The 72,089-nt window shown below is 34.3% G+C and overlaps 1 long non-coding RNA gene across 1 annotated transcript; it reads left to right on the top strand.

Moving 5' to 3' along the window:
* The first annotated feature begins 33,713 nt into the window (after nt 1-33,713).
* On the top strand, nt 33,714-50,685 carry LOC143227152 (uncharacterized). The gene is made up of 4 exons (XR_013014906.1): nt 33,714-33,957; nt 37,626-37,675; nt 42,093-42,327; nt 50,336-50,685. It is a non-coding gene; the product is annotated as an uncharacterized LOC143227152 (long non-coding RNA).
* Nucleotides 50,686-72,089: the final 21,404 nt, after the last annotated feature.

Below are 72,089 nucleotides of genomic sequence, written 5' to 3'. Positions count from 1 at the left end.
GATCTGGCTGACAATTTCTGATTAACTAAATGATGAAAAAGTTTTCAGCAGTTTACTCAACAAAGAAACGAAAATGAAACAGAATTTTATAATATAGAAGAAATAACTTTGTTTAATAATGTGCATAAATTCAAACTTTTTAACGTTAAGATATACTGGGTAACTGCTTTGTTGCAACACTCCTGTTAGTTTCATATGGAAAACACACTGATGATAGGATATGTCTTGTGTCTCAAACACTGCTTAAATGGGTAATAACATGTTGAAACTGAGAAAAAGAGAAGTGTATCATCAATAGCAGAATCCAAGTTATCCATGATCCTACATTTTACATAAGATTCCAACAATACACAGTATTTGCCGGCGTATATGACGATACTTTTTACTTTAAAAAGAGTGCATAATTTTACTTCTCGTCTTATACACAGTTTCAAAAATAGAGTTTTAGTTGGAGCTCTCCGGTTAACAGTACATTTGACCAAACTACTTTGTTCCTTTTAGTTTTCTTTGGGTTTTTTTTCGAGTATGTGTGCTGACGTCGTGCCACAATGCGTTACAATAACATTTGTAATTGTATCATTTGTCCCGATTCTTCATAACTATAAGTTATTTATCTCATATGTGAGTTATAATTAAACAAGACGTTTTTGGTTTGAAATGTATTGATATCTTTCGCCACTTTAAAATATTATCAGAAAGTTATAGTTTTTGTAATGTAAACTAATTTTGTAATGATATTTTTTATAGTTCATCACCATATATTAAAGTTTAGTATTTTTATAATGAAAAAGGATATCAACTGTGACGAAAATTTTGTTGTTTATCACGTTTGTAACTTAAGTTATGCCTGATTGAGCTATCTGTAGCGTTTGAAGAGCATGAAAAACAAACCAAAACGAAACATGCTTGTCGTTTTGATTATTACCCCAGAGCGCAGATCAGTGAGTAACATCATACATTTGTTTGACAATATAGGTCGCTTTATAAAATATCGAACTTCAAATGATTACATTAAATTTGTTCAAAACATCCAGGGTCGTCTTATACATCGGGAAATATAGCAAGCGAAGCGTGCTTAATATTCCACTACAAGTTAGCAAATAGAAAATCAGTGCAGGTACAAACAGAAGAAAAAATAAGGAATTAATTATGAACAAAGAACATTCGATATATTCATGAAACACTTTATGCTGAGAGAAAAACAAAACCTTGTGAAGCTAACGATAAATTAATAGAAAACAATATCCTATGGTCTCTTACATACACAATATTTTGAAATTACGTATCTAGTAAATGCGGACGTTCATAGGGCCTGGCATGGCCTAGCGCGTTAAGGCATGCGCTTCGTAATCTGAGGGTCGCGGGTTCGCGCCCGAGTCGCGCCAGACATGCTCGCCCTCCCAGCCGTGGGGGCGTTATAATGTTTCGGTCAATCCCACTTTTCGTTGGTAAAAGAATAGCCCAAGAGTTGGCGGTGGGCGGTGATGACTAGCTGCCTTCCCTCTAGTCTTACACTGCTAAATTAGGGACGGCTAGCACAGATAGCCCTCGAGTAGCTTTGTGCGAAATTTCCAAACAAACAAACAAGCGGACGTTCATTGCATCAGAAAAACTTTACATCCCACTTGTATAACAATATAACTGTGAGGAACATCAACTGAAAGTAGTGTGTACAAACAATGACTGATATAATCAATTTGTATTTAGGGAAAAACACTTTGAATATTCTGTTATCTTAATACTTTGCATAAAGATATAGAGTCAAAATGTTTTATGATGTTTTTAGTTTTTAGTCCAAATATATTTTTCTTATTAATTCCATCACATGTCTCCCGCTGGTACGGTGGTAAGTCTACGGATTTAAATCACTAAAATCAGGGGTTCGGTTTCATTTGGTGGACTCAGCAGATAGCCCGAGGCGTTTTTGCTATAAGAAAACACACAATTCTGTCACTTCAAAGTTCAGTTCCGAAGAGCACAAGTGAGATCTGTAGTTCAAGTGTAAAAATTCTCAGAAACGCAATTTTTATTATCCGTTTCTGCTATTGTTACGTCATAAAGTAGGGAATGAGTTTTATTTTTAGCTACCTTAACTTTTGTTTATCAAAATTATTTTATTATATTGACGAAATATGACCAGGCATATTACTTCACGATTAACCTGACGAGCTGAAACGAGTTTGTGTTAAAAATGTTTTTTATTTGTTTGCATTTAAGTTATGATAGTAATTAAATTACACCTTATTTAGTTTCTGCTGTATCGTGAAAAATATTATACTGACATTTTTGTTGCAGTTTGGTAGCAAAATACAGTTTTCCTATCATGTTTTATTGACCTACTTTTGAGATACTGCAATTTTGGTTATCTCTGATCTTTTAAGAATTTCAATATATTTCTCAATCAGTTTTAAACGTAACAGCTTTATCATTTCGGTACTAAAATATTTCCACCGAATACATAACATTCTTTGTATATAAATTACAATTATCTTTATCCAATTTTTAGTGTGTCACAATCTTGTTGCTTAGGTTTCATTATGTCGATGAACAGTTAAGTGACCATTATAAAGACATTAACATCAATTTCAGGTGATAAATCTTGATTATTATCTCCAACGATGCATTTTTATATTTCATGCTTTGTTAAAGGAAGAAACAAAACTCACATAACTGGTTACTTATGTGGTTAAGAATATCTAACTGTTTTAAAGTTTACATTTTTATTTAAAAGCTGACATTTGCTGATATATCAGTTGAAATTGATAGAAGGAGTATCTTCGTAACTGTGTAGTCTTATCTCTGCAAACATCACTCCTATTAAAGATATACTCGATAGTTTCTCTTTTGTAGTTTGCTCTTTTGTTTCAGCCGGGGATGGCCAGGTGGTAAAGGCGCTCGACTCGTAATCTGAGGGCCGCGGGTTCGAATCCCTGTCACATAAAACATTCTCATCCTTTCAGCCGTGGGGGCGTTATAATGTTACGGCCAATACCACTATTCGTTGGTAAAAGAGTAACCCAAGAGTTGGCGGTGGGTAGTGATGACTAGTTGCCTTCCCTCTAGTCTTACACTGTTAAATTAGGGACGTCTCGCGCAGATAGCCCTCCAGTAGCTTTGCGAGACTTACAAAATTATCGCGAAAACTTATGTATTTTTTGTGTTTATTGACATTTTTATCATAAATCAATCTGGAACGTACATGCTATTATTTCTTAAAATAACTGTTGTTAATTTCTTAACACAAGGGTACACAATCGATTAACTGCACTATTTACACAATGTGGAATCTGACCCTAAATATTTACTTTGTAAGTCCGAATAACATAATGATACTGTGATAAAATATCTCTCTCTATTATTCGGTTGTTAGGAATGGAAACATATGCAGTGAACATGCAAGAATGATTTACCGTCTCCTTCGTTTGTGTTGTAATTTTGTGACTTCTATATTTAGTTCCTGCTGTCAGCGCTTTCGAGGAGGTGTTTGTACTGTAAACATTTGCAATATATTTAGCTCCAGTTATCAGCGCTAATGAAGCCCCAGAAATGTGTAAATAAATTACGATTTTTTTATGTGGTGTAAATAATGTTTATAAGGGAATTATAATGCTATAGCTATGACATAGTATAATGATCGTCATAAAATAATGTTCATCACCTCCTTAATTAATTGTTATGGAAATCAAAGTCTGTTTTCCAATGCAAATGAATGATCATTTAGCTTATAATGTGCATATTTAGTGGTCTCACATAATCTTCTCTTAGTTGTCAGTTGTCACATTGCAGTGCACTACAAAGGTTTATGTGTTCCAAATCGTCCATGTAGTGGGGCTATGACTAGACAGCTGGATGTTTTACTATTGTTATAAGACTAATGGGAGTCAGTGAATTACAAAAGGCTGTTACAAATTGGCTACATTAACAGAATGTTGAACTGTTTACAATCCAGTGATGCACTTTCTCGGACGTCTAAATAAGATAGACGACCGCTGTCTGTCAATTTTGGATTGTTGCAATATTAGAGTGTCTCCTCTGAAGCTTAATCAGATCTTCGCAGACGATTAGAAAAACACAAAGTTCGTTTGTGTGCTAGACGATACATACACTAAGCGGAATAAAGTCTTCTCACAGCAAGGCAAAAAACTGCTTGTCTGTAATTCTGCCAAAAACAACGGGGTGCAGAGAAATGTTCCTTTTTTTTTTTTTTTTTTTTTTTTTTACTTAAGAGTCATACTTCATCTTGTAACTAGATAACAGGCAAACACTTAAACCATGGAAACAGATAATTCTAATATTCTTAATCAAAAAATGCATATGGCGAGGGTGGAAGCTTAGTGTGGAGAGGAATACGTATTGAAAGATACACCGAAATAATTCTACACCTTGTGCTGTAGTATTATTAATAATGTATAGTACAGGGACCATATCGTATGATCGTTTGCACTGTTAGGCGCTGTTTAAATTGCCCTTGACATCAGCCTAATGGATGATAACGCCCACACCGCTAATTTAACTGATGTATAGTGAAACTTATGAAATTGACCTTATGGAATGGTCTTCACGCCCGCTGGACTTCAGGTCCTTCTAAGCGAGTAATAAATGTTATTGGGTGACACGTTACATTCTATCAAGTGACTCCAGACTAACGTTTATAAGTTTGTTTCTTGTTTGTTTTCTGAATGTCGCGCAAAGCTACTCAAGGGCTATCTGCACTAGCCGTCCCTAATTTAGCAGTATAATACTAGATGGAAGGCAGCTAGTCATAACCACCCACCACCAACTCTTGGGTTAATCTTTTACCAAAGAATAGTGGGATTGACCGTCACATTATAACGCCTCCGCGGCTGAAAGGGCGAGCATGTTCGGTGCGAATTAAATAAGTCCATAAACTTTTATTTTCACAGAGTGGTCGAGAACTGACATTGTTTGGAACCATGCCTTGTTGTTAGTGCTGAATATACTCATGTTGTAAGGAAATGTCATGAACTGTAAAGTTATAGAATAGAGCCACCTATTTCTCAGTATAAACTGAAATGAACGACAGTTATTACATTTCTGATCGCATGACGGATCGTTAAATATCTGTTTGCATAAAAATTAACTGACATTAATTTGTAAAAAAATTATTTCGCCAGTTACCCTTTCAGTTATTTGATTGCACGTAAATTTATTTCTTTGTATCGGCGCAATATAAAGTAGTATATACAGCAAGATCTCTTGTAAACATACACGACGAATACACTGCTTTCCAATATGATGAAGTACTAACAACTGAAATTATTTGCAAGTTTCCAATGATTTTGTTTTGTAATGCGCATTATATTTACTAGTACCCCACTGTATTTAACTCTCATCTTCAGTAACAAGAAAACGTGGAAAAATATTAGTAAGATACTGCATCTATCCTAGATTTTTGGTAGTGTACAAGGTAGAACAAAATGTATTTATTAACAATTTAATTTCATTTGTTAGAACTGGTAAAAAAAGTAAATATAAGCTATTGGCTATGTGTCACTGTTACCGGTTTCATTTATAAGCACTAATGCACTATTGAACGGTTTTTACATCGTGTTAATTCATAAATGCGTAAGTAGATTCAGCTGTTGTTTTCAGTGGTAAATACCTGTCATATAGTATCGGTTGATGTGTGTCGTCTTGTAAGTGTTGATGCACCATAGAACATTAGATATCTCTTGTGGCTTTGTGATCAAACATATACTCATCAAAACAAGAAACGCAAAAGGGATATTTTTGTTATTTTAAAGAGAAATATATGTAATAACGTTACAAGCTCAGAGTATGTGATGTTACACGTGTTAAGGCATTGACTGTCAGACCAAAATAACAATAAAAGTTGTGCACTTTGAAAACGGAGGAAAACATCGGATTTTTCGCCGAAACGCATGCGTGTCCAATAAATATGTTTGAGAAATCTGCATGTTCTGCAAGTGCAACATGTGCAAAATCCCTATAAAAGTGACGGGTTCTCGGTTTCCATAGCTCAGTGTTAAGCCACCGACACGCAATACAGTTACGCCAAGACTGACTCAAGCACAACGCAACAACGCCATTGGTCGCTTGGAAGCAAACGAATCTCAATCAGATGTTGCCAGAGCTGTGAATGTCCACCCAAGCACCATCACAAGACTATGGAATCGTCACCAACAACATGAATCAACTCGTGACCGTCCACGATCTGGCAGACCTCGTGTGACCACGCCCGCACAAGATCGCAACATCCGGTTACGTTACCTTCGGGATAGGACCACCACTGCGACGTCTACTGCCTCAACCATACCAGGACTGCGTAGGATTTCCGATCAGACCGTCGATACGTCGACGAGATTCTTAGGCCCCATGTGCAACCCATCATGGTGAACGTCAACGACGTTTTTCAACATGACAACGCCCATCCTCACACAGCCCGATTTACCACTGTCTTCTTGAGACACCACAACATTAACGTTCTTCCCTGGCCCTCCAGATCACCAGATTTAAACCCCATTGAACATCTTTGGGACGAGTTGGACCGACGTCTGCGACGGCGACAACCTCAACCGCAGACTCTACCTCAGCTTGCAGCAGCTTTGCAGGCTGAGTGGAAAGCCATTTTACAGGATGTGATTCGTCATCTCATCGCTTCCATGGGCAGGAGATGCCAAGCAGTTATTGATGCTCACGGGGGGCATACTCGTTATTGACGTTGAGTGACGTTAAACTTCACCTAGTGAGCGTGAACTTCGCCTTTGCAGACTTTGGATGTTCAGCAGTGAATGTGCAAAGTTTCACACATGTCATACAGAACTACCTGGAATAAACTTGTTAACAATTTGTCTCATATTTTGCCTTTTGCGTTTCTTTTTTTGAAGAGTATATATCAGTATATTCAGTTCCGGACGTCAACAGCAGTACATTGTACGACACTAAATGTATTACTTTTATCTGTATATCGGTGTATTTAATTCCAACAACAACGTAATTCAGTTTACACATGTTAGGATTATTTTTGTGTATGCGTGTTTTGCTCCAACTATCATCTTTGGTGCAATGTGCAGCCGTATATTCCTTTCCGTATCAGCTATGGGATCCTTGAAAGTAAACATATTAGAATCAATAAGTTACTCTGGCGTAGTGAAATGAAAATACAGGGAGGAGATTTCTGGAAAGTTTGTAGAGACTATTTGTTCAAATGGTTCAAGTGTAAAAAAATATGTACACTAAAGAAGCTTCTGTTTATCACACGAATTTTTGCTGATTTTACTGACTTCCAACCAGTTTTAGACTAAGTATCGTGTGTAGTAACATATAAGCTAAGTCTAACTCAAAGAAAAATAGTTTCAAAAGTTTGAAAAGGAAACTCAAATCAAAACTTCTTATCTCAGTTGCTAATTATTTGTCAGCTACATAACATTCTTGTTTTCATTTTAATCTTTTGCTTTTCTTTAAAATAAATGAATTCTGATAAGTGCATAATAATATGTATAGACAATTTTGAAATTAGAAAATACGTGAACAGAGAATGCACAAAAATAAAAATAATTTAGAATGGAGGTCATTTATTTCCCCGAAATGGAACCAAAGTCAGCTTAGAGGAGTCACCTGCTTTAACCATTCGTACCACTACGCAGTAGCGTGTTGTCTGTTAGTAGGTCAGTAGACACTAAAATGATATCTTATAAGAGACGCTTAATGCTATAATTTGTACTGTCTTGACGTCAATAAAGCGTGCGGATGCTACGAATCACGAGAAGAATTATGTTTCTTTTAGGCCACAACACAGCATGACGTACGAACTTCGAAAGCAAGAATTACAAATATTTGTTCCTATTAATTTTTGTTTTATTTACTCTTGAAACAGTATACCTTCAGGAACCCTTCGCAAGTACATCTAGTATTTGTAGTATTCAATTACACTGATATCTGGTGTGTAAGTTTTCACAAAACGCAGGTTCCGGTAATTTTATGCAACTAATGAAATGAGAGTGAACAGCAAAAGGGCATAAATACAGAAGTATCCAATTGAAACTAAGCTTTTGCACACATCGAACACAAACTTTATAAACACTAAATTGAAAGTCTCCAGCTTACCTATAGCTTTTAGTTTACGGTTCAACTGTATCTCTATTTATTAACTAGAAAATGGAAACTTACGTCAAGACATGATATATATATATATGTCAAATCACAAAACAAAAGTACTTGTTCCAACAGGTGTAAAGCAAAACCACCCCTTTATGTTTTATCTTATTTCTGACTCTGACAGTAGTATTAGACGTATCATTGTGATATTTTTGTCTCAAACAAACATAATCAGTAGAATTCTTAATGTTTCTCGACTGACGTATAGTGACCTTAAAAGTTGAAAAACATCATTTTTAAGAATATAAGCATAACGTTATTATATGCAGCTCTGCGTGTTTTACTTAAAAACACTGTCAACATGCTCAACAAAAAGGAATTTATGTTTTAGTACAAAAAAAAGACTTTCTGATCATGCACACTATGATGACCGAATATTTTGAAAGCAGCCCTGCAATATAGCGTCCATTGAAATACTTGATTGTAAGGATATCATGTCTAAAGCACACCACTCTTCCCTATATGTTTTCCATAAGTCAGCTAGTAAACAAAAGCGATGGATTCTCATTGGTCATTTCAACAGTTCTATTAGAACGCTGCATTCGGCGTTTTGGACGATGTGCTTTGTGTAAAATAGTATAATGCTTTTTTTTATTCTTCAGTTGCTTTAGGATATAAGGTGAAGCAACTTGTGTGCACATGCTTTGTTTTACTTTATCAGAGGAGGATCATCTTTATTATGTTGTGTACTATTGACTGTACGTCTTGTACTACTAAAATTTGGATTATCATACGTTAGAAGATCCCAGAGTTTGCTTAAAATAATATGAAGTTTTCGTATATATATATGGAATGGCAAGATTATTTACAGCGCATGTCCGTGGCTTGTTTGCGATAAATTTCAACAATAAACAAACAGCATACAGCTGATTTTTGTTTTAAATGATATATTGAAACTACTCAAATGTATTTACAAATGTTCGTTACTCATTTGTATCCAGAACTTTAAACAATCGTCTTTTTGTCGTCAAAGTCCAAAAAGGCTGGTTTATTTACTTTAGAACACAATTGAGAAGATGAATAATTATTCACTGCTTTCTTATTACAATAAAATCGATGATAGGCTCACTTACGTTACACTTGCAAAACAACGAGAAAAAGGTAGAAAGTTCTAGTAACTTGATGCAATAATACAACAAGTGCCAATTCACAAGAATGGGAATACACAACGTATGATTCGTACAAAGCTGCCTGAACAAACCTGCGAATAGCTATCGTTTTTAAACATAACTAAATTTAACCCTCGCATTAAACTTAAACAGTTTTGGAAAGCTAACAATGAGCTCCTCTTGAAGAAACATATTTACAAACATTTAATACTGTATACAAAGACTATTTTCTATTCATTCACATAGTTTACTCATAAACTTTGCATTAACAGTTGCAATCTCCTTAATGGCTTCAATGTGGAACCAGTAAATCTGGAGATACAATGCTCACCTCATGGTCCTCGCACCGTCAGTTTTGCACTTCTAGATGTATGCAAGGAGCCAATGTTTCATCTAGATAATGAACTTCTTGTCGTAGAGATAGTTCTGCAATTTTTGGATTGTAAAAGTATGAAGGTTAGACACTATCGTTCAATCATAGAGTATTTCTTCTTACTCTCCAACAGCTTTTTACAGATGTACATTACTGAAAACAGTCTGTTCTTCCAGAAGTACTTTTCTAGTTCCAGCGTCTGATGCATCGGCCTGAATGATGAATGTTTTGTTGAAGGACTGGCAAATTTTCTAATTTATTTTTCAATTTCTGAATCCCATCCGTTGTATTTATTCTAATCTCGCCTTATTGGGTTGACCTTTCTTGATCAGGTACATTAGAGGTGCAGTGACTTCAGCGTAGTTTGGAATAAGACTCCTATAATATCCTGCTAACTTCAGGAATGATCCGACTTGTTGGTCAGTCATCAGAACTGGTGCATCTTTTGTCCAATAAAGTCTGTCCAGCACAAAGTAACAAACACATCATTTACATGGTCTGATAGTCAGATCTACTGCCCTCACTCGTTTGAACAACTCTCTGAATTCCTTCTGATAGTATTACCATGTGTATTACTGTGTAGGTCAGAATGTTGTTCACATATTGCTCGATGTTGATGATTCAATGCAACATCTTCCTCATCATGTGGTTAAATGTTAATGCTGAATTGAGTCATTCAAGTAGCATCCTCTTCAACTGGTAATATATATCTGCTGTCATAAGGCTGTCTTCATACTAGTCACTGTCTCCATATGGATCTATCTGCCAATAACCTTTAGCGAAGTCAATGCTGGAAAATAACTTTGCACTCTCTCTAGTTTATCCATGAATTGGAGTCGAATTTCGTCACGAAATTTAGCTTTCGGAAATATATACAAAAATAATTTGAGCTATCTCTCTTCTTGAAAATTACCATTGATGAACAGTGAACCAAATCTAAAGGCTCAATGATTCTGGTTTCTAACAATGTTTCAACGTCTTGCTTTATCTGATCTCTCATCATTTAGGGCATCTGATAAGGTTTCACCTTGACTGGATCCTTGGTCGTTGTCTCAATCTTGTTTTGCACAAGATCTGTCTTGCTTGGCCAATCTTTGAAGACATCTATGTAGTGGCACAGTAGATCTTGTAACTCTTTCTTCTGCTCGCCAGTCAGTTTTTCAATAACATTGACGTCTTTGTATGCCTCATTTCCTTCTACCAGTTTTAGGTCTAGTAGGTCTTCATCTTCTATGAAAAAGTCACCATCTTCTTGTTCGATGTCTATGACATCCACATCTGCAAATCAACCTGTGCCTCAATAACTGCACTCGTTAGGTAATCGCCCCTTTCAGCTTATCTTTTCGACAGATTGATATGAAAGATCTTGGCCTTTCTGCTCATTTTCACCTTATAGTTCATTCTGTTGATCAGTTTTTAATATGCTACAGAGTTCCAATCATTGTCACAGCTTCCCATTTGGTAATATACCTTCATGCTTTTATGTCCAAATACACAGTTTAAAATACCTATTCTTAGGGGTGACAAATGTATTAACATGTTTTTCAGACTGAATCTACAATCGCTATTTGGTTTATGCAATGCATGGAAGAATGAAGTTTTCTCGCAAGGCTCCATACTGGCCATAATTTCCTTACACTGTTTTCGTTTGTAAAGAAATAACCCGCCCTCGTTTAGGCAGTATGATACTGCAACATCTTACTTTCATGTTGTCATTACAATACTGAAAGATGATACCTTTTCAGACTTATTTAGCTCACTGATGTAATAACTTCTACTACGTTAGTTCAATAAAATTACAATTAATAATAATTAGCCTTAATTATGAGTGACAGGCAAACCAAAAGAAAGACTCTGTGACTTCTTTGCCCTGGGCTATAAATTGAATAACCTCATTGTCAACACTATTACTGGCTTTAACCCTAAAGTTGGATTTGTTTTACGAATTATGAGCTACTGAGTATCGAAGAAGAATTATCACCTGTAAAGTTTCGAGTGCGACATCTAACACAAATGGCCAATGCTGTTAGATATTTAATGTGGCATATTAAATCTATCTAATACGATAAATAACTAAAATTACAAATTTAATTAATTAATTTTAATTGTGTAAATTGCACAAACACGTACAAAATCGAGTCTTGTTTAGTATGTGCAGGTTCCTGCTAGCTATCCATGGAACAACCTTTAACTTGGATGCACCATTTGCAACAATAATCTTGTCTGCAATTACCATGTTTTTTGTTTTAGTTTTTTGCAGGTAATATACCGTTTTTAACTTTGTTTATTGTTAATTAACAAAATTGCCTTGATTCGTTCAATTTTATTCTACACATTTATATTGTAACTTTTAATTTTAATTGCTTAGCTGTTGTCTAAAAAACATTGATACTTTTCTCCACTCACCCTCACCTCTGAACTAAATGCGATTACACTTAGAAACCCTGATCGACAGTCTGGTAATTTGTGCAGTAATCGGAGGAGGTTGAGGCAAAGCTCCTCACTCGCTTTATTACTCATCGCTTTCCCTTACATTAGAAAGACCCACAATGTATGGGTAGTGGGACACTCAAGTTACAATTTACCACGTATTACTCTCATGTCTTCTCTACAACCACAAGCGGCGGCACCATTTCAGTCTTATTTGAACTCAAGTTATCACGTTGGCGTTGAATAGAGTTATTGGAGACAGCAACATTATTCAGGTTGACCATGTTTTTAGCATTTAATTAATTCTATTGAAATTTTTATCCTTTTTTATTTATAAATAAATTGTATTATATATTCTATTTGTACTTTATACGTTAATTAATTAATTATTAAAATTAAAAAGAAGGAACAATTGTCATGAATTCCATAAACAAAAAGCAACAATAACAAAGTGGAAGTATACACTCACAAGATGGCTCTTAGCAAGCTTTATGTTTATCCAAAAGATGCCACTGGTCAGATTCATACCTAATCCATATAATGCTAACCACAATGTGGCACAGTATCACAGGTCTAATAACAGGTTCCAAAGAGATGGATATGCTTTTTCTGTTTATCATTTCTACCAAGGTGTCTTCTTCGCAGATCCCAGTGACATGTCTACGTGACAGAGACATAAAAGACCACAACAGAAATCTAGTGCATGACCTCGTGGTTCGGGCACTCGACTCAGAATCTGCGGTCCGAGAGATTGAATCTCGTCACCGAACATATTTGCCCTTTCAGCCACGGGGGCGTAATAATGTGATATTCAATTTCAATATTTGCTGGTAAAAAGTAGACCAAGAGTGGATGATGTTGATTACCTCTCTACCATATATTCTATTGAAAACTGGGGATGGCCTCCGCAGATAACTCTCGTCTAGCTTTGCACGAAACTCAATAAAGCAAATAAATGCAAACCTATTGAGTAATTAATGAAACATACAAATGGAAAAAAAAAAGAAAGGTGCTGCGTTACTTGTATGAAATCAACTCTTGGTTAAAGCGCCCAAATTATTTAATAAGTTATTTTGTGGCGTTTATGGTAAGAATCTTGATGTACAGGTAAAGTAGTATTGCTTTAATTGAGTGGCTGAACGTAATGTGGTTAAACAAAAAAAAATAAAGAGCAAAGAAAGACTCGAGAGTCGTGTGTGCATAAAAAATAATTATAAAAGAGATATATTTAGCTTCTCTGTTTCGGTCTTTGTTTTATCATTTTATAAGTTAATTAGAATAAGAAGATCTAAGAAACTACAGCACGTGTACAAAACTTTTTATGATAATATGTAACTAAAATCATGAAAAGCTCGGGTATTTACGAAAGACAGTGTTAAAATTAGAATTTTAGACTATATTAAAACAGATCTCATCGAGTGCGTTTTAGAAACACATAGATTTACATAATTTTTCTATTACCTAATACAAATATAACAAATTAACAACAATTTAAAGGGGAGCAGGCACTTTATTTTTATTCACCTCTTGTATATGTTTGAGTTGCTGTTATATTAAAATGTATTTAAAATACACATGTCAATCCTTGGTATAATTACCAGTGACCTTATTAGTTAGTATTAAAAATTCGTGTATCAAGACTCATTATACTTTCCAGCATAACACGAATGAACTCTTATACAGAGAGTTATTAGATTAGCCCCCATTTGAACTTGCAAGTAGATATTGCAACTAGAACGTAAATTACGTTCGAAGGATTGCATGCGACGTACTTTTCTGTTCCCCGCTGGGATAACGGTAAGTCTTCGGATTTACAACGCTAAATTCAGGGTTTGGATTCCCTTCGGTGGACACAGCAGATAGTCCGATGTAACTTTGCTATGAGAAAAACACACAAAAACACACGTATTTTTCTCGAGCTTGTACAGTAATTCAAGAAAACGTATATCAGATTTTTGAAATTTTGATCCAATAGGAAAGATTTATGTCATAAACTACAAGTGAAGACCGTTGTCACTCCAGTTAATGATTTCAATTAAATAAAAAGTTAAACATAAAAAAAGTTTCGTAAATATAATGTGTCTTAAAAACATACAAACAATAAACAACTATATATATTCAAGTTATGCATTGATTTAGTAATGGATATCATATCAATAAACATGTTCCCGTAATATCTAGGCTACGTTTTCAGTCTAATGTCCTTTAATTTTCCCAGAAGTTTTTATTTTAACAATTCGTTTTCATTCTTTTCCACAAAAAAATTAATTTTGTTTATTTATATAACTTGTTTCCTTGGCTCAGCTGAAATATTGAATGTAGGCTTATAACGCTAAACATCGATGCTCGCGGATACTTTAACAATATTGTATTATATATGTTGACGTTTCGCCGTCGGTTTTTCATGTACATGTATTTACATAAACCTACTGTGTCTTGTATACGGTTTAAAATTTTTTTCCTTACATTAACACTAAAGTGAGGATTACTGGAATTTTTTGTGGAGCTTGCAGATAAGACTGGGATCCATTAAACTCTTTAAAAAATATTAAACGTGTAGAAACTTGGAGATAATTATCTGAATTCAGAATCAGAAAATAATTATGTAACATAAACACCAGGATTGAAATATAAGAAAAACAATCTTTCTTTTTAAAGTTTCAGGCTTTCAGTTTTGTTTTAATTGACGTAAAGTTTGATCTTCATTGAAGTAAAATAAACTAGCCTTTGAAGTATGTGTATAGGTACATTTATCTATCTGTAAATAGTTAAGTATTCTTACATCTTTGATGTCTTCTGTTTAGTCAGGAAGCACCATATGAGTTTCGAACTGTTTGTATTAAATGTATATTCCTACAACAATATGGCAATAACTGTATAAAGTACTCGATTAAGCTGTATTCAAACAGTTTGAAACATAATCTGCAAGTACAAATACAACAAAGATGAAATAAACCATTTTTAAGGTCATGCAACTATACTTTATAGTCACTGTTTCGTATTCACATAGTTTATTACTTTCAGTTAAATATTAAGATTTATACTTCTTATAAACATTTAGCTCTTTGTTTTGTTTTAGAAGTTATATTTTACTTTCAAAAAGAGCAGTTCTACTTGTTGTTAATAAATAGAAAGATTCATTTTTCAGTCGTATTTTTAGGGAAATGTTCATTGTTAGAAATTATCTATGTTTGTATACAAACAGGTGTGTGATCAAGAAGTCTTCCTTTTGTGTTTCAGGTTGTGTTACATACAAACTGATTCTTGTTTTCCATTCATGATTTCAAGAGTATTTTGATATTCACAGTGACATTCAGTTTCTTCACTCACGTTGTAGAAACTACCAAAACATACTAGTTTCGTAAACTATATTTACAAATTTACTGATTTTGCTGACATATATTTTGTATACCCGAATAAAGAAATTTTGTATTTTAAGACTTATGGTCTACTGTACAAACAGTTCACTTTTAAGCAAGCTTTAGGATAATAATATCATAAATAAGTTGATAAATATCCGAGTTACAAATTACAACTATCGAAATATAAGGATTATAAGCCATATTAGCCATGTTAGTCATCATCATACATTTTTTTTTCTCGTCGCTCTTAACGTATCTTGAATGTTCTATACGTATGTAAATATAACACGTTATTTAGTATTTAAAATTACAGTTAATTCAAAACATAAGAATCACTAGAAACGTTTAGATAGACTGAAGTGTATTATGAGAAGTAGAGATAGAATAAATGATGTTGACATATTTAAGTTTCAATTAAAATTACTCTGGATAAAATTGCTATTCTATTCTCTAGATGACCTTCTTGCAACAGTTGTACTTGTCTTTTTATAGTCCTTACCTCAACTCAGGTCACTTTGAGGTATTATAACTACTTGTCTAGACTTGCTTAGAGATTATTTTTTTACAAGTTCGTGATTATAGGTTGACGGATACTGTTCTTTTAAATGTATTGCTTAAAACAGCTTAGTTTATCAAGGGAATTCAATTTGGGAATTTTATCCTGGACGATACCTAACGCGAATCTGTTGTGGTTTAGGCAGAATAATCAGGTCAGAGATCGTTAGTGTTCAAAGTACAAATGTTCCTAGCTTTGAGCTACTGACCAGAAAGGAGAAGCCATCTAGCGGTAAACAGCTAAACACGCATTCTCAATTATTTGAACCAAATAATGGATTTAACTATAGTTTTATAACACACTCGATGGCGCAGGTGAGGAGCGAATTTCGTGTTATCAGGTTTTGAGCTCTGAAATCTTCGACCCACAACAACACATGATAACTAACCACTTGGCCTCGCTCAGTTCGATTTATGAAGTAACAGAATTCAGTATGTTTTTTTTATAATAATCAATAATACCTTAACTAACGCTGTTAAAAAGGTTTTCTAATACTCGTGTGTAAAGCCTATTCTTCAACTCTTGTAATGTCATATTAATATTTTAGATCTCTAGAACTGTGATTGCAGTGGAATGCATTCAGATTCCTTCTCGTTCTATAAATCTGCTGAATATGCAGAATGTTTAACTAGAAATATCTGATTTTGTGTATGTGTATGTGTCGCCACAAAACAAAGTGTTGTGGTGTTAATAACTTCAGCTGTGTGCTGGTTATTTTCTCACCATCCATCACTCGGGTTTGATGATTTATTTGTGAACATCTAGAGAAGTGAATCAAGCTTCTTATGGCAATAGAACCAACACGCGCCAGCTCATCAATTTCTGTCGTAAAAGGCGAACTTTAATTTTATGTCTCTTCTATGATAGTTTCTCTTTAGTCGATCTTCACATTTGTGTTCGTGTGTAAACACTGGTACAAAACCAAATATGTTACAACACGGATTTACTTGCTTATCTGGTTCAATTTGTTCTGCGTTTCTAAGAAAAAAATAACGTTTTTTTCCTTCACTTTTTTTTCAGATGATTGATAAATACAAGTAGATACAAAGATTGTAAATCAATTAAACTTAATTGATAACTATCAGTTTGTTAGTCTGTTTATTACAGTTTTATTTATACCGTATCATTTCCATCAGCTATCTTTAACATAATTCGTTTGCCTATTTAGCATTCTCCATGTGAAGGCCCAACATCAAGCAGTTTTTCTCACAATATTGGGCTCATAAGTCACAAACTTTCGTATGGTAGCGTTTTCAGATTCTTCATAAAACCAGTGTGAAGAAACATATTAGGGCTCTCAAAGTCTCGTGCCACGCAGTTGTCACCAGCTGTAGCTCGAGCCAACTCCGAACGGGAAAATTAGTTTATCTTTGAGCCGCAAGTGCTAGGATGTACTTACGGTGCCGCGCGCTCTTTCCCAAATACCATATCGATTGTTGGCATCGCTCGGGCTCGCAGGCGTCACCGCATTAGTGAGCCACATATTCCCCCAAGGCTCACGCGGGCCTTCCGTGCTTTGCGTTCTATACATTATTGACACAAGATCTAGACTCCGCCGTCAAACTCGAAGCTGATTAACGACTAACACATGCGTGTAGGCAGTATGTGAAAATGTTTTTATACGCATCTGTATATGTGCACGATGCAGCAAATACAGATCTTGTCTAAACTAAAAGTTTCATTTATAATATACATTTTTCACTATATAGATCTTTAGAATTAATTTGCAAACTTTATATCACACATTCACGATTATGATTTTTCACAAAACACCGATTTTTGAAAGAGGCAAAATTGTTTCATTAAATGTGCCATCACTTTTAAAAAAAGTAAACAAATATAAACATGTTAATAAAGGGTTTGTTTGTTTATTTTGAATTTCACGTAAAGCTACTCGAGTGTTATCTGCGCTAGTCGTCCCTAATTTAATAGTGTAAGACTAGAGGGTTTGTTTGTTTTTGTTTGTTTTTGAATTTTGCACAAAGCTACTAGAGGGCTATCTGTGCTAGCCGTCCATAATTTAGCAGTGTAAGACTAGAGGGAAGGCAGCTAGTCATCACCACCCACCGCCAACTCTTGGGCTACTCTTTTACCAACGAATAGTGGGATTTACCGTAACATTATAACGCCTTCACGGCTGGAAGGGCGAGCATGTTTGGTGCGACCGGGATTCGAACCCGCGACCCTCAGATTACGAGTCTAGCCCCTCAAACCACCTGGCCATGCCGGGCCGTTTATAAAGGGAATAATAAAATAAAGTTTTCAGAAAAGTTTTCTTTTTATAAGACTTTTGCGAAATGTTTATGTTGATAAAAACGTCAATTGGCCCGGCAAGGCCAGGTGGGTTAAGGCGTTCAACTCGTAATCTTAGGGTCGCAGGTTTGAATTTCACGTCGCATCAAACATGCTTGTCCTTTCAACCATGGGGGCAGTATAATGTAACGATCAATCCAACTAAAAGTAGGTAAAAGAGTAGCCCAAGAGTTGGCGGTGGATGGCGATGACTAGCTGCCTTCCCTCTAGTCTTACACTGCTAAATTATGGACGGCTAACGCAAACAGCTCTCGTGTAGCTTTGCGCGAAATTCAAAACCAAACAAACCAAACGATTTTTTCTCCTTTGGACTTACTAAAACAAATAGATTGTACTGAATGATGCAGAAGTGTAACTTCATAAAGCCTTAAAATTAAACCTAAAATATAGCTTCATCTCATTTGCTGTGCTTATTTATAATTCTTACTAAAAACTGCATTGTATGATGACCTGGTGAATATATCTTAACCACCATATTGAAATAACTAACAATTTCCATCGTAGCTTTAAAGGAGTAGATATTTCATACTAAAAAGGCCTCGCTTATAGTTTCTAGTTTATACTAATAGGTGTTTTAACCGTGTGATTTAAGTTCATCTTATTACACTTATAAGTTTTTAAAAGTTTATTTTGTTTTATTTTTGTGTCTTAGCTATGCCTTATACCATTTTCCTAACACTAAGTATTTTACATATCTGTGCATATACTTTCTTTGGTTTACCAGACATTTTAGGCCCGGCATGGCCAAGCGCGTAAGGCGTGCGACTCGTAATCCGAGGGTCGCGGATTCGCGCCCGCGTCGCGCTAAACATGCTCGCCCTCCCAGCCGTGGGGGTGTATAATGTGCGGTCAATCCCACTATTCGTTGGTAAAAGAGTAGCCCAAGAGTTGGCGGTGGGTGGTGATGACTAGCTGCCTTCCCTCTAGTCTTACACTACTAAATTAGGGACGGCTAGCACAGATAGCCCTCGAGTAGCTTTGTGCGAAATTCCAAAACAAACAAACAAACAAACAAACCAGACATTTTAGAGAACGAGCGAGCTCATTAGACCAGCAGCAGAACACATCAAGTAAAACGTATTCAGCGAACATGATGAGGAATCTTTATTAGTTGGTTCAGTTAGTTGACCTCGTTTACTAGTCATGGTGGAGAACAGATAATTGACTTAACTTAGCAGACAAAGAAGGAAATCAGTTCAATGACTGGATTTCGCAGGCAAACCGGAAAATCAGTTAATTAGCTCGGTTTGGCAAAATGCCAGAAAATCAGTTGCTTAACTTCGTTTGGCAAACGTGGCAAGAAATCAGTAAATTGACTTGGTTTGCCAAATGATAAGATCCAGGAGTGGACTTGTGGTTTATGCACTTTGCAATCGAGGATACAATGTAGGAGAAACAGCCAAATCCACTCTTAGGGTCACATAAAAATAGTGGTAAAGTGAATTAGCGTAACATTTTTAGGTTAACGTTACTTTGGTGATACAAGTACCAAATTTTGGATGTAGTTTCTTTTGATAACACTTATCAAGTTTTATCTGTGGTCTCTCTTAAAATATCAAGAGTTTCTGTATAACACATCAAAATCCAACATGACCACCACTCTATATTTAATTATACTTAGACCTGTTTAGACTTGTAGTGAATGACAAAGCAGCAGTTAATTATAAAATTTTAAAACCACTGAATATCCATTCTATATTTTTTACTGTCAGGGTACTATGGCCAACTATTTTTATTACTATGAATAGGCGCAGCCCATGCTACATACGGGTAATAGCATAAAATGTGTGGTCCTACAGTGTAAGCCGCAATCAATATGTATTGTGGTTAATTCAGAACAGATTGTCTATAGGTGAATTCTCAATGTAGCAAGATGGTAATTCCACACTCATACTATTTTGATTATCTCATTGTATACCACATTTACAATTGCACAGAGGGATACAGTGAAGATTGGCTTTGCCGTAATCACATTTTGAGCAGTCTCCCTTGCATGAGCATATGATCAATTCCCTGCAGGTTTTATAAAGTTCAGTAATTGTGTTCCAAACATGCTTCTGACATTCTAGCCCAGCCAAGTTCCTATGGGGAAGGAACCACTTGCTGTGTGTGTGTGCTGGTAGTCCATATTTCTGCTTGGTATAAGGCAAGCCTTACGTCTTGAAATAGAACATTTTTGGTGGATGGCAGTCTGACAGAACCCTGCTCATGATTTTGAAAGTTTTTCTACATCATCATCTGGTAGGTATTCTTCTTCGAATTTCTTCTGTAGTCTAGAAAGCTTGGGTCATGAAAGTATCCATCACCAAAAAGCAGCAGGGTGTTTTGTGAGTTCAATATGATCTCATGAGCCTTTCACGTAGTGATTTTCTTGCTCATGTGCCTAATCAACTGGTATTGCAGATAACATGCTACTATTCTTGAAAGGGACCCAGTGCATTCCCTCTCAAACTTGTCACTGATGGTGGTAGGCAATGACTTCATGTTTCTGATGTAGACAGGCAGGCACCCATGTTTGATAGCTATAGTTTATGTGATCCAAAGCAAAAAAAAACATAGGTGTTAACTGTTCCAACACTTCCACATAAAAGGGAAAGTTGTTTAGCCTGTGGGCCCGAATAAAGATAAGAATGATTGTTCAATATCTCATGATGAGATCCCAATTCATGACTTGGGACTTTTCCTGACCATGTCTTTCTGACAAGCTACAGTAGATTCTTCATATTTAAGACCTTCAGGTAGCATAAATGCTTTATGTTGGAGGATGGCTTGGTGGGCGTTTCTAATACGAGTAAAGTAAACTGGTTTTAAGTTCAAATATTTACCCTTCTATACTTTCCATCGAGATTATTCTTTTCTATATTTATAGCAGAGAATCAAAACTTTAATTTGTTTTTCAGATGATAGAAAATCAGTAATTTTAATTTTCTAAGATATAGTGAAGTGTTTGTGCGTTCGGTTGATTCACAGGTACTGAATACTCCTTACCTTAACTTGTCTAACAGATGGTTAAAAAGGTAACACAATAAACTAGTTTACAGATGTTATTTAGAACTAGTAGACTCAGTTTGTTCACATACGATGAAGGATTCGTGCACTGAGTTGGTTCACAGATGTTAGAGAATCTAGTTTGTTTTGTTTTGAATATCGCGCAAAGCTACACGAGGGCTATCTGCGCTAGCCGTCTCTAGTTTTATACTGCAAAACTATTCATCACCACCCACCGTCAACTCTTGAGCTACTCTTTTACCAACGAATAATGGGATTGACGGTAACATTATCACGCTCCCGCAGCTAAAAGGACGAGCATGTTTGGTGCGACTGGGATTTGAACCCGCGACCCTCAGATTACGAGACCGGGCCAGAGGATCTGTATATTGAGTTAGTTTAAACACTTGGTGAGAATCATTATATATATTGAGTTGCATCGGTATTCAAAGTGGATTAAGTTGAATTTTAGATGTATTGTTGAATCTGTAATTTAGGTTTATTCTCAAAAATATTAAAAAAGTAGTAAACCTAGTTCCACCGGTAGAAACAAGCACTTACTTAATCTGGTTAATTAATAACGTGAATACAGTTGTACACTAAGTTGGTTGGCATGTTTAAAATACATACAGTACACTAAGTCACAGGTGCAGCATAGAGAATCGGTTCATTGAGATGATTGACAAACATGGTAGAAAATCCATATATCGAGTTAATTCACTGTCGAGGTGCAAGCGAATCACAAAAGAGAGAGTTTAAAAACGAATCAACAAAAACTTGAAACAGTCCTTAACGCTGTCACTTGTTAAAAACAATTCTCCTTGCCGTTCCTTTAACGTTTTTTATCCTTCTTTTAGCATAGTTAATTTATTATTGCTGGACTGTCTAGCCTGTTGATTAATGTGTCTATTCTATGAATCCGATGATTTTTGTTCGTGTCACATTGGATAAACACGTGCACTCCGCATTTTGGAGTTGTGGCTGAAGCATAAGAATGAAATTGAAATCCTTCTAGTCGGTTTAACAACAGTAGTTAACAATGGGTGCTATGGATTAATCTATCACTTCAAAACTATGGACAATTAATTACGCACTGTGTAACTTCACGTTAACAAACATTTACTCTTATTTCATACAATATTAATGTATTGAATGCAAGGATTTAATAAAGTAACCCTCTTTATAGATGAATATCGTTGACAAAGATTTCTACTTAACGTTTGAGTTTACTAACATTAGACTCTACTGCCGTTAATTTTATAAGTTAATGTTGAAACTCCGAAAGCCAACGAACTATTGGAAGTTAAGAGCCCTAAAATTGTTATAGAAATATATTTAAGAGGAATGAAGGGAAATATATCTACAGTTAGCTTGATATTTATCCTAAAATGTACAAATACTACTTCAGTTAAAAGGTTGTTACTAAAGTATCAAGAACTACGATAGTAATTCGCAATAGAAATCTCAAGGAGTTTCACAACACTCTAATAGAAAGTTGGGATAAAAACAGCACCTTAAAGACTGAAGATTCAGTTCAAACAACATTTAAAAACCTTTATCATTGGCTGATAAGACTGTACACGTATAAAAATTGCACAAAAAGCACGCAAGTTAGCCTTACAAGGAAAATAAAATACGTTTAAAACGGCCCCTTTGTAATCCTTCTACTTATCATTCTCTCATCAGATTACAACAGAGATGAACAAGATCACTGTAACATGTGGTTACGTAATGCTTTGTACACTATACAATCGGTGTCTTTAAAAAATTATTCGCTATATTATATATGAAGTGAACATCGTATCATCCAGCTACTAGCTTCTTGTTTATTATCATTACAATATATAACGTTCGCTGTCATCTCAAGCAATCCTTTAGCCATGATTGAGCACAAATAAACCAGCAAACAGGATAAGTAAAAAATTGAGAAATTAAAAACCTGCAAATACGAATCGCAAAAAGGTAAGTAAATAGGGCTCGAGATAATGTGGACATTACTTACTTAAATTACAAATTCCTGTTTCGACTTCATCAAAAACTAGCGAGTAAAAGCTAGTCACATTATCGCAGAAACGTTTCTTTCTGTTGAATTTTCTTCCAAACATTTTTTTTTTACAATGGAACTCCTGGAAACACATGTGTGAAATGATTCATTATTTTTGATATCTATCACTAATGATGGCATGGAAAAATGGGTATGTCTTGAAATCTGGTTATAATTAATAAAATGATTTAGAAGTGAGTATATTAAGTTATTCGGTTACCAGAAAATATGTGAATAGTATATACCACAATCGTTTTAATGTCACCATAAAGGAAACATATAGCAAATTACCATAGTTAAGTCAAACCTAGTCAATCACCCTAGATGTTGACATATGATATCACTCTTTGTTAGAATACTAGGAAACCCATCAACATGCTATACAGTGGTTTTGGTGTCAACTTAAAAATAACATATAGTAAATTACCAGGGTTCGTGGCAAATCTGGCCATTCACTTTGGATACTGATCATTGACTTTCAAACAATCGTTGGCATTCTATTTTCACACAGCACTGATTAGCTGGTCTTATTTGATGAAAGATAAGATTTCAGATGTAAGAAAAACGAACTTACATAAGTAATGTGATATTTGATCGTATAGCCTACTTTGTAATTTCAATATAGAAACAGCAGACACGTGCTTTTATTTATGTTTATTTCAACCAGAATATGTTACAGAGATGTACTTTCTGTAGTGGCAGAGTTACGAAGAAGTGTATAAAGTTACAGTTCAGGATGTAAATTCCGTATCAAGCTAATGTCTAATACATGTGTCCAAATAATCTTGCTTCCTTTATGAAAAAGCCAGTTCAAATGGCATTTTTATTCAGCGTGTGCTAATGGAGAAATCCTGTTACGTGCCTTTGTGTGGCTACTCCTGTGAATAATTTGGTGAAGTTGTTGAGATTTCTTGGAGCACGTGATCAGTCTTCCACTTGTTACAGAAAAATGGCCGGTTACAAACACACATAACGCAAACTTTAGAGCCTTGTGGACTACACAAAGTTGCGTGACTTATGTATGTGTGTATACACAATGAAAGCGTGTGGTGGGCGTCTCTTGAAGAGCTTGTTGTAATGATTGCACACGCAGCATTTCTCGTTGCTTCCCAACTATGCTCGTACGACTACATTAATAGTTGTTTCGTTGTATACCATTAATACAAGAAAATATCTGTAAAATTTCCCGATCAATTATATTTGCGTATATTGTTTCATATTTCTTCTACTTTTTTGTGAAAAGAATCCTTTTTTTTTAGAAAGTTCGGATATAATTAGTTACATTGATTGCATATTATATCAGAAAAATCTACAAATCGAATGGCAACAGAATTCTGTAATTACAACTAACAATCCTAACTCTACATATAGATCCTAATAGAAGTATTGAACCATTGAAGATGGATTGTAATATACGGGATAATGAATGTGTTGTATCTGCATGACGTATAGCCATTAGTTTTACTTTTACTCCATTCATGATTTGTATTTTTATTTTGTTTTTCGAATGTTTAGTCCAAAAAAAATTATTAGTTGGACAAAAAGACAACGTGTAAAGAGAGTTTTAACTTAAGTCTATATCAAGTAATAACACACTGTATTTACACAGAGCTATAACGGATTGTATCAAGTTTACCACTTCACCCCTATCATCGCCTTTAATAAAGAAAACAAACCATGAAAAATTACATAATTAGATGAATTTCTACATCTGGATGATTGAATGATAATAACAGTATATGTGTACATAATGAGATCTTTAACAGCACCTTTATAATTTTATATTTTCTGTTATTATTATTAGACATTTTGTTATATAGTGTAGTATCACTGAAAAAGCATGAGAGAGAAATGAAAAACCTTACCCAATTTTCTGAAATCTTTGATATTGACTTACCTGTTAACTTTCTTGTTGTTTTATCAGAGTAAGAAACACAGAACGTTTGTAATTGGAGATCAGTCATTCCATATGTGAATGTTGAGATATTGAGGATTATGTAGGGGACGTATATTTGTTAAGAAGTATATGTTGTTTGATATATATCAAATCTCTATATAGAGAGTAGTTGATGTGAGTCTTTATGAGATGGAAAAATGTCTGGTATGAGTCGTTTTAGATGAGGAAAATGGTAGATATGGGTTTTTTATGAAGACAAGAGAATGATGGATATGTAATTATATGAGGTAGAGATAATGATTGGCATGTGTTTTTAGAGGTGGAAAGAGTGGTATGTGATTTTATGAGGTGAAGAAAGTAATGAGTACGTGTTTTTATGAGGTTAAGAGAGTGATAGGTATGTGTTTTTATGAGGTGGGAAGAGTGGTAAGTATGTGTTTTTATGAGGTGAAAAGAGTGATGGGTATGTGTTTTTAGAGGTGGGAAAAGTGTTAAGTATGTGGTGTTATGAGATGAGACTGACAGAGTTGCGGTATGTTGAGGTCACACATTATATCTTTGCAGTATAAATAGTTCAGAGTTTTGTGATTTTACAACACTGCTGACATATATTTATCTCGATATTAACAGAGATTACTTAAGTTACGACTATACTTGAAGTTTGCTGCTAGTGTTTATTTATTTTTTACTGTTATACTTTTACTACAGATACTATTTTTGCGATGTTTGTTTAATATATGGGATTAGGACTAAACAGAACCTTCTAAGCTAGCCGAACTTTGTGAGATGTTATTGGGTTTACGACCGAAAAACCATTAACAACAAGGATACTCAACTGATGAAGCAATGCATTATAATATTTATAAATAAGTACGTGAGAAAAAATATATTTAATTCGCTCTAAGTAGGTTGCTTGCTCTGATCAGAAGTTATATTAATGATCCCGGTGTTTTCACCTGGATACTTGTCTTTAGTCCAGCCTGATTGTATATTTGTCGTGGTCTATAAGGCCTTGGCGACTGCTAAGCTAGCGTTATGAGGTCATTGAACCAAGTGTGGTCAACTAAATCTGTCTTATATTAGAAAGGTTGGCTATTAAAGGTGACGCTAGCTTCTTGCAACTTGCCTTTGGTTATTTTAGGTAATTTCGATGCTGTTTCAAAATGATTAAGACTAACCTAGAACTCACTAACGACTGTTCTTTGTATTCTTGTAAAATACCTAATCTACTGTTTCAGAACGTGTAAATACAATTCTTTTACATTACCTTTCCAGTTACATTTGCTTTTGACTATTTAATCTTTATTTAAACTAATCCTTTGTTTGTGGCTTCACTTTTTTCTTAGTTTTTTTACTTATGCTTAGTGTTTACAATAGTTTTGTACACTTTGAAGTTTGTTAACTACATTTTGTGAGTCAACATTTTGTGGTTAGGCTTACTTTTGAGTTAATTATTCTCTATTAATGACAACCACAGCATAGAGTTTATAATACATTTTTAGAGTAATTATCGTAATTATGTTTGGTCCATTTTATTTTATGCAGGTTAAAGAACTCTAGTGTGTATCGACGCTGCCACTGAACAGTTGACATCAAAATATGGACAAGTATGAACACATTGAGACCTTCACGTTGTACTCAGGCTGTTGACTCGCAGCACACGGAAACTTTATCATTATACAGATCGATAAGCTGTCATGAAGATGTGATAGTCAGGTACATTGATGTCTACCAGAAAAAAACATCAAGCATCTGATATTTAGATAATGCTTTCAAACCCAGACAACAAAGGAAATATATGTAACACAAGTGTACAAATAATCAAAACATTTAATTTTTTTTCATCTTACTTTTATAATAATATCGCAAGGTAAATGCATATTGTTTACAATATTTCTAAGGCACAATGTTCGATTGTTTCTTTCTTTATAGAATTCAAAATGCGACCTGACAAAATCTCCAGCAAGAGAGGTAAAAGCTTGTCTATGAAGAAATATTTCCGTCAAAAGTTAGAGTCCAGAGCTCTTACCCTTATCTTAAAGTATTTTGTTCTTATAATAAGTGATGAATGTTTTCACTTGAAGAGGTAGCTTTCATGTTCGTTACAAAGACAGAGTGGCAAATAGCTAGAGTAGATAAGAAGCTTTCAAGACATGAAATTCCTGAAGAGAGTAAATGGTATAAATTTCTATGAGTTGATATTCACAGAGCTGTGATATGCTGGTATACCTTCCTGTTATTTTCTATTATAAACACTTAATATGTATGTATACGTTTTGACATTTCAACTAACCAACACTGCTAACACGTATTTATATCGATATTATATTGTTCAACAAACATCAAGTCTACAATAGTATGAAATGATATTCACAGAATCATGGCGTGTTGGTAGCACAAACTATATCTTCCTATGACTTGGTCTGTGGTGATTAGATAGAATCCCTCCTGAATATTCTTAGAGGCTGTCTTTGTTAACCCAATATCTACACAGTGGCGATGGTATTGCCACGGTACTTTATTTTTTGTGCTAGAGGATGAAGTCTTCAAGAATTTGGATTCCTTTATGTTGGGCTTTGATTTTTGTGCTAAATTTCTTTGGGAAGACAAGTGTCATTTCCTCAATATTTGTCCAATCTCTAAGGCAATCTCCTCATCCCACGGTTTGAAAGCCCAGACTTTCGTTTGCCTTGCCATCTGGACCTGGCAATGACGATGTCAGTGACCTATGGAGCCCAGACTGGATTTCTTCTGAAGATTCATTCTCCAGTACTTATCCAAATCATGATATGATTTCCCATCCCACTGTATGAAAAACCACGCTTCTCCCGATTCTACCACTTGGACCAGAATTATATAGAGGTCGCATTTTAAAGTCAGACCAAGATCCTAGTGTGGTATTCAAAAATCCTTAAGTTGTTTATATCAATAATCATTTCACATAAATATATTAAAGTGAAATAAAGTCCAACTCATCTTATGTTTTACATACCTCTGTACTAATATTTGGAATGAGAATGATTCCACTCCAGGAGAACATAGCACAGAAACAAGCCAAGCAAGTGGAAAAAAGTTTCGCAATATGTAAACTTCATCTAAACAAATGATCAGTGATTCCAGCAACATAAGAAAAGAGCAGATAATGATAAATATATTATAGTTGAGAAATACAAATCAAATTTAACTTATATAAGACATATAAACGAAATTTAAACATCACAAACAAAAAGAAGTGAGAACAAATTAAACTAAATAAAATTACCAAATGGGTGAAACAAAACTAAAGAGAAAATAACTATAAGTTACTTAAATAAATACAGTGTTTGAGAAATCAATGAATGCTAATGCTGATTAAAAAATAGCTACAAAAGCAAAGAGTAAAACAAGGTCAGAATAAAATTAAATTTCAAATAAATGATTACAAATTAAATAAGGTAAATCAGGATAACGAAATACAATAAAAATTGAGAGTAGTATAATTTAAAGGAAAATAAATGTCTAGTGTATGTAACTGTTTATTTTTGACGAGGTGCCTCTAGAAAGATGACAATGAACTAATGACGTTATTTATGAATCAGTGATCTTAGCACTAATACTATAAAAGGCATCCCTCAAGTAATATATATATATATCCTACAAGTGTCATTTTCCAGTACTTGTTCAGCCCCTGAAATGATCCTTATCCTATCCCACTATGTGAAGGTCAAGTTTTCCGTCCATTCTGTCATCTGGACCTGGCATTGGTGATGGCAAGGATCTAAGGTGTTTAGACTGAATCCTTTATGAATATTTTAGGAAGCTGTCATTCTTAGTACAGCAAACTTCAATGTAAGGATGGTACTGTCAAATGACTTAGTTCTCATGCTAGGTAATGAAGACTTTAAGAATTTGAAATTAATTTTTCTGAGGCTTTGCTGCTTAGGTTAACTTTGAGAAGACAATATCAATGTCGGGAATCTGTGTTCATCCTTGAGATACTGGTAGAACTGTCTTTGACATAGTGTGGTTAAATGCTGGTCATCGTGAACCTACCTAAATCGTTTTTTTTCCCTGTGGTGATTTAATTACCACTGCAAAGCTCTTCGAATTCAGGATAACCCTCCCGCATTTTTTGTTGTTGTTACAGTGGAATAACAATATTTGATACAGAGCATTTTTTTACTTAATTATTTTTTGATACGTATATGGAATCAATGATAATTCTTGATATAATAAACTAATTTTTGTGTGTTTCGTAAGTCAAGTTTTATTCTATTGTTTCTTCAACGTTAGTTTATTGACGACTTTGGTTAAAATGTTACAAATATTTACTATAGTTATTTTTACTACTTGTTTTTGTTATTTATGTATACGTACTTTTTCTGTGTATGTGTATGTGTGTGGATATATATATTACGAAAATTATTGTGCATTATTAGGACCAACCAAAATCTCCTAAACTGACCGAACTTCGTGAGATGCTTTTGGTATTAATACCGAAAATATCTATGGAAGCGATGATGCAACTGCTTAATCAATATTTGATGACATCTTGTAACCCGACTCAGAGTTGTATATTAAATTAGTCAAATTATTTCTTGAGTTGATATTTGTTTCTGGTCTATGTAGGCAGTTTGTTTGGCTTATTTGTAGTTAAGCACGAAGCTACACAATGGGCTATTTGTGCTGTGTCCACCACATGTATCGAAGCCTTCAGATTTACCGCTGTTCCACTGGGGAACAACTCGTTTTGAACAGAGATTATTGATAATATACAATCCACAACTGTCTCAGAATTTTTTAGCACAAAATATCTTATATATTTGACTGTAATTTGAAAATCTACAGTCAAACCTACAATTTCGAGCTTTAGAAATGTTACGTGGTCTTTTTTGTTTCTTATAATGTCATTGGTCATCAAAGCATATTCGCCATTTGAACCGTGGGAACATTATAATGTGACGATTATTACAACTATTAACTGATAAAGAGTAGTCCTAGAGATGACAGTGAGTAGTGTTGGCTACCTCCCTTTCTACTAGTCTATTACTTCTAAATCAGGGATGTTGAGGTAAATAGATATCGGGTAGCTTTACGCGAAATTCAGCAAACAAAAAAACAGACTGAGTTGTTGTACCAGCTTAATCCACAGTTCATAGTTTTAACTGTTTTTATTTAAATGATTTATATTTAAATAAGTCTCAGCTGTGACTTCTCCGGCAATGTGTTTGGTGACCACAGAAACAGGAGAAGTAGTTAGAGACACGAGTTGTTGTGCTTGTCTGTAGTAATGTGAAACGTAATTTTCCCAATTTTGCTGGAATAGTAAGTATTGTATGACTCTTGTGAGGTTATGTTTTCAAAGAATACTTTAACGGTCCTAAGCTGTCACATTAAGGTAAACGGTATCAACAAACTCTCATGCATACATAATACGTCAGATATCGAAGACCTCATAGTACTATGACGTTTGTGCATATACACTGGTGACAGTAATAAGTCCCTTACTTTAACAACAGATTCCCAGAAATAATTTTATCAGTCCTAAAGCCTACAGCAAGATAGTTGCATTTAATTGTTATGCAGGATAATGGGAGCCCAATTGTACATTTTAAAAAGGTTGCTCATCCTGAAACAAACTTTTCGGATGTGAAAAAGCTGCATAATAACACTTGTTGATTTGCAAGTTCTGTAAAAGTTACTATGTTAACTAAAATTTGCAACTTGATACACGTTCAATTAGATCACATGAGAAGTGCCTTGGTAATTAAAAACCAAATCGAACAAAACAAAAACTAATACACTGCAAGGGTAGCATTAACTTAACGTATACTTGACAAGCGTGACAGATCAGTAAAAAAGAACAACTTGAAACAGTAAAATATAAACCATTATTTTGGAATAGCACCGACTGTGAAAAACGGAACGTCACGTGCTTCACAAGTCATACCCATTCCTCAGTAAATCGCTATGACGTTCATATAAAAGCTGGATATTCGAATTGGTAACATGGTAAAAGCACCTTTCGATCTAGCTCTGCTATAGTTAAGCCCTACCATTTCGAATTTCAACTTTACGATGTCACGTAGGGCGTTTTCTAGCAACGATATAAGCTTAATTAAGGTCTCGCAAGAGAATCGTGATGGATCGATAGTTCCCATGCCAGATTGAAGAACCGTGGAGAGAGTGTCATTAGTGTACATATTATTTATAAACCGACGTGTACAGTAGTGATATGCATTACTACATAGGTGATTTTCAACCCGCTATCAATATATATATTTATTTTTCTGTTGAAGTTTACAGAAGCTTTTACAAGAAGTACAGTAGAATGCTATTTAAGGTATCCAGATTCGATACTCACTCACATTAATAAATTGAAAAAAAATATTTTCAAGAGTACAACTGTTATATGATAGCCTAAAATAGAAGTTAGGAAAAAGGAATAATACTTGTTACGTATAACTGTTTTTTATCAAACACATTTAAACACACTATGACTTATTGGCATCTTATTTCGTATATGTGTTTCATAGTAAATACATATTTGTTAATTTATATCATTACTTTCTTGTACCATTAATTTAGCGTTAATATTAATCATAAATCCAATATTGTGTTAACATTATTTTCTTTGCTTGTTTCAATAAAAGTCTACACAAAGAGCTATCTGTCCTGTGTCAGCCTGCATGGAGCTCGAATTTTAGTTATAAGGTTGTGTATCAATAAAGCAAGATAGTGATATATTATTAATATTATAGATTTAACAATAACCTAAACTGAAAACTATATCTTTCTTGGTTTTATTTCCGTTAAAATATAATGAAGGTCGTTCTCTTGAAACATTTTTACCCTACTTTTTAAGCTGTTTTATATTTTCTTTATCCTATTGAAATTGTATTTTTTATAATATATGTTATTAATAGCCTTGCTCCTGGTTTAAGTAATGTATTTTCAGATTGGGTGGTTGTTTTTCTTTAATAATATATATTTTAATAGACCGGACATCGGCTAACAGTTATCAGGTACGCACTATGAAACCGAGATTCGTGGCTTACATCCCGTTTCAGCAAAAACTTGGTGTGGTGGGTGTGTTAAAACAATAGTGGTCAAATCCCAATATTCAATCAAACAAGAGTAGCTGAGGAGTTTCTGTGGGACGCTATTAAGTGGTTGATTTCCCTCTAGTCTGTCGGTTAAAAATGTAAGGCAGCGATGTGCATCCGGCTCTTTGTGTAGCTTCGCGTGAAAACTTTTAAACCAATTAATGAATTTTTTGTAGCCAATCACGTTCTTCCTTGTTGTGCGGAAGTTAGTTTAGTCTGTAGAGAGAGTTTTAGGTTCTTATTTATACGAATTTGCTAAAGTCCATAATATGTTTAGAAAAATATATCGGAAAATGATATTTTGATAACGAGATTGCTGATATAGAACCAGAAGACGAAGTGAAGTTGCGAAGAAGTAAATCTTCAGTGTTACCCATGGAAGAAACAAGTAGGCGTCCAGTTGTCTCTATGGTGTTTTTTGTGTTTTTTTTTCTTATTGCAAAGCCACATCAGGCTCTCTGCTGAGTTCACCGAGGGAAATCGAACCCTTGACTTCAGCGTTTTAAATCCGAAGACTTACCGCTGTACTAGTTGTATCTTTGGGAGAGAAAGGAAGCAAGCCTCCAGTCGTTTCCATAGAAGCGAAAACGAAAAGCCTCCGACAGTAGAATGTTTTTAAAATAGCAATAGAATCCTAAACACCATTCAGACTAGTCTGAAGTGAAGTTTTTTTCTGTTATAATTACACAAGCTTTTGTAATAAAGGGCCTGAAACTGTTACAAATATCAGAAAAGAGAATTAAAACTTACTCCAAACCTCACAAATTTCCAGCCACACTTCGAAATCAATAATTGTTCATTTAGAAAAATGCGCAAAGAAACCTGGGTCAAAGCACTCCCATTCTCTCATATACATGTACCTCTCAGGCTCACCCATGCGGCTCTATCAGCCTTTTGGAGATGTGAAATAGTTATATACGGTCTACAGTTCACATACATGTAGCCTAAAACTGATCTTGCCATCTTCCGCACAGGCTTGTTAGAGTGGAATTGCGATGTTTGGCAGCATCTAGTAATTCTTTACATGTATATATATATGATTGGCAGAATACACACTTGTTGCTGTTCGTAAGTAACTGGTGTCTAACTCCTCGTACTCGTGTATATAGGTAATTAGTAATGAATGCATCTATTTATGCGCGTAATGAATTAATATACGTATTTCTGTATGTGCGCAGCTGATAGTGAAAGCACTTGTTTCTATAAGTACGTTTTTTTAACTACCATAAAACTGCAGCGGTTCCTCACCCCAGTATATAATATTAACCTAGCTATAAAACTAGTGCCTTACTTGACGTTAGCACTTCAACTTAACTATAGCATAGCATCACGTGACTTGCACACTGTCACTGCCTGCAATATACCCAAGCTCTCTGACATAACGAATGGGACATTAATAAGGAGACCGAGCGACATGTGTTAGAACACTGGAAAGCAGCGCCTCAGTCGGAATGAATGAACGTCTCGCATTTCTTATAATTGGGCCTCCATGATTTATAACCTCTGAGTGTCAACCGCGGGGACTTTTGGCTTTCATGCCGCGAGCCGACGGTAAGATCTAACGAGATAGATGAACGAAAGTCGCAGTTCCAGCGACAAAATGTCTTCATCCTTGTGTCTGGAGAGTTACTTAATATTCCAATCCGAGAGGGAAGAGAGAGGTAAAAAGGGTTCGTGGACCTCTTCAATTTTTATACGGTTAATGCTTGTACTCTGGGAGCGTGTAATGATGTAAAGATTAGTATTATCTATCGTAAATGTGTTTATGAAGTAAATAGATTGACAAAAAATGGATCTAAGAGAAATAATAAACAGATTATTTATATCTTGAGACGGCTGGTATGGGTATTAAAAGTTTTATTAAAATAATACATATAATTCGTTGTATGCTACTTATTGTATGTTTTAATCATGTTCTAAATTGACTTCTAACATCACGTACATTTCAATAGACTGTTTTTACAATTACTAAATAGAGCAGAAATATCAGTAATATAAATACGATATTTTCCTATTTGTAGTAGAAGCCACTCACCGTAAAAAAACAAAATACACACACACACCAAAAAGAACCTTTTTCGTGATACTATTATTAATTACCTTACATTTTGTTGTCGTAATTATTAACATATACAATCACCTAATTCTAATTACTAACTAGTAAATACTAATTTTTATACTATTATTTATTATATACTAATTACTTTATATACTATGTATCCTCTGGTAAGTCAATGTAAAGTTCATGAACTCAATGTAATAAAATTTGGGTTTGCTTCCCGGTGGGCAAAGCTCAAATTGTCCTAAAAATAAATCAATAAATCCGATCTTTCGAGTACTAATTAATTACTTCTAGCGACACGAAACCTAGGTTTCGATCCCTGATCTTCTATCCAGAACTGTCTCGTCGTGTTAGTAGCATATTGGTTCAGGAAGTTGTGGATCGTATAATCATAGAAACTCTCATTTAGGTGCGTTATTTAAGAATGAATATTATTTAAAAGCGTTGTATACTATTTGAGACGATGTTTGTAAAAGACTGATATATATACAGGCCGGCATGGCTAGTTAGGTTAAGGCGTTCGACTCGTAATCCGAGGGTCGCGGGTTCGAATCCCTATCGCACCAAACATACTCACCCTTGCAGCCGTGGGGGCGTTATAAGGTCACAGTCAATCCCACTATTCGTTAGTAAACGAGTAGCCCAAGAATTGACGGTGGGTGGTGATGACTAGCTGCCTTCCCTCTAGTCTTACACTGCTAAATTAGGGACGGCTAGCGTAGATAGCCCTCGTGTAGCTTTGCGTGAAATTCAAAAAAACAAAACAAACCTACTGATGTATGTAGAATTAGTATAAAGACGTTGCTACCAGATCATAATGTTGTCTCGCTGTTAGCGGTATATAATAGATCTTTAGTTGGAATGCTATTACACAATTTTCTTTCTAAGTAGTGGTATACTGAGCGTATTAGAACGAATATAATTTATTCTCATTGTAATGTTAAATTCCACTTGTTTTAGATTTTTTTCTCTTTTTCGCTGTAAATATTTTTGACAACAATAAATGTAGTTAATTAGATACGTGTTCTATTTCAAAACTTGATTCTTATTCCTTGCACTATCTCATATGTAATGATTACTTGTGGTGAAAAATGGACAGTGACTCATGAAACATGACTTTACTGCACATGTTCCCATCTATATGTATGTAGTTTTAAACGGTATGATGTTTGTATTATTGTTACGGCGTTACATATGAAGCTATAGTTGAATAAGTTCCCAGGCAGGCTGAACTGAGCTATTTTACTATAAGCTACAGATTTATATATAACCCCAAATTCTATCAAAAACACAAAAGTGTTAAAGCTATTCATTCATACAAGTGTCAAATATAGCAAGGCTGCAGTTTCTTTTTTTCTCTACCTTTTCCTCCATATTTTTTCACACGTTTTCTCATGAAAATAATGAAGTAACTGAAGCTATTAAATTCTAACTTTTATTTCTTAGGTATTATTATATTTTGGATTTTTTAAAAATAAAAGTATATTTGTTAGGGTTAAATTAACTTATCTTTACTCAAATACTCACTTAGAAAATATTTTTTGCACCCCATTGGCTCAACGGTAATTCTGCGGACTTACAACGCTAAAATCCGGGTTTCGATACCCATGGTGGGAAGAGCACAGATAGCCCATTGTGTAGCTTTGTGCTTAATTCAAAACATTTTTTTGAATTATATCCCAAAGCTATTTTTACGCCATCTATCCTCGAAAATCGACAGTAATAATACTTTTTTGAGACTTTTGGATTATTTTTTAAAATTTTGCGCAAAGCTACTCAGGGGTCATCACCACCAACCGCCAACTCTTGGGCTACTCTTTTATCAACGAATAGTGAGATTGACCGTCACATTATAACGGGCTTGGATAAAGTGATCGAAATTAAAGATCAAAACGTAAGTTAAAAACAAATTGTAAAATAAAACACGAAGGTATATTAATTTGAGCTGATTTAAAGATGACTTCATGGTTTGATAAGTATTGTATTGTAAAGTAGAATGATATAATTGTATATCTCATATAACGGCTTTCTTTAACACTTCAAACGTATTCTGTCAATGCATTTATCACTGTAAATAATCTATAATAAATATTTGATTTGTTTTGTTATATTAACTGTCACAACCTATAATGTGTAGGTAAACCAGATGTTTATTAATTTGTTATTTGAATTAAGGCAAAGTTTCGATGTTTCTTTTCCTTTACATGTTAGTTTTAAGTGTAAAACTACACAATGGGTTTTATGTAAATAATCCTCATGTATTCTTTTTATTATATAACCACTTTATAACAGTTAATAACAGATCTTATTAATGACTGTTTGCACAGAAACATGTGAACACTAAACTTTTATCGGAAAAAGGATCAAAACCCACAATAACCAGCGTTTATAAAATACTAGAAAACGTATTGCAGAGCGGAAGTCATCTGTGAAAAGTTATAATATTGTAAGATATCATTCCAGGAGAATTTTTTTTTATGTTTCTGACAAATTTCGTGCGAGACACGTCTTAAGGAAAACCCATTAATCACCATGAACAAGTTTAGTAATTGAATATTGGAACATAAGAATAGATTTATAGAAAGATAATCCTGACAAATAAAATACGTTTGTGTTCTATTTTCGTGTAATTGAGTGATATATTATTTTTAGAAAAGATGCTGTTATATTTATAACTTGTTTTTGTGTGGAATTAAGCACAAAGCTACACAATGGGCAATCTGTGGTCTGCTTACCACAGATATCGAAACCCGGTTTCTAGCGGTACGAGTCCACAAACATACCACTGTGCCACTGGAGAGCATTTGTAACTTAAAAAGTGAATAACGTGATTTATTTAGAATAGGCTCGGGCTGAGTATTTGACATGAAAGCAAATGCAGTTAACTTTAACTTTCGATATTTTTATATAATATGTAATAGCAAATCAGATTGTTTGAAAGCTCACTTCACTTGGACTATATGTTTAATGTGTTGCAGGTTCTGAGTATTGACCAATAAAAAGATGTCTGACGTAAAAATGTAAATTAGCAAGGCTCCTCAGTCCCTCACATGCCCTGTGTCAACATTTTCTTACAAAAGATTCATTCATAAATATATATATCTCCTAGTTTCTTCATGTTTCTATATGGTTCAGTAAACGTTCACAGACTACTCCATTATTAAACATGTTAACGTTTTTATCTATGTATAGATGATTTATGAAGGGCAGGTGGCGGAAGCAATGGCCATAAGGCTTTACATAAAAAAGTATTTGATTTATTTCCAGAAAACCACAAGGCTATGAACGGAAGAGAAAATGTTTGGAAAATAAACCAGGTTTGTGTGGTGAATATTTTATTTGCTTAGTGGTTCGGTTCTAATCTGTTGGATGGCTACAGTTTTAAATATAATAATTTTGAGTTTCGTTTGTTTGTAATGTAAATCGCCAAGATTGATTATGAGTGGTAGATATCGGTTACGTGCTTACTAGACATGGTTGTTTAGATCATTGTTGTTTAATATTCAGATTCAGTGAAGTCTAACAGGTGACAAGATCTGTAATAAGAGACTGTAGGAATGTCCACATTTGGCAAAATCAGAGAATTGTGCCTGAACTACACTGTGAAATCAGACAAAAGTTCCAATGAAATATCCCAAAATCTTAGATAATCCACGGTATTATTAATACTGGCCTGCTAACTAATTGCTTTGAACAATACGGTTGTTGGAGCGCATACAGTAAAAGCATACCTTTGTTAAAAAATGCAGTAAAGGAATATTTGCCTTGGACACAATATTGAAGGATGTTATTTCTCATAATCCTGTACTTTCATTATAGATATACAACGAAAATTTGACCTCAACTGATATTAACTAGTGTAAACATCTGTAAAACCTTCACTCAAGTTTGACATACAACCCAGGAGAGTATAAGTTCTTTTAAATGTACACTGTGGCAGTTGACCCTAGTTCTAGATAAGAACTAATACAAATTTATAACTATTCACACACAGTTTAAACAGTTTTTAGAAAAATACAAAACATTTAAGGGAAAAATAAAGAAAATTTAAGTGAATATACCTCAGGAAATGTTTGTTGTTTTTAATTGTATGGTTATTTTACAACAATTATGTCACTATAAAGTTGCAGTGGAAGAGCTACATTTTAAGTTTTCTTGGCATTTTGTTGACAGTGTGATGCCACCAAATATTTTTGGTTTTGGGAAAGGTATGTAACAGCTCTTTTAAACACAAAATATTCACACATTAATATTATAAAGATATGTTTAGAATTTCTAAAACGATGATATTCCTTGTACTTAAAAGCTCTAGAAATGAAAGAAATGTGGATTAACTTTGGGTCCTAGACCATCCTGAAAGAAACCTGCAACAAATCTCATTCCAGGTATGACAATCAAAGTATGGCATCTTGTAAAAGGTAAGAACTCAAGAGTACAAAGATCATTGGCTAAAGCCATCGACGTGCCCCAGGCAACAGCGTGCAACTTAACCATGAAGGATCTCTGTTTCCATCTGAAAAAATGACACAAGCTACTGTACACAAATTTCTTCTATGATATATCAATTCAACGGTCGCATACTTCAAGCAGCTCGATAATGAACTTGGTATTGATTTTAGTGCTAATTCATGTGTAGATTTATTAATCAAGTCGTCGGATGTAGTAGTACTTATAAGTTTCTGGAAAATCGGAAGTGGTAATGAGCTCTGATAAACTATCATTTTCGAACACTTGATGGATTATGGAAAGCCTACAGGAAGGCGTGATGAACACAGCAACCTTACAAAAATCTTATTTTGCTATGCTGCAGATATACTGTCAAGAGTCATCATCAGATAGAGCAAGACTAGACGTAGCGACACAGATGTAACGACGTGGTGTGGGTTTTAATTCGTTTTAATAAGATGTATATGATCTTTGTAGAATGGTAGAGTGATAAATAATATCAGTTACTTTCCAGCTCTTACACTCCCGCTTTTTTTATCTCAGGACCTTCCATGTCACAAGCCTAAAAAAAACAAAAAAATTTAATGTTTCTTTCACTAATCATTCCCATTGGTATCATGCAAGATGAAAGAGGTTAATATATAGACAGAAAGGATTATTGTTAACAACCATTGAAGCAAAAGAAACAAAAGTTGGTTAAGATTACAAAATAAACCAAAAGAAACGAAAAAGTAATAAACTATATATAAAATCTAAATGGAACCATAAAATATATAAAACTGGATACTATATTAAAAATTAAATCAAATCGTAAATTGAAAACAGATACAACGCCAAAAATACGCTATTAAGTTTGAAATACGAGTACAATACAACATGATAAAACACAATGTAATTGGACATAATGAATAATTAAAGTTAAAGAAAAATATGTTAATTTTAAGGTATGACATAGAATGAAATAAAAAACATAATAACTTACAAACTGGATAACAATGAGTATATTATAAAAATGTATATAACACAGAATTGAATAAAAATAAAGTTGAAATCTAGAGATATTGAAGGAAAATACAATACAAAATGAAATAATACAAAACTGGTAAAACGAACTCGCGAGCCGCATAAACTGAGAATAATCATAAATAAGACAAATATAACAAAAATTAACTCAAAGTTAGCACATTCATGAGTATAAAATTGAAAAGAGAATAAAACTAATAATAATAATAATAATGACATTAGCATCAGTCCAATCAAATGAAAATCTAAAATCAATATAAAAAAAAATCACTGAGTAATAAGAAATGAGAAGTTAAAATAAACATAAAAGAACAACTGGTTGGTAAACTGTACAACACTTTAAACAGAATTAAAAATCAAAACAAATACCAAGCGAAATTTAACATTCATTAGTTAGCACGAGCACACTGGAATTAAAATTAAATAAATATTAAAATCAATCAAGAAAACATGAAAATTTATTAAATATCGTCCAATTTAAGTTAAAATAAGTTTATTTCATTAAAAAATCTCAAGTCTCTCTGCATTTTTGACTCCATTGCTGATAGGTATGTATCTACAATATTTATAGTATTGCAATTGACTATTGAGGTCCTCCATTGACCATTACTTCACAACAGTGATTTTATGAAAGGTCTCTTTATTCCTTTCAATGCCCTTTTGAATCCCACTACCCTATGCAAGAAGTACATTTTTTATGACGATTCAATGATCCTCATTGCTAGTTCTTCCATGTAAATAAACTAAAGTTCTGTGACAAAAGCTCCAGGTTTCTGTCTATCAAGGTCCTTGGTTTCGTTAATGGCATCATCACCATCATCCTTGGATACGTTCTCTGGAATTTGTATCCTGACTGTGTTTAAAAGTTTGTATGCCACTCAATTTCTTTATAAAATGTGGATACTGGTGATGATAGTATTATTCATTAAACACCAAGGAGTTCAATAATGACCACTCTGGTTACTATTGTATGTCCAAAGAGACTGTAATTACCATTACCCATCTTTGCCATCCTGTGCTCTTGAATGTGAGTGGTAACTAGAAGAGATTGAGTAGGCATACAAAAGAAGGAGACTTAAGATATGTATGATACAAAAAAGAAACTGATATCTTTATTTGTTCACCAAACGATTAAGGTACTGGCAGAAACAAACAAATATAGTTTGATATCCTACAATTCTAAATTACCTATATCACTGACAATTTTCATAATACATATTCAATGGGCATTTAATTCCTAGCTTACACTAACTTGTACATTCACTTGGACGTGACACAGAGAAATGATGGCACAGAAGCATGGCCAGTAATATTTTTAAAAAATGCTCACTGTAATGTGTAACTGTAGCTTAAAGCGAAGATTAATGCAAGTTTACGACTGTTCGCATAATTTTTACAAGGATATGCTAAATGCAGGACACGTGCAAAAGTTTAAAAAATATTCGGATGAGTATATCTCAATAAACATGTTATTTTCTAATGTACAAGAGAATAAAATGCTTTTTCAACTAGATAGACCTACAGTTACGACAAAAAGTGTTCGTACCCCTGCGTCCCGAGTGGTTCTTTTGCTCATAACTTAAAAAGTAATAGTAAAATAGTAATAGTAATAGTGAAAATAGAAGTAAAATATTGGGTTGAGGAATAATTCGTGAGCGTTTTTTCAAGTTAAAAAATATATTTATAAATGAAACGCTTTCGCAAAATATTTCATATCATTTGGTAGATAATTTTTTGCTCTAATAGATGGTGTGTTTGATTTTCATATGTCTTTAATTTTTGCTTTCATTTTCAGCTCATTCAATGGAATGTCAAGTGGACAAAATCGAGCATTTTCGACACCATCTGCTTTTCGCATTTATTTTCTTGCAATTTCGTTTAAAATAATGCATACTATATACCTAGGTAATACATGAAATAAAGTATCATAATAAATGTTTTGGGTGTAATGTGTTCATGCATTGAAGTATTGTATAGTCTTGCATGTAATGCTTGAATGAAATTATTTAAAAACGCTCACGAATTAATATATTATAAATATTATATTAACACACATCTACATAAATTTTTATGTAAATTAAACAACAAATAAATTGTGTATAAACAAATAACTGAACATAGGAGAGGCAGAAGATGTTCGTGCGTCTACTTTAATGGTCAGTTGTGTAGTGTTTCAGGTGAATTACTTGGCGCAATCTCTCCTCATAGCCCTCCATGATCGTTTGACGGTACTCGACTGGTATTTTCTTCCATTCTTCTTTACAGAAGGCCTCCAAATCTTGCAAGTTTTTCGGATGACGCTGATGAACCCTGGTATTCAACTCATGCCAAACGTTTTCAATTGGGTTGAGATCGGGTGACTGCGATGGCCACTCCAGAACGCTTATATGGTTCCTCTGCAACCAGAATTGCACATATTTCGATGTGTTCTTAGGGTCATTGTCGTGCTGGAAAATCCAACGACGCTTGAGCCGCAAGTACATGGTACGCTTACTTTGAGGTAAGTGTATGATATTGAATATTTATCTACATAAAATGCGTGTTTTGAACTACGTGAATTTGATTGTTACTAGTGTAATAACAATCGTTTCACAATTATCCAGGTGCGATGTATAAGTCTGTTAACATTATCTTCAATATTGTGAGTGTTCATATGTATATTATGAAATAACTATAATAGTACCTATTTATCACAGAAAATCACTTAAATACAAAGTGAATATACTTCGGTTAACGATAAAGAGATTAAGCTTTGACTGTTTTACACAGCTGCAACATTGTTTAATTTATTTAATTTATTGTTAACATTAGCCAGGTTTCAAGTGGTATGTTGTTGGTATAGTTAGGTTCAAGTAGTCTATCCTTTGTACTAACAGGTTCAAGATACTTATTGTTAACATCGCCAAGTTCAAGTGTTATGTTTATAGTAGTAAGGTTCTGCTGGTTTGTTGTTTGTACTAGTCATTACAAAGGTGAAAAAGAGGCACTTTATCCATCGAGAAGCATAAGTTGTCATTGTTAAACGAATACTCGCAGATGGATACTAAAACTAAACTTTTCTTTGTACTTTACTTAACAGACGAGTGTGAATAAGTAATTGGTTCTGTTCTCGTACATGCTTCTCGCAAATAACCTGCTACGTATTTGAATTCAATATAGAAATAATACGATCTGCATAGCTACATGGAAATGTAACAATCTAGAGAAAGCCTAAATTCTTTCGGAAAAAGAAGTGAACGTCACTTCAACGCCACTCATTTTAATACTAAATACACGTTATAATGAACACAACATACATTTCTAAATAATTCAGTATGGCAAAAAGTGTAGAAGGTATGTAGTCAAAAACAAGACAGTGTGTTAAGTTTTGTTATATCAATGTAAATTTCTCAACTGGTTTATGCTTTCCCCATATAAACAGTCAAACCACACACTGAATTACTGCCAAGTTAACCACAATATTCAAAATAAGTTTGTGTAAGGAACAGCTTCCAATTTGCATCTTGTATAAGTAATAGCAATTTGTTTTAATTATTGTGGTTCACCATACACTCTGTCTTTGTTAATATTTGGTACTCTTGTAGTTAACCATGCACTCTGTCTTTGTTAATATTTGGTTCTCTTGTAGTTCACCATGCATTCTGTTAACAATGAAACATCACTTTTAATAAATGATTAAAATAAGAGTAATACACCGATGAAAGATATAAACATAAAAACTGCCCAACGTTTCAACAACCACCAGTCATCGCTTCCATGGGCTTGCTAAACAATGTTTGAAATCTCTCAGTCATATAAACGAAAAAATAGAGACAACAGATGGCGAGATGTAATTATTTTTACGGATGCAACGATGATTTTTAAATATATAGGAGGAACTACTGACTTGGATAACAGTTCATGAAATTTCTGTGGTTCTTGGCGATATGCCAAATTTCATGAAATATTCGCTAGTAAAGATGATAGAATCGACGAAAATTCCGATATTGTTCCAGTTAATATTATGGTCGATTGAAAAGATATGACCTTCAATCACAGTATCCAAAATGCATCTTTTTTCAACTTTTTTTATGTTTCTTGCATTAATTAATACATGTTTTTAAAGACGTCCAATTTTTTCTATGTAACGGATTTGCTATTATATATGGCCGGGCATGGCCAGGTGGTTAAGTCATTCGACTCGTAATCCGAGGGTCACGGGTTCGAATTCCCGTCACACCAAACATGCTCGCTCTTCCAGCCGTTGGAGCGCTTTAAAATGTGACGATCAATCCCACTATTCATTGGTAAAAGAGTAGTCCAAGAGGTGGCGGTGGGTGATGATGACTAGTTGTCCTCCCTTCTAGTCTTACACTGCTAAATTAGAGACGGCTAGCGCATATAGCCCTCGTGTAGCTTTGCGCGAAATTCAAAAACAAAAAAACTATTATATGTTTATTTTAATTTTAAATTTCGAGAACTTCGTCTAATGATTATAAAAGATAGCCATCGTAACAGGCGAAGAGACACTTTACTCACGTGTTACATTTCACTCCCTAAGTCAAATGAATGAATACACGAAAATCTTAATTTTTTCTTTATGATTAATATAATCTAAAAATGTATAATGCAAGTAATTTGCATAGTAACGTGTGAAAATTCCGTTGTAAAGGGTATTGAAAAACCTTGTTAGTTCACCTTATTGCTGTTTATACAGACAACAATAGCATATTTAGTTGCATTGTTTTTCATGTTTCTCATTGCATGGATATTGTAGAAGGAAAACTCTATAATATCATGCAAATCAAGAGGATTTTATAGAAAACAGCTTGCATACCAAATTAATATGTACCATGTTAACAGTTTACCTCTTTTCATCTATAAAATATTCGGTTTCTCCATCACAGTTTGTGTTAGACCAAATTTGTATAGAAAATAGTCAATATTATATTATTATTAATTTTAATTAATACTAAGTCAGAATGCGGTGAAAATATTACATTGAATTTATGGTGTGTTTCATATCGTATCGTGAAATCAATTGAAAAAGACCTTCTAAACGTTCTGAATATTGTACACTTTACACAATAATACACATATGTATATATTAGACACGTATGTATATTGTATCTAACTCCGAAGGTTATTTCTGTTTATGTTTCTGGTTTACTTCTACAGCAAAACAGCTTGAGTGTAATTAGGTTAATTAGGTTAAGGAGAGACAGGGAAATGAAAAACGGCAAAGGAGATGGATATCTTAACCCTTATTCTCTAGAAGAAAAAAAAAGAAAATCCTGTCTTAGTCTTCTGCATGTAAAATATTAGGGTAGCTAATAACGAGGCACTGTGAGCTTTCCTAGAACAACGATGTAAAACAAAATGTAGCCTTCTCTAAAATGTTGAGCAAGCTAAGAACGAAATACTGCAAGCTTTTCAGACGAATAAGAAAAAAACAGGTAGTCTCCTGGGAAATATTGATGAAGCACTGTGATCTTTTTTAGGGAGAAAGAAGGAAATAAAAACCCCGACTTTATTGTAAAATGTCATGGTAACTAAGATGAAATTTTGCAATACTTCGTGAGAAAGAATGTTGGGAAACAGCGACGTCAGTGTCACTGTGTAAAGTTGTTTTTTTAAACATTGAGATAAAACAGATTTAACTACTGAACAACTGAACAGCTTTTATGAAACACTGGAAACGCATTTTCACATTCGACAAACAGCAGGAAAAGATGGAAAAATGCGATCAAATACTGAATAAAATAGTTTGGCCATGAAGTTTCATTAAGACCTTTCTTCTGATAAAAAACTCTACCTAAATAAATCGGAACTAAAAACCAACCTAGTCATTAATGTAAATAATCAAACACAGTAGTGTAACGGATTTACTATTGCATGTTTATTTTAATATCGATGTTAAATATTCAGTTAAAAAATATTTAGAAATGCATATAACATGTATCGATGTTTACTGCGATATTACCGCCTATTCACTAAATTTGTACAAGACTCTCGAGTACAAAAATCAACAATGTATACGTGTGTGTAAATACTAGTGATTGCCAGTATTGTTGCCAACTGAAATTCCATCACAACAAGCGGAGAGACAGTATATATTGTTGTTTTGCCACAGTTGGTGTACAATAAACGTCGGAAGCTGTAAATGTGGTAAACGCTTATTAATCAGAAAACTACAGATATGTGGGCAGGAACGTTTATAGATTTTGAACATTACAAACCGCTTAATTTCAGCGAATTAACATCTGACGTTAATATTTCTATGAAGACATTGTATAACTTCAGCTGTGAAACACTCATGTGTCAACAGCTAGCTAACTCCCCGTTAAGTGAATTATACCTATGTCAACTTAGAATAAATCCGCTCGTCGTGAACCCACGACAAGTTATCAAGGAAATTACGAAACGGATAGAGGACTCAATATTATTTGTAAGTGTTTGTAATATTATTTGTAATAACCGTTATTATAAATTGTATTATTGTGTGTATATTAAAACATATTTGTATTAAGAAAAACATTGTGTGTATCAATCTTGTTGGGAAACATCATGAATTTGATACATTTCTTCAACTCCTAAATTTAAATTACAATTTAACTCGGTTTCAGGCTATTTGAAATTGTATTATGTAACATAATAAAGTGGAGGTTCGTCGGAGATAAATTGTAATACGTAACGCCAGTCTAACCAGATACACGTAAAATAATATACGAGGTCTGTTAAAAAAAATACGCGGACTGTTTGAATGTCGCGGCTCCAGTTGGTTCCAGAGGAATCCGCTTGGTGTCGCTAGGTTCGCACAGATCAGCTGATTACGACGCCATTTCCCGATTGCAGATATCTTCATTTGTGTATTAGCTACATTCAAGTGAAGTGCGATTTTTTCGTTTGGCGGATTTCAGAATGAATGACCTGAAGGAGCAACGACTTGGTGTGAAATTTTGTGTTAAACTTGGAAAATCTGCGACTGAAACTTTTGCTATGCTTAACACGGCTTACGGTGATGTTGCTATGAAGTGTACGGCATGTTTCAAGTGGCATGAACGTTTTAAGGATGGTCGACAGTCCATTGAAGATGATGGGCGTCCTGGACGTCCTTCCACGTCAACTGACGACCCACACGTCAACAAAATCAACACCCTGGTGCGGGCAAATCGACGTCTGACTGTCAGGGAGCTTGCTGAGGAGTTTACATTAATGACTAGGTTGGTTTTTAGTTCCGATTTATTTAGGTAGAGTTTCTTATCAGAAGAAAGGTCTTAATGAAACTTCATGGCCAAACTATTTTATTCAGTTGGATCTTGTTACGAGATTTTGACCGAAAAATTGAAGATGCACCGTGTTGCTGCGAAATTCAGCTCTCAGAACTCGTGAGTTTTTGGCCAAACACTCGATCACTGTTCTTCCCCCCCCCTACTCACCTGACCTTGCTCCTTGCGATTTTTTCTTGTTCCCCAAACTCAAAAGACCCTTGAAAGGAAGAAGCTTTGAGACGATTCCCGAGATTAAGGCAAATGCGACGAAGGAGCTGGAAGACATTACAAAAACAGCGTACCAGGACTGTTTCAACAAGTGGAAACACCGTTGGGATAAGTGTGTGCGTTGTGGAGGAGAGTACTTTGAAGGGGTTCCAGACCTGTAACTTCTAAATAAAGTACATTTTGTTTTATGACGTCAGTCCGAGTATTTTTTGAACAGACCTCGTATATAATAAAATACAAACTGACACTTACTCTAGAACGTGGTTTCAGCAGTTGTGTCCACTCGTTTTTAGCGATATGTTCGATTGTATAATACTACCACATACTATAAAGATGCAATACCTTTTATTCAAACCAAGTTTTTCAAAATCAATTTTATCCTGTAGTTAACGAGAAAACTCCATAACAATATATAGATATATGTATACCAGAAGGTTTTTTTCTAAATCTTAGTCTACTAAAAACTATAATTTTGAGATTTAAATCCATTTTATTTAATAAAACATGTGCTCGAGAATGTTAGGTATTGAATTTTAAACAGAAAAAAAATATCGAACGTACTTGATAGTAATAGATCGCGTTGCAGAAGTTACACTTCCTGATATTGACAACCAACGTTGTTAAGTACTTCATCCTGAAAGCTCCAAATTGATAAATGGCGTGTGCCTTGTCATGGGTACTTGAAGATATTGACTGTTCGAACGTTCCGCTGATCGACCATCGTGTATTAATAAACATCCGTGGAAAAACCGACATTTGAACTGAAGTTTCCTTGTACGCTTGATGGGTGCTATTGTTTGACTATACTCATTAAAAGTTATAAATTATTCGTCGTCTATGTTTATTAGACAAAGAATACGCAGTTGTACAAGATATGACGTGAAAACCCTTGAATAGTTTCAGAGATAAGGTTTGGTTATCAAATATTTATACATTTGTTAAAATACATCAAAATTAAGATAATACAATTTAATAACGAATATAACCTTTGTATCTTTAGAATATTGTGTTTCAAAATGGTACAAAAAATTTTATAGTACGGTCAATAGAAGGATAAGTTGAAGATAGGGTGAAACGTCATAAGTCTCATTACCGATAATTACCGATACCATTTCGAAAACAATGTACGGAATCACTAGTCATATTATATATTAAGTTAAAATACGTTATTCTTAGTTAGAACGTTGTACTACGAGAATTACTCTGTTAAAAAAACATCAACAACCGAACGTCTGCTGAAATGTGAACACTGACCACTCAAGCTACGATTACAGAAACGTCACGCAGTAAAAATACATTAAGTTACAACAATATTGTTTTGCGTTTCCATAAATTTTTCATCCATGAGAAAACCTTCAAAAGATAAAATATTTTTTAACAGTTACGTATGTTGTCGCGAGAGCTGGAAGTAAATAAAAACGTTTCTTTCCTCCTTCAAATAATGTTTGTTTTGAATTTCGCACAAAGATACATGAGGATTATCTTTGCTAGCGGTCTCTAATTTTTGCAGTGTAAGACTAGAGGGGAAGCAAGTAGTCGTCACCATCCACCGCTAACTGTTAGGCTACTATTTTACCAACGAATAGTGGGGTTGACCGCACATAATAACGCCCTTACAGTTGAAAGAGCGAGCGTGTTTGGTGTGACGGGAATTCGAGCGCCCTTGCTACAGGACCATGCTGAGCCGCTTGAAATAATAAACCCAATAATAAACACATTACGTAGTTGTAAAAAATCATTGTTGTAAAAAAAACAGATTCAAACATAAACAGTCTCACAACTACAATGTTACGTTTCACTAATATTGTTACAAACCTTTCTTGTATTACCATCCCTGATGAATACCGCAATGCCGAAAAGTTGGCTGAAATAAAAATATTGTCACTGTATTATCTAGAGAGTAAAGATCGTTTTCTCGAACTTTGTTGTCAAAATGTTGTTAAGAGTTTGTCCAATCTTTGGGGTTTGAAGTAAATAAGTAAGAACAAACTACACTTTAATACAATCACGGTAAGATATTTTTCATTAAAGATTACCGACCGTATACAACATTACTTAGTTAGCTAGTTGTTACATATTTAGCTTCCTTCAAACAACTGTTTCTAACTCATTCTAAGTTTTCGGTTACTTTTGTCTGCTGTCATCTTGAGAAGGACTGTTCGTAGGATTTGGACCCGTAGACCTAGGAATAAAAAGCGATTGGACTGTTTATATAACTGCAACAGCCCATTTAAATTAATGAATTGGCCAGTAAAACAATACATTTGCAAGTATAAAGTTCTGAGAATGAACTATTGTATAGGATTTAAACCTGAGATCTCAGGAACAAGTGGCAGTAGTACTGTCTGTTAAACTGTAATCGTTCATTTAAATCTACTATTTAACGTTAACCATTTTCTAAATCATTTTAGATTTTATCACAAAATTAATGCAACAGAATTTAAATGAGAAGTTCGATAGATTCATTCATGATGAAAAGGTTTGTTTGTTTGTTTTTGAATTTCGCACAAAGCTATTCGAGGGCTATCTGTGCTAGCCGTCCCTAATTTAGTAGTGTAAGACTAGAGAGTAGGCAGCTAGTCATCACCACCCAGCGCCAACTCTTGGGCTACTCTTTTACCAACGAATAGTGGGATTGACCGTCACATTATAACGCCCCCACAGCTGAAAGGGCGAGCATGTTTGATCAAAAAGAGAAGCATCTCCTAACTTAAGTAATCTATAATTCATGTGAATGTTACATTAAAAGTGTAGTAAAAATATACCTTCTTACTTTTTGTGTTCCGAATTATTCATGCCTTAAAATTATAACTGAGATATAATTGACCTATAAATTCCAAGGTAATCATATATAAAATTGTAATTAGGATACAATTAACATGTATATTCCAAAAGTACGATTAATATATGATTGACTTGCATATAAAATTTTTAAAAAGTTTGTATTTTAAAGTAATGTAGCTGAAGTTATGTAAAATACTTCAAGACATAATCTTCTTTGGTAATAATTCATTTATTGTTTCTTAACAGAAACAGATGCATTTTGGTCTCTATCGTTTATCGAAGCAAATGACAGATTCCTGTCCAGTATAAAGTATCACCAAACATCAGGCTGATAATGTAAAGTTACCACAGCACAGATTAACAGTGACCAAAGTTAGTAGGTTCATGTAGGTAAACTCATTCTGGAAGTTATATAAGAACGTTAGGGAGAAGTGGTGAATATTTGATAGACGTAAAACAAAAATAAATAAGGTAGTACATGAAATATGGCATTTGTACAAAATTTTATAGACTATCACGGACTTTTTATCATCCAGACTAGATAATCTGAGAATTAACTTATTTGTAGAATGAATCATTTGGTAACTGAGTAGTTGTCTATATCTTCATATAAACAAGTTATAGGTTATACTGTGAATTTAATCATATGTATGTTTATTATGTTGAATAAAGATCAAATATTTTATATTTAACACAAAAACTGTGGGTATTATATATTTACGAACTTCCCTACTTTTTCCACTTTATAGCACACGTACAAAAACATGCCACGCACGTTTTGAGGAGATGATCAAAGCGACCGCATTCGGTCTCGAGCGGTTGGGAAAGCAAAGAATAGTTGCTTGTCAAATATCAATGCTCTCATTTTCCGCCTGGAAATAACACTAACAGAACTAGTTCTGAGCTTTTCCGGTAGAGAGCTCGCAATTTCGTGAGACCCCGTGCCATCAACAGTAGTCGGGATCTGAGGTACTATGTGTCGTGCACTTGTAGCGTTTCTTCGACACGTCGTAATACGCGCACTTTCTTTGGCGTGTTTTTTCGTACAAGTTTTATAAGAGCGTTCTTCTCGCGTGGCTAATCAGTTATTCCCCACTGAAGTTTCGGCAGCGTGAACTTATTTCTAGTTTTAATGAATTTGTGATTAAATCTACACATGATAATTCTTTCTGACAAAAAAAAAAAAAAATCTGGAAAGACCGAATCCGTAACTTTCATCACAAACTGTGAGTGAACTTTGACATAACAGTTAACTCGTTGTGTGCGTGCTTTAATTCCTGTCAGTTTTTTTTTTTTTTTTTGTAATTCACAAGATTTTTCACATCAGTGAAACAGTACGTTGTTATTCAGCAAGAAGATAACGTAAATGTTACGTCGCTCGCTCCTCCGACAAAATACGCAGTTTCCTTTGTACTCGTAATAATTAAGTATTTACATAAGTTAAGTAAATGAAATCCGAAACCTGAAATCATTAAAACTAGTGAACAGCTTATTAATATAATAAATTAGACAATCATACGAAACCTAGGGACATTTAATCATAACGTTACATACATTTGACATCCACAAGGGTGTTTCGCATTTTTGAGTTATTGTTACTACATTAACCTTCGGAAGTGTATGCCTTACCTCTGCATAAGTACTTCAAGTTTAACAGTTACACTAAACTTATAAATAGAACAGAGGGCATAATATACAAATAGTTATCACTTTCTATCCGTGGAAAAAGTATCTTAGTTAAGCCGAAGCAGATCTTGTTAACTTTAGAAAAATAAGAACAGTGTATCGGTAAAGGTAAGACATAAAATACCTAGTTTTATCTCTGCACATATGGAAGATGAGGCTGATAGCTTTCATTGTTAGGAGAATTAGGCCGGTATGATTTGGTATTAGAATAAATCAAGTTGATAATGTCCAGTTATTAGAGCTAAGGTTAATAGCGTTCAGAGTTATCAGACACCAGGCTAATAACATTCACTATTATAAAAAACCACATCTTGGCAATGTCCAGTCTTGTATCAAAATCTTCCAGTAAAAGCGCAGTCAATGACATCTAATCTAATGATAACTCAAGGTGATAAAGTTCAATGGTAGCCTAGAGCAGGTTAATAATGTCCGGTGTTATCACAGACATTGCCAATAATGTCCATTATTAGCAGGGGATAAGCTGATAACGCCCAATGTTAGTATAAAATAAGCTGCTAGAGTTTAAAGAAAACAGAACCAGGCATATTACATGTACTGTTAAACCAGTGTGGTAAAGCTTATTGACAATAGATACCAGTTTGATAACGTGCACTATTACTATAAACCAGGCTAACTAAATTCAACGAAAACAGGACGAAGCTGATAACATCTAGTTTCAAACCAGTCTGGCAAAGTTTAATGTTAATAAAGACCAGACTCATAATGTCCAGTATAATATAATGTTCCTGGCTCAAAGGAATAATGACGTACGTTTAAGCTACTAGCGTATTATGAAAAGGTAGAGGATATTTTGAATGAAATATTATTATGAGATCAGTTGAATAAAATAAAATGGGAATAAGTTTTATGAATGAAATCTAACACCCTTTGTTTCATCTTTTTCAGTAGCTTTCACATTTACAATACTCGTCGGCTGGAAATTGTTTGCCCCAGTCAACCTGCTTAATAAAGCAAAGTGGTTATATATGCTCATATTTAGCCTGCGTTACCAAGAATATTTAGACGATAAGGCTGATTTGAGGATATAACACAGAGTTGTTGGTTGCACATTTCGTCCGAATATAAAAATGTGATTTATGTAACATTCGTTATTTAACAGAATAAAAGCATAAGGTCAAACACTTTAGCAACAACAAGAGGTTCGCTGGCTTAGCCAGTATCTTACCAGTCAGCTAAAGAAAATTGGAAGCTAGTATTTTACCCAGAAAACAATGAAATATTTAATTAATTACTTCTGAGGTTCTAAACCTTGAAGGTAAGTTCTGTTCAATTTGTATACATTATCTAAAGAACTCAACAAACAAATAAAATTTAGCTACACTTGACTCTACAACAACAACAAAAATCACTCTATCAAGTTGAACCAATCAGAAATCAATATTACGAAACGACCCAGAAAGGTAATCTTTCTCTTTTAACAGACAAATGAGAACGCAATGATAGTTACAGTAACTATAAAGTTATGACATCCCTGTGATATATATTTGAAAAAGCTCATAATAAAATTATTATTAAATCTTAGAAAATATTGATAAACTAGAATCAAAATTATAGAAGAGTAGGTTTGATACAAGGAATATCAGTTTTCATGTTTGCTTCCCTATAAAATCAATGTGCTGTTTCCTCGACTGGATTCGGTTGTTATTGTTATTTCTAAACACGAGAACGTTTGAATTTCGTAACTGTTTTAAGAACTAAAACTAAAAGCCTAAAAAAACTATACAATCTGGATGTCAGAACTCAAATCTTATTGATATGTGCATTTTAAGTGTCTCTCGGTGGTTCAGTGGTAACTTTCCGCACTTAAAATAAATGCTAAACTACGGAGCTCGATTCCCCGCGATGAATAGATTGTCCATTTAGTAGCTTAGAGATGGACAACTAACCACAGTAACTGTTTATATCAGTTGTTTTCCTGCCTACCTATTCCTGTACACCTTAACAAACTCAAATTAAAAATACATTTTGCTAATGTTGTGTTTTTCACTTATGTATATTTACGTCTTTACGCTAATTTACCTGAATAAATAGAGTTTGAAGTAGTTCTGTTATACAGCTAGGTCTATCGCTTAGTTTTCTTCACTAACTGTTGTTCACATTAGGTAATAAAGGCCACATGGCAATCATTTATGAAATGCAGTATGAAACAAATAAAGGCCATATGAAGTGTGAAGTACAGTATCGAACAAATAAAGGCCATGTGAGAGTAAGTTGTGAAATGCAGTATCAAACAAATCCAGACCATATAAAGACCACGTGCAACGTGTAGTATCGAGAGAATGAAGGCTATATGATGACCAGCTGTGAAGCATAAAACAAAAAAGGGCATATAACGACTAGCTATGAAACGTAGTATATGGCCATATAACGACTATCTGTGGAGTCTAGCATCGCACTAAAATGAAGGATAAAAAATAGTCCCTAGTAAAGCTGGGCGGATGAACACTGACGAAACTTAAATTCTCAGCTGTTCATGAAAAGGATTTGTTATATATTGTAGTTAAATGATACCACATTATCCGGGAAATGTTTATATGTGGTTTTCTAAGAAAAAGTGTTCTTTCCTGGATACATAATACTAACGGACAGATACGATTTCACACTTATACTTTCACTCTGATGTTCACAACTGCTTTCTTTCGAGCCGACGTATCTACATAATTGATGTAATTCAACTCGATTTAAATACGTAACTAGTTATCTGGCCTAAAAAAAAACAAAACGAAACTAGAATGCTCGTTCTTTTCCCGATGTGAACATATAAATTCTTCTCAACTGAAATGATCGAACAAAGCCGTAGCAGCCTGCGGCAAACCGTGATGACAGGAAGGTTTCTGTCATAGCAGCTGCAAAATGTCATGTTGGTTGGCGGTAACTTTCAACACAAGGAGGTTTTGTCAGTCCCAGCCAGTGGGAGTGTTATAGCCATATGGCGGTGATTACAACTGACACATGTAGAGAAGGTACTTTAAGGGACCAACACGCACAGGAACAGTGTAAAAATAAGATATTTTGTAAATATTTTTGTGAATTGTGGTTGTTCTTAAGCGCTTTCCTTTGACATATATTTTCTACAGCTGTTTATGTATAACGTTTATTTTTTAAATCTTAATATAATATTTCTGTAACTAATTTTTTTCCCGGTTTTCTTACAAACAACTCCTAACAGAGTGCTTCTAATCTAACAGTCAGTAGTTTTATTTACCTACTCCATATCTAACATACTTAATATTATGCATTAAGACATACAGCATACTCAACTATGGACTTCAGCACCCTCTAGTAGTTTAGCGGTAAATCTACAGGCTCATATCGCAAACAAAAATCGGGTTACGATACCCTTGGTGGGCACAGTACAAATAGCCCATTGTGTAGAGGTTTGATTGTAAAAGAGCAATAAACTGTTCTTTGGTATGTATGTGTATGGCAGTGAAGTTTTCTTTTTAATTTTAAATTCATAAGAACTGCTACAATTTTGGATTTTTCTTCAGTTTCCTGGAAAAATAATTGTGTTTCTTAAAAAACAAATGCTACCCACTAGCACAGCGGTATGTCTGTGGACTTACAACGCTATAAACAGGGTTTCAATACCCGTGGTGGACAAAGCACGGATAGCCCGATGTGTAACTTTATATTTAACTTCAAACAACAACATGAAGCAAAATTAATCTATTTACGTTTAACTCTAATACTTGTAGGTTTTCAGGTTTCTAGTTAGATCATGACAGTTTTAACGTGTTAAACCAGTATTAGAAATGCTCACCTTCTTATTCACCAACGAAAAATGAAAATAAATTGTACCGATTATTTTTTTTATCTTAGTTTAAGAATAGAAATAACCCTCAGATTCTGGAGATATTTTCGAACATTAAGCAACAACAACTTTCGACACATGGAGAACCAGAGAGATTTTTTGTCCACAACTGCCGAGAATCTCAGCCCTTTAACTTACATTTAAGACCGCGCAATCTTCTTTAAGTTTCGAAACTAAATAAAGAATGACAAACTACCTCTCACGTATCCTACTTATGTCAACCTACAAGCTGTTCTTTAATTAATATTGTCTTGTATCTAATCTCGTATTCTCTTTGTAAAAACAAAACTCTCTTTAGTTTGTCTAATAACCATCCTTTGTTAGTTTTTAGTTTTCACGTCTTTTTTTTTCACAATTTTCCTGTGTGCCGTATCTGTGCGTTTACAAGCTCTTTTTCAATTTATCCTATTTCTCTCTTTCTCTTCTTTATATCCTTTGGTTTCCACATTCTTTTGATATACTTCATCTTGGTCATTTACGTAAGTTTAGAAGCTCTTTAATTTACATGATGTATATATATATATATACATATACTTTACTTCTACAGGTGTCTGCACACCCTCAATCAATCTTTGTTTCTGCCGTGTACTAAATGCTTATTTTATCTTTCCATTACTAAGCCTCTATTCTAATTCGCTCTCTCACTGAAACCTTATATGCCTACGAATAGTAGAACAGAAATGCGCGTTCGTCGATGTTTGTTCATCCGCTTGTTGACACAAGTTCGGCTAAGAAGCGAATTTAGTGAGAGAAGAGCAACAGACTAGTAAAAGGCAGTAAGGATTTGATATATTTACGTTTTTGAAAATAATTGTATTTTTGTTCTTTTGAAGCAAATTTACGGAAACGAGCTTCCACTACGGAAATAAAGGACTTTCTTTGGGCTTTATGATACTTGCTATTTCAAAGTATGATATGTGCCTATTTAGTGGAAGAAAATATTTAGACGCACTCAGTTTGGGTCGTCAAATAAACGATTTATTTATTCGAAGTTTCTATGAATGCTTGTTATCGTAATTAAAACTGGCTTGTTTATATCACAAAATATGTGCATGTAATGACCTTAAAGTCAGGTGTTGAATTCCTACCTGAAAACAAAATCATTGGTCACGATATACAGATCTCTGTGATAAATATCGATTTTCAAATTCATAGTAATGAAAAAAAATGTAGCTGCAGAGGCTTTTACGACTTAAGAATGTAAATCTTGGATTAATCCAGTAATCCTTTTTTCTAACTTTGACCTGAAGAAAGTCTCAGTAATGGCAGGAACAATCCAACAAAACAAAAATGTTGTTCATACATCCGTAAGAAATTCAGATTCACTTTCGTTGTAATAAATGTTGTTGTTTTTTTTCATTATTTCTCTACGCTTGGTAAAGAGATATAACTGTTCCAACAGGTTGGACTTGTTTTGATTGAAGCCATTCTGTGTAGGTGTTAGTTGAAGTCTTAACCTTCGTTTTTCTTTCTTTTTTTAGGTATTTACTGTTATACTTCATTTGACTTTTATTTGAACATGCGTAATTATTTCGTCTTCAGTATCGTTGAAACATACAAACGAAATAAAAACAATACTTAGATGAGAATTGAATCGGCTATACAGTGATATTGGTAAACAGCCCTCACGTTTAGAGAACCACTGTCAGTTTATAAATATAAGTTATATAAAAAAGTATATATATATATATATATATATAAATTAAACGTTTAGAGAAAATCACCTTTAAAAACTACGGTAGTAGTTTACTTGGTGACGTTTCGAGCAAACTATTTTTTAATGGATTTGTTTCTGGCTTGAAAATGAGCGTTTGCTTAAAACGTCACTACCATAGCTTTTAAAGGTGATTTTTATTTAAATGTCTGGCCCGACATGACCAGGTAGGTTAAGGCGTTCGACTCGTAATCTGAGCCGTGGGTGTGTTATAATGTTACGGCCAATCCCACTATTCGTTGGTAAAAGAGTAGCCCAAGAGTTGGCGGGGTTGGTGATGACTAACTGCATTTCCTCTAGTCTTACACTGCTAAATTAGGAACGGCTAGCGCAGATAGCCCTTGAGTAGCTTTGCGCGAAATTCAAAAACAAACAAACAATCTAAAACTCTAATTTATTATTTATTTTATGTCCTTCCTTTATTTCTAGCTACATGTACATTCATAAATCAGAATACTGTCTGTAAGAGACATTTTTTAGACTTGGTTTGAAACTATTTGGTAAATAAGTAATTCTAAAAATTGATGAATGAAAATAAATACGAATATGAAATAATAGATCAACCACACTATATCTATTATATCCAATACCGGCGAAGCGTTTCGCCTAACACCAAGGCTCATCAGACAGGGTGAAATACGATAGGTAAAGCAGTGATCGAACGTTGCTTATATAATCCTTTGTACGAGTATCAACAGTTATGTACGCAAAGCAGGGCAAACCCCACACCATTGGTGAAGAACTCGTAAAACCAGCTGCGTTTGAAGATGGCGAACATCATGCTGGGAAAAGCTGCTGAAAATAAGTTATCCCAAATTCCTCTTTCAAATGACACCATTAGCAGCAGAATAGATGACATGAGCGATGACATCTTGGCTCAAGTAGTTGCAGATCTGATTTGAAGCCCAGCAAAATTCAGTCTTCAACTTGACGAGACCACCGACCTTTCCAATCTTAGCCAGCTTGTTGTATTCGTGCGCTATGTGAAGAACGACGAGATAAAAGAAGATTTTATATTTTGTAAGCCTCTTACAACAACAACTAAGACAGCCGACGTGAAGAAACTTGTGGATGACTTCTTCAGAGTCAACGATCTTTCGTGGGATAGGGTTTCTGCAGTTTGTTCGGAAGGAGCTCCAGTCATGCTAGGACGAAACTGTGTGTTTGTGTGTTTTCTTATAGCAAAGCTATCTGTTGAGCCCACCGAGAGGAATCGAACCCCTTATTTTAGCGTTGTAAATCCGTAGACATACCGCTGTACTAGCGTTGGGCAGGACGAAACTCTGGTTTTGGTGCACTGGTGAAAGCCGATGCACCACACATCATTGTAATGCGTTGTGTTCTGCACAGGCATGCATTGGCAACAAAAACCTTGTCTTCAAAACTGGCAGAAGTATTAAAAATTGTAGTGGAATGTGTGAACTTTGTGTGAAATAGTGCCCTGAAACACCGCATCTTCAAAGAGCTGTATAATGAAATGGGCTCCGAATTCGAGGTACTTCTGTACCATTCTAACATTTGTAGGTTATCCCGGGGAAAAATGCTGAATCGTGATTTTGCCATGCGTGTGGAATTAGCCCTGTTTCTGCGAAAGCATCAACATTGTCACCCAGATTGCTTCGAAAAATCTGAGTTAATTCTCATTTTGGCGTACATGGTCGATATCTTCAATGCTCTCAATCATCTCAATCAACAGATGCAGGACAGTGGAGTGAACATCATCGAGGCGGAAAAAAACCTGAAGGCTTTTCAAAGAAAGCTACCGTTATGGAAACGACGAACAGAGAATTGTAACTTCGCAAATTTCCCCTGCTGGACGACTGTGTAAGTAAGATCAAAGATGTGTCTGAAATTGGAGACATTTCTGTACCCGGGGAACTGAAGCAAGCAATTCCCATGCTCATCACTTAGATGAGCTTGCAAAGTCTCTCGACGGATTCTTCCCCACCAGAGAGTCATATCCAGCATGGGTGAGACAGCCGTTCACTTTAAGTGTTGTGACAGCAGATGTCAATGATGAATACCTCGACGAAGTCAGAGCCAGGTTCAACGGCAACTTTTCAGAACAACAACGCTCTCAACGTTTGGTGTCACCAAATCGTAGCGTACCCTCTTATTTCTAAGAAAGCCCTTGAGATACTCATACCGTTTGTTACAACGTATCTTTGCGAGCAATCCTTTTCGAGGATGGTAGACATAAAAACGAAGAAAAGGAACAGACTTTGTTGCGAAAATGATATGAGAGTGGCACTTGCCAAGGTGAAGCCGCGCATTTCTGAACTTGTCTCTGAAAGACAACAGCAAGAGTCACATTGATTTGCAGTAAATGTTCATTGAGTTATGTTTTTGTTTCTGTGTGAAATTCATGTTTTGTTGGTTTTGTTCTTTGAACACAGTGATAATGTGTGCAACTGATGCATGGTTCATTTTGTGCACTAATAAAATATTTACTTATCTTTTGAATTTGAAAAAAATCATATTTTATTTTTCCAATTACGAAGGGTACAGTGAATGCAAGTATGAAACTTCTGGGGCTCAGTACCTCCAACAAGGTTAAGAACCACTGACCTGGAGTAACACTTTTGTCTTCACATGGGAAAGATAATTGTAAAGTCATCTATGGTGTGTGAAGATAGAGACCTCTGGAGATAACGACCTCTTCTGTACTTCGTTTTGGAATGACCAGTGACATGAGTGATGCTGTTTGCTTTGGTTAACCTTTGAAGTAGCTAACGTGAAAGTTATACAGTTTAGAACGAGATTTTAGTTTATTCAGGTTGAAACAAGAGCTCAATTTATTCGGTCAGGAATACAATCCCAGCCTAATATTTAGAATACAACAGTCTCGAGAGATTCAGTTTGGAATCAAAATAGTACTAATTGTCTAATAAAGCCAACCATCTATTGCAACAAGTTACAGAGAGTGGACAAAAAAGTGCCCTTCCCTTGTTAGTTTGTTATTATCTTTATTAGGTAACATAAAAATGTGTGAAACTATATGTTTCTAGAACGCGCTCGATGAGATCTGTTTAAATATTTTATCAAACCCTAATTTTAACACCGGCTATCGTATATACCTGAACTTTTCATGATTTTAGTTACATGTTCTCATAAAAAGGTTTGTGCACCTGCTGTAGTTTCTTAGACCTTCTGATTCCAATCAGCGTACAAAATGGTCAAACACGTTTTTGGCCTCCCTTTTGTGAAAATAATTCTCAATTACATACCCTTATCAATTACATATCAATTGCATACCTTTATCAATTACATACCCTTATCAATTACATATCAATTGCATACCTTTATCAATTACATATCAATTGCATACCTTTATCAATTACATATCAATTACGTACCATTATCAATTACATACCCCTATTAATTACATATCAATTACGTATCCTTATCAATTACATACCCTTATTAATTACATATCAATTACGTACCCTTATCAATTACATACCCTTATGAAGACTTTTCAAGATCAATAAATACTGAAATTATTTAATTTTTTATATTAATTTCTTTTGTAAAGTTATAATACAACTTTACAAAGTTAGTAACTACTTAAAGTATTCGTTGTTTTGATACAGACTGCTCTTGTAAACTTTAACAGAATTAACAGTGTTCGATTCTCGTTTTCTTGAGACCTCTGTTTTTTCTAGCTATGCACAGTAGTGTTGTAAAATATGAGGTAGTTCCAGCAGCATATGTGAAACGTACGAAGAATAATATTTACCAAGAGAACAAATTTATTTGTTATAGAGTTCTAACGTGACGAATGGATCGAATTCAGTTGGTTTGAAGTAACCGTCTCTCGGTGAAAATGCCGTAAGTTATCCTCTACGTTCCGTGTTTAAACTATACTTTTCTTCTCTAACTTCACGCTTGTTGATTTCTAATCTGACTAAAATATGACTGAGTCTTTGAACGTGTTTTTTTCGTGTGTTCACGTGCTTCTAGCTTTTCATCATTGCACATCTTTGTAAGAAATATTAACATAACATTACGCGTTTCTAGTTCATAGCTATATGTTGTTTTGCTCTTTACTATTAATGGACATGATAACGAGACATTGTTTTTGTTGCTTATTAAACTAATACCTCTTTAAATTAATTTTTCATTGCAGTTTCACTCAGAATTCACTTCAAGTACCATTGCTTATAATAGATAATTCTTATTACAATAAAGTTGTAATTTAAAGTGTTAAATGAATGAATTGTGGTGATGATCAAAAAGTGAATGATGAGACAACACCGTGTGTTGTGCTGTGATCCAATAGATCTAAGAAAATTACTTTAAGACAACACTGTTGTTGTGAGGTCTGTGTATTAACAGACCTAGGTGAAGTTATGCAAGATAGTACTGTTGTTTTACAGCGAACCAAAATATCTGAGTAAAATCCTGTAAGGCAACACTGGTGCAGTAAACCAACGTATCTAGGCGAAGTCTTGGAATAAATAAAGATTTATAAGTTCTTGTAAGTGAGTTTGTGAATTATTTGGCAAGTTTTGGAAGGATCCATTCAGGTAATTAGCATATAATACAACATTGACATTTTATTCAGGAAATGATGAATAGAACAAAATACAGGTAATTAACTGTATAAAAAAAACAGGTAATTTTACATATGAATATATTCTAAAAACTTATGGTTGGCTTAAACATTAATCCATGATAACGAGAAGACCCACTTGTAGAGAAATATATATTTAAAAACGGCTCGTATGGGTTGAGAAATTTTTTTATGTAGAGGAGCGAACAACGTTTCGACCTGTTTCGGTCATCGTCAGGTTCACAAAGAAAGAAAGAGGTAACTGACCGATAGCTAACCACATGTTTGAAGGGGGTTGTGTAATTGAGTGTAGGAATGTAGAGGGCGTGCTTAGTTGTTCGATTATATTTATTAGTAAACATTAACTTTGAGGTGCACCTTAATCTATTTACAAAGTGAAGAGTGCTTGTTAGACAAACTTAAGCCGTCTAAATGTAAACCTAATCTCCTCTGCTTAACTGGATAAGTCTCATCACTTCCCTCACAGTTAGTCGAAATGCAATCAAACAAACTGAACAGCGACAGCTCAGTTTTTCTATATTAGTGATTTCACAAGGTCTGCTCGGTGGTTACCAAGAATTAGCAAACCAACGAGAAGATAATGATGTCCAAGATTGGCAACAGTTAGATATATGACATACTTATGGTCACATTTACAGTGGGCAGTAGCTAACTTTCTGAATAAAAGCAAAACGAAGAAACACAAACATTGTAAGAAATTTTAAAATACCACATCTAAGTTAATAATTTATTTTAAATAAAGTGTACGTTACATGCTTCTAACACGCTTTACTTGAATACTCTCGTACATATTGCATTAGGATGCATATCTTAAAATGTATTTTATGTGAAAATAAGTACTTTTAATTTCACTATCTTCCAATGGGTCTGGGATCACAAATAACTTATTAAATAATTTTGCGTTAAAACGAACAATGAATATATTTGTATATTCTGACTGCTCGTATATGTTATGGGTGTATGGAGATTAGGTCAACGCCCTAGTTTTTCAGAAGATAACAAAACTTGTATGACAAGTAAAAACATACAACTAATTACACAATATAGCAAAATTTTTACTTTTTCTTGTTCATTAGCAGAAAGTGTTATTTCCCAATTGCTTATGCCTAAAGTTAATGGAAAAGGCTTATTTTTTTCTTCAAACTTTGCTTTTGTGACCTGGGTAATGAAATTTTCAAATTTACCAAATTTCCAGAACATTCCCGGTAGATTCAGTGCTGAGTAGCTGATAGAGAATTTTCAAGAACTTTCTAAAATGTTTTAGAACTTACGATAATTTTTAAGATCCTTTCAGTTCTAGCTGCCTAGGTGAACACATTGACCAATCTGATTTTATCAGAGATGGCATCAAGAAGCTGCAAGCATTCTCCAGACGCATTCTGCTATGTACGTGGCCAATTTATCAAGACAAGAGCGAAAAAGTACTCTGCGACAGCATCTGCAAAAATGTGTGAAGCCTACAAGGCATATTTCAGCATACTTGTCGGAGATCAAGACAAACCCTGGACACTTCATTTTACCTGCGACCACTGCAAAAAACTCTAGAAGGTAAGACAGACATTTTTTTCTTGCTTTAATAGTGAGATTTTATATTATACAAATTTTAGACCTTTTAAAATTTAAATATCTTTTAATTATTTTTTTGTTTTTTTTCAATTTCCAATAGTATAGAAAAAATATCACATATAAAATATTTTTCATGAACCTCTTACACATTAGTTGCGGATGAAATAAATTTATTCTTCATAATAACAATTTTATTTTGCTCTTTTGCAGGAAGGTACAGAGGGGAAAAGAGATCCATAAACTACGCTATTCCAAGAATTTGGCGTAAACCCACTGACCACTCAAGCAATTGCTACTCCTGCATGATAGATTCTTCCAGACGTCGGGCTAGCAAGAATGCATCTGCTATTATGTATCTGGACCTTCCATCATCTATCGCCCCAGTGCCACACTGCCCTGAGCTCTCTGTACCCACTCCGCCAAAGAGAAAGCAGCATCTTCAGAAGAGAGCAGCAAATCAGAAGAGGAATTAGGCGTTGAGGATACAGATTACGATTTCGGAGTTGCAGCTGGTGAAAGAAACCCATACTACCACAATCAAAGAGACCTCAATGATTTGATCAGAGATTTTGGGCTAACAAAATCGAATGCCGAGATTATATTTGGGAGCTGATACGTGAAAGTGATTTGCATTACAGTCCCAAATCTCGAAAAACTACTCACTTCTAAACATTTTTGTATAAGTTTAGTATAAATACATGTAAATCTTGATTCATATGTTTTATTCAGACCTTATGTAAATGAAAATGTGCAAATTTGCCCGTTTCTACATAGAGAATAGGTTAACTTCTAAATTTCATTATCCAGGTCACAAAAGCAAAGTCTGAAGGGAATAATGCCCATTTTCTGTACTTTTATAGCATAAGTAATTAAGAAGTAACACATACTGTCCAGGAACAAATCTTGTGTTACATAGTGTTATCATCACAATCATTATATATTTACATTATTATGGAATTTTTTGGCACATTCTGCATTTTCGTTTATTTGTTCACTAGAGAAAATTTAGCTTTAACCTGACAGTTAATTTTAATGTTACTCTTACGTGGAAAAGCATTGTATTAGTTTGACAATTAGTTCTAATGTCACGCTTACAATGGAAAATATGGTATTAATTTGACAATTGGTCTAATGTTACTACGCTTGTGAATTAGAATTTAGCGTTAACTTGAGAATTGAGATTCAAGAGCGCGTAGCCTTAAAAACTTTGTCATACATTTAAAATACAAAAATGAGATTCTGGAATTAGGCTTACCTATAACAAGTTTGTATATATTTTGAAATGGTTTCAAACAAGTAAGTTACGTCGAAACGTTAAGTACTCATACTTGCAACAATTTCAAACATCAAGATTTTGTGTAAGAGATATGTATTAGCTTGAAACATCATAATTATTTGAAATGGTTACGTTTAAAGTTTGTGAGAGTTAGAAATATTACACTTATGTGGAAAGGTTATAGATAAACGTTGGAAAAGTTTAATACGTTAAATTAACGTGTGAAGGTTAGAAATAATATTAGACAGAGTGATATATCATAGGTATGTAGGAAAGATATATATATATATGTATATTTTTTAACTTCACGCCTATCTGCGCTAGCCGTCCCTGATTTAGGAGTGCGAGACTAGAGAGAAGGCAGCTAGTGATCATCACCCACCGCCAACTCGTGGGCTACTCTTTTACCAAAGAATAGTGGGATTGACTGTCACATTATAACGTCCCCACGGCTGAAAGGGCGAGCATGTTTAGTGCGACTTGGATTCAAACCCGTGACCTTCCGATTACGAGACAAACACCTTAACCCACGGGCCATGCCGGGCCATATATATGTGAAAAAGTGTTGGAACCTTAATGTCATAAGGAAGAGCTATATATCTAATTACATAAATTTTAGAAAAATTACATATACCTAGATTATGTGGAAGAATTCTGTATGAGCTTTGAAACAGAAAAAAAACAAACAACAACAATAAAATCAGTTTAATTAAGAACGTGCACACACTAAAACGAAAATATTTTTTTTCGAAATTGACTCAGCTTTCATCATAATTCAAGATATAAGAGAGTTGGGTTCTGCATCAGCAGAAATAGTGGATACGTTTTGTTTATTTTTACAGTTATCTACACATGGCCGAACGTTGTTAAAACTCAGTAAACTTTATAAAACAATATTACGTGTATGTTTTTCTTAACCTCAATTTTTTTAAAATCTGGACTTCACCTAAATCCTTTGGTTCACAGTTCAATAACAGTATTGTCTTTACAGGATTTCACTTAATTATCTTGGTTCACCGTAAAAGAACAGTGCTATCTTGGAAGACTCTACCTAGATCTTTTAGTTCACAGATCTCACAAGAGTGTTGTCTTACACGACTTCAGTTGGATTCGTTGTATCACAGCACAACACAGTGTTTACTATACCTACATCTGCTTCTTCGCCATACAACAGCAGTATTGTCTTTACAGGACTTCAACTAGATTGATGGTTTCTTATACAACAACAGTGCTGTCTTATAGGATTTCGCCTAGTTCTGCCGGTTCACCGCACAAGAATATTATTGTCTTACATAAATTTACTTAGGTTTGTTGTTTCATGGCACAACACCAGTGTTTTACTTTCTCATACAACAATAGCGTTGTCTTATAGTATTTCACATTTTTTGGTTTCTTATACAACGACTGTTTTGTCTTATAGGACGTCACCTCGATTTATTAATTCACAGCACAACAACGGTTTTGACTTACGAGACTTCGCCTGGAATTGTTTCATATTACAACAGTGTTATTTTATAGGATTTTACCTAGATCTATGTTGTTTTGGACCTGCGAAATCTAGCAATAGTGTTGGTTCAATACAACAGCAATAAAATAAATTCACTTTATGTAATCTTATTTTTATTTATACATTATAATTTGTTTTCTGTGGTTGTTTGATTTCATGTACGTTTGTGAGCTTGCCCTACCATCTAGCGGCTAAATCTTGAACCATTTTTTGTGTGTTCGCTGGCTGAAAGTACATAAAAATTATGGGTTGAAAAAAAAGAAAAAGAATTTGACTTCACCCAAAATATAAAACAATTGAAATATTTCAGAACAACTATAGTTAGGTTTGAATTTTCAAAGATCTAAACTGTTTTTATTTCTTTGAAAAAAGAATCAGGAAGTATTACGTTGAAGGCAACCAGAAACATTGAAATGATAAATCACAGTGAGATCTTTCTTTGATATCTATTTTTTTTATAAACGCTGAATAGTGAAATAACTATTCATAGTTTTCAATAGTGGAAAATCAATGACCAACTATGTGTGATAACAGTGTAGTACAGTGTGTTATTGTCTCAGTTCAACTTCTCTTTAGAAGTAACAGATGTGTAAATGTGTGGATGTGTCGTTTCAAAAACGACATATAGAAATTAGTAAAAAAAATACAAACAAACACGTCAAAACATAATAGGCCCGGCATGGCCAGATGGTTAAGGCATTCCTCTCGTAACGGATGCATGTTCGAATCCTCGTCACACCAAACATGCTCGCCCTTTCAGCCGTGGGGGCGTTATAACGTTACGGTCAATCCAACTATTCGCTGGTAAAAGAGTAGCCCAAGAGTTGGCGGTGGGTTATGATGACTAGCTACCTTTTCTCTAGTCTTACACTACTAAATTAGGGACGGCTAGTACAGATAGCCCTCGTGTAGCTTTACGCGAAATTCAAAACAAACCAAACCTCAACATAATAATTTAATTTACATTATTTAGAACACTTTTCGTGTTGCCTTCCTTGATCTCAACATTTCTTCTAGAAATAGAAATATTTAACCAGAAAATGATGTTTGGCATTTTGAAAAAAACTCAAATTTAAAATAGAAGTTCCATAATCAAACTAACGACGTAGCAGTTGGACACTTGACATTTATTACCACTAACTTTGTAGTGATATGAATATTTACTACCACGTGCTAAAACGCTTTTGTCAAAGAAAATTTTACTCTTAAGAGACTCACGATAATGTTTCATTATGGTATCTAGTAACCTAACTAAAAATGAATATCTAAGCTGATAAGAAATTGGACTGGTTTGCTGGATATGCTAAACATGTAATGTGTCTTATCAACACCATATTTAGCGCAATGAATTATAAGCGATTTAACTACCGCGGAGAATCGAAAGTCAGATTTTAATGTTGTAAGACTGTAAGCTTTCCACTGAAATAACAGTGAACTATATATTGCGGATATAATAATACACCGAACAAAAATTGTGTTCCTAGATTTAATGTTAAGAAATTTTTGCTATCACTTGATGCTTCTCTGTTGGTTTGTAATTAAGTACAAAGCTACACAATGGACTATCTGTGCTTCACCCACCACGGGTATCTAAACCTGGATTCTAGCGTTGTTAGTCCGTAAACATACCAATGTGTCACTGGAGAGGAAGCATCTCCTGATGCTGTGAGAAACACCTGTTGTGTGCAATTAATATTAAAATATAGTGTACAGATCAGATTTGGCATCTAAATAAAAGTTACCTTGCTGGAACAGCAGTAACTCTATGGATTTACACCGCTAAAATGAGGGGTTCGATTCCCCTCGGTTGGCACAAAAGATAGCCCAATGTAGCTTTGCTATGAGACACACACGCACACACCTAAACAAAAAAAATCGATTATACAATTTTTTTTAATAATATTCTGCTGGGCGGATAAAATGTTTGCCTCAGTAAAATCTATTGTACAAATTTATTACACTGTGAAAACTACTGCGTACTGTAACGGTAGAAAATATTTAAGTTATACTTTACGCAATAAAAAAACTAAGAAAATACAGGCTAGTGGTAATACTCTTCTAAGACATAAGATAGAGAATATAATTATAGAAAGCACTGAATGGAAGTGCTGTAATACTTCTAGGAAACACTAACTAGTGGCAATACATCCAATAAACATTAGCTGGTGGGAGTAACTTTAAAAAACATTGAATGGAGGTAATACTTCCAGTAAACACTAACTGGTGGTAATACCCCTAAAAAACACAAAGTAGTGGTTGTAACTCTAGAAAGAACTGAAAAAAAGGAATACTTCTAGTAAACACTAACTGGTGATAATGCTTCTAGTAAACACTAACTGGTGATAATGCTTCTAGTAAACACTAACTGATGGTAATACTTCTAGTGAACACTAACTGGTGGTAATACCCCTAAAAAACGCAAAGTAGTGGTAGTAACTCTAGAAAGAACTGAAAGGAGGGAATACTTCTAGTAAACACTAACTGGTGGTAATACCCCTAGAAAACACAAAGTAGTGGTAGTAACTCTAGAAAGAACTGAATGGAGGGAATACTTTTAGTAAACACTAATTTGTGATAATACTTCTAGTAAACACTAACTGATGGTAATACCTTTAAGTAACACAAGCTAGTAGTAGTAACTCTAGAAAGCACTAAATGGCGGGAATACTTCTAATAAACACTAACTGGTGATAATACTTCCAGTAAACACTAACTGATAGCAATACTTCTAGTAAACACTAACTGATAGTAATACTTCTAGTAAAAACTAACTAGTGGTAATACTTTTAGTAAACACTAACTGATAGTAATACTTCTAGTAAACACTAACTAGTGGTAATACTTCTAGTAAACACTAACTGATGGTAATACTTCTAGTAAACACTAATTGGTGGTAATACTTCCCGTAAACACTAACTGATAGCAATACTTCTAGTAAACACTAACTGATAGTAATACTTCTAGTAAAAACTAACTAGTGGTAATACTTTTAGTAAACACTAACTGATAGTAATACTTCTAGTAAACACTAACTAGTGGTAATACTTCTAGTAAACACTAACTGGTGGTAATACTTCTAATAAACACTAACTGGTGGTAATACTTCTAGTAAACACTAACTGATAGTAATACTTCTAATAAACACTAACTGGTGGTAATACTTCTAGTAAACACTAACTGATAGTAATACTTCTAGTAAACACTAACTGGTGGTAATACTTCTAGTAAACACTAACTGATAGTAATACTTCTAGTAAACACTAACTGTTAGTAATACTTCTAGTAAACACTAACTGTTAGTAATACTTCTAGTAAACACGAACTGATAGTAATACTTCCCGTAAACACTAACTGTTAGTAATACTTCTAGTAAACACGAACTGATAGTAATACTTCCCGTAAACACTAACCGGTGGTAACACCTCTAGAGATCTATAGTACAGGAAAGTAGCATGTTTCTACTATTCCAAAATTATGTTGTTCTTATAATTTCGCAATTACAAAAACAGAGGTACTCAGAAGTGTTATTAAGTTTCATCTTCCTTAAAAGGTAAACTAGGATTTAAACCATGCTTGTCTGATTGTCTTACAGGAATAAAAAAAAAAAATTAATTCGGGTAATGGGTTATTTTTGTCGCCAAATTGAATAACAGTCCTAAATGTATTCACCCTTAATCTTCACCGACCACTAGCCATCTGTTTTAACAATAACCAGTCACTGTTTTCTTGTGTTAAAAAGATGAGGATTTATGAATATAATTAACACAGGTGCATGCTTGAAAAGCATATTTATATTACTAAATAACACCAGAGAAACTGAAAGATTTTAAATGATTATTACATATATTTCACTTTCACTTTATTCTTACAAATGTGGGCCCAGCATGGCCAGATGGTTAAGGTACTCAACTCGTAATAAGAGGGTCGCGGGTTCGAATTTCCGTCGCAATAAAAATCATGCTCACCATTTCAGCGGTGGGAGCGTTATAACATTTGGTTTGTAACTATTCGTTTGTAAAAGAGTAGCCCAAGAGTGATGGGTGGTGATGACTAGCTGCCTTCCATCTAGTCTTACACTACAAAATTATGGACGGCTAGCGCAGATAGTCCTCGTGTAGCTTTGCTCGAAATTTAAAACAAACCAAACCAATTCACAATTGTGTTCCAGAGATTATTTGATAAAAAATTCATTTTCTGCCTTATTTCCTTTATATTTTTACTTTCATTGTTACTCTAAGTTAAAGCATCCTAGAGATTTTTTTAGCCATCTCTTGTTTAACAATGTTATTATTTTTAAGCCATAATCGAGCCATCATAAGCTGCGTTTATTTCCGATAGTGTTATTAATAGTGCTGGCTCCACTACCTGAACCTAAAAGTATTTCAAATAAGCTTCTATTATACACATTAAAGTAATATGGGGTGTGCTTTCAGTTAGCTTTCTTTCTTACTTTCTCCAACTTAGTTTAACTAACAAAAGCAATAACAGAAGCCCTTTGTTATGCTAATAAATCTTTTTCAGCTCTTGTCATCAGTCACACACACGATCACTTGCCCTAAAGTTCATTATTTAGCATGTTACATTATATTTTATTGTTTATTTCTACCGTTGCTTTTTTAAATAATATTAAACACTTGTTCTATATATCGAACTTCTTTTCTTTGTGTCACAACTCGTCAATAAATATACACCCAAGCTAGCAATTCGAGAACCTCCAATTGACAGTGGTGTAACATATTTACTGTTTGTTTGTTTGTTCTTGAATTTCGCGCAATGCTATACAAGGGCTATCTGCGATAGCCGTCCTTAATTCAGCAGTGTAAGACTAGAGGAAAGACAGCTAGTTATCACCACCCACCGCCAACTCTTGGACTACTCTTTTACCAACGAATAGTGGGATTGACCGTCACATTATAGTGCTACGGCGACTGAAAGGGCAAGCATGTTTGGTGCGACAGGGATTTGAACCCGCGACTCACAACAGACTTACTGTTAAACATTTATTTTAATGCCCAAGTTTTTCAGTATAGTTTTTATGCATATGACGCATATTGTTGCATGTGTAATGCACAAGTACTGCCTTCTCTCTAAAATTTGTAGATTCTTGAGAACAGCCCTCCAGTGGCTCAGCGGTATGTCTGCGGACTTACAACGCTAAAAACCGGGTTTCGATAGCCATGGTGGGCAGAGCACAGATAGCCCATTGAGTAGCTTTGTGCTTAATTCAAAACAACAACAATCTTGAGAATAAAAACCAATAATATTTGTTTTATGAATACGCTAGCGTGTTATCGAACATTGTTGAAAGTTTGACAACTTTGCGTGATTGGTAAATAAAACCAATGCGCCAAGAGGCAGTTATTATTACTGGTCAGCTACAGTCAGTATACTATAAACCTCGGGAACTATAATTGTGATTAAAGATTATTAGTCAAAAAACTGCAAAATTTAATCAGGAACGTTCATAGATTTGGAATATTACGAACCGTGCAACCTCAGTGAATTGACTTCGGACATCAGTGTTTCTAAGAGGACATTAGATATCTTCCTCGGTAAAAAGTCAGCTTATAAGGGTGTGAGGCCAGCAAAGAAAAGACAGCTAATTAACTCAAATGAGGTGTAACGATTTCAGCTCAGAAGTAATTTGCTTGCCGTGAATCTTGATCGTCGAAACAATATTCAGTTCTAAACCAGATAGAAGACTCAATATAGTTTGTATGTTTGTAAAACTCTTGTATATTTGCATTAACCATAATTATAAATTGTATTGTTGTTTGTATATGAAAATGTACTTGTATTATGAAAGAAAATTGTGTGTATCAATCTTGTTGGCAAATATC

This window comes from Tachypleus tridentatus, chromosome 9 (assembly GCF_004210375.1).
Source record: "Tachypleus tridentatus isolate NWPU-2018 chromosome 9, ASM421037v1, whole genome shotgun sequence".
Classification (NCBI taxonomy): Eukaryota; Metazoa; Arthropoda; class Merostomata; order Xiphosura; family Limulidae; genus Tachypleus; species Tachypleus tridentatus.
The sequence above is the reverse complement of the archived record's forward strand: the minus strand, read 5'-3'. Positions and strand labels throughout refer to the sequence as shown.